The 72,089-nt window shown below is 43.4% G+C and overlaps 1 protein-coding gene across 1 annotated transcript; it reads right to left on the reverse strand.

The window, feature by feature from the left end:
* Positions 1 to 14,672: 14,672 nt before the first annotated feature.
* LOC144274386 (uncharacterized) lies at positions 14,673 to 24,514 on the reverse strand. Its single transcript, XM_077833218.1, has 3 exons — positions 24,400 to 24,514; positions 17,572 to 18,036; positions 14,673 to 14,753 (listed from the first exon to the last, which is right to left on the reverse strand). Exons 1-3 carry the CDS (start codon positions 24,512 to 24,514, stop codon positions 14,680 to 14,682), a joined length of 654 nt encoding a protein of 217 aa, XP_077689344.1. The 3' UTR covers positions 14,673 to 14,679.
* Between the last annotated feature and the right edge of the window lie 47,575 nt (positions 24,515 to 72,089).

Here is a 72,089-nt window from a genome sequence, read left to right on the forward strand (position 1 = left end):
TAGGATTTCAAGCTGGCTGCTTGTGGGGAACTAGTTCCAACCCAGCTGGTGCTGTCTCCATTGGGTTCAATTTCTGGGCCCTGAATCCCCAAATTCCTAACCGACCTGTTTTTCTGAAAGAATTGTTCTGAAGGTGCCTATTTATTGGTTATAGCATTTTAAAAACATAATATCCCTCATAGTAATTATGAATTTAAAAATATTTCAATATATTTGTGGCCTGATCCAAAGCCACTGAAGTAAATGGAGGTCTTTCTCTTGACTTCAGTGGTCTTGGGCTTGCCCCTGATTGTTTTCTTCACCCACTCTCACTGGTGTGTCAGTGTCTATAAAACATAGAGGTAAGGGAAAATGGCAGTTGTGAGGGCATAAGGAAATCAAGCTCATGGAGCAAGATGCTTCTTCAGACGAATCTTTCAAGGCTAGACCCATCAGTAGTATGGACTGATAGATCCATCAGCAGTATGAGGACAGGAACGTACTCAATATACTCACCAGCTATTGAGCACTTGAACTGGTATAGGCCCATCTTAATGCAATTGGTTATGACAGTTGAATGGCAATCAGAACACAGAAATCTGGCAATGTAATATTCAGGAAGCAATGGAGAATTTCAACAATGGGATCTTTTGTCAATTACTATTGGGAAATATTTAGAAACCTATGGTGAGAGATGGTGCTTTTGGCTTTGGTCTCAAAGACCGATTAGTATATTTGGAAAAAGTTGCTTTAAAAAAAAAAGCAGATTCCAACAAATATTGAAATGGGCCAGTTAATTTGTGAAGTCCCCATTGTGTCAAGCTAGAAGATTCAGTGGAATACTCTTCTGTTATGGTGTATTGAGGCAGACAGAAAGCTACTAATACTTCCCTTAGCCTGGAGGGGATATGAACCTGAGTTGTGTCTCATTAGATCATACCGAACATCCTCAGGGGTAAATTGGAAATGTAGTGTCTAGAAAAATATAAGGTGGTGTTTTGCACTGTGTACATAATCACAGGTTTATACATACAGTAAGAGTTTGGGCTGTATGAAAGGTTATATTGTAGTGGCACACTTGATAGACTCATGTTGATGGCATGTTTATCTTTAATGAGTTCTAATGGTTCGTAATTTTAGTACTAATAGACCATTCCTGTGGCTTTCTTTATAATATGCAACCTGAACGGTGTTTTGTAAGTATTTTGGCATCTGTTCCAGTTGGATGAGAGGATCGATTGAGGGGTGAAACCAAAGCATATCAGAGAATATGCCAGCAAGAGCACACCATGTGGATAATGTTAAAGCCAATATACTATAGCCACAGGGTTAATGCTATTACTGGGGTTAATGAATTCAGAATGTTGCTCATTTTTAATCCCTGTCTTCTGTGCAACAGTGTGCTTGCATTAGTTATAGTGAGCAGACATATAACAGAAGGGGCTTGAAACAGACCATCCTGAATTGAACCATAATATATAGATGATGGAGACTTGTCTGAAGATCCTACTAGAAGAAATTTGTTTGGTCCTGACCTTATCAGCCTGCAGAGCATTCTGGTTCCAGTTCAGCAAAGCACTCAAGTACATGCATAACTTTAAGCATACATAGGGGACTTAATTGTATCCTTAAAGATAGGCATGTGCTTCAGTGCTTTGCTGGACTGGGGCCCAACTGCACAACCAAGCAAATGTTAGACTAGTGTGACAGGGTCAGGCCAGATGGCTACAGGAGAGTAATAGAAGGCAGATATATTAGCCCCAGGTTAAGTAGGTCCCTTTTCGATGGGTAACGTAACAGGGAAGGTTCCAGAACAATCAGGAACCTTCTGGAGACAATTAAGACAGGCTGATTAGAACACCTGCAGCCAATCAAGAAGCTGCTAGAATCAATTAAGGCAGGCTAATCAGGGCACCTGGGTTTTAAAAAGGAGCTCACTTCAGTTTGTGGTGCGTGTGAGGAGCTGGGAGCAAGAGGCACTAGGACCTGAGAGTGAGAACGCGGACTGTTGGAGGACTGTGGTGTACAAGCATTATCTGACACCAGGAGGAAGGTCCTATGGTGAGAATAAAGAAGGTGTTGGGAGGAGGCCATGGGGAAGTAGCCCAGGTAGTTGTGGCTGTCGCACAGCTGTTCCAGGAGGCACTCTAGACAGCTGCATTCCACAGGGCCCTGGGCTGGCACCCGGAGTAGAGGGCGGGCCCGGGTTCCCCCCAAACCTCCCAACTCCTGGTCAGAAACAGGAGGAGTTGACCTGGACTGTGAATTCAGAAAAACGGCCAAGCTGAGGGCTGCCGTGAAGCTCCAAGGCGAGCAAATCCACCAATAAGCGCAAGACCCACCAAGGTAGAGCAGGAACTTTGTTACACTAGGTAGAAATATATTACCTAATATTCACATCCAGCTCAATATGGAATCAACTGCTGTGCGCCTGCTTCAGAAAGGAAACTGTGCTCTTATAATATAATGCGGGAGCCTTTTCCAGCTTAAATCTAAAATATGCTCCTAGGGTTCGATCCTGTGCCCATTGAAATCCCTGGCAAAGCTCCCATTGACTTCAGTGGAGCAGGATCAGCCACGTTTTTCTCTCCAATATAGTCACAAAGAGTAGGATTATTTAGGGGCAAATGATATTCCCAGCACTCAGTCTGAGTAAATGGGCTGAGGTCTCTGCAATGATTCCTGCAACACGGGATTGCTGCTGCCGGCTGTCAGAGCAGTAGAGGAACCGCACTATGGCCTCAGTGCTGGTGTCGCTTCCATAATCTTTGTGAACCCATCTCACACAGCTGGCGATTAACGGCTGATGGATCCATGTGTCTCTACTGCCCACCCGCCAAAGAGCCACTGCATATAGCTGCATGTGCTTCTGAAGCAGCACTCAATAGTGAGCAGCTTAGGACATGCACCATCTACGTGGCCTCTGCCTTCCTGGGCAGTGGAACTGCATTGCTGGAAGGAGGAGGCTTTGAGGTTGATTCATCCAAAGCAGATCTTCCTGTTCGTAAATAACCGTGCACACTAAAAATTTGAGCAGTAATAGCTTCATGATCCACATTGTACCAAATAAGGTTTTATGAATCTGAGGCTAATCTTAAGTTTTTCTTTTCTCTCGATGAAGAGAGCTACTTCTGACAGTGAACTCATCAGTTCTGTCATGGCCATACAACAATGAGCTGAAATGCCAATTAAAAAAAATTAGCTGCATTTTGCTTTCTTTGGTATTGAATGCTTGTTATGCGCTCTTCGATATGTTGTTCCTGGCAAGCAAAGAGTGTGATAAAAATGTAGTCTGGAGATGGGAAAGCTGAGCTACAAGACTTAAAAAAAAAAGAAGTTTTTATTCATTTCTTAATTTTTTTGTCTTCCATAGTCATCAACAACTTGTTTCTTAGATGAGTTCATGGGGAAATATTCTGTGTTTTAAACTTATTTCAAAGTGCATGGGCATATAACATTACTCAAGTGCTAATAGTCAAACATAGGAACGAGCCACTTGCAAACATTCTAGTTTGGAGACCATTTGTTGGCTTACTTTTTAGGGTTTGTCTGCACATGACGACAGTAAATCTAGAATAAGGTAGGGTGTGAATTTAAGGAGGATTAACTATTCCTGATTCACCCCATCTGTGGATGCTCTTATTCCGGAATAAGAAAGCCTTATTCTAAATTAGCTTAATCTGCTTCTAAAGTGGACCCACTTAATACAAAATGGATTAAGCTAATTCAGAATAAGGCACTCCACTTTTATTCTGGAATAACAGCATCCACATGGAGTTAATCGGGAATAGCTATTTAAGAATAACTCCCTGTGTAGTCAAGCTCTTAGTATACTGTTTCCATATGCCAAGGATGTCAAATGGAAAGCCAATAAATTATACCTATTGTAAAACCCTAGTTCTAATTTAGTACTCCATTGAACTAGGATACTGATCTGGAGTCAGTAAATGTGGATTCTAGTCTAGGCTCTGCCAATGGCCTGCTGTTTCACTTTAGACAAGTCACTTAACTTCTCCATGCCTCAGTTTCTTCATCTGTAAAATGGGGGGAAATTACACTATCTTCAATAAAGTGCTTTGGAATCTATAATTCCAAAGTGCTATATAAGAGTTAAGTATTATTAATTTATAGTTCATCTGTTAAGAAAATAGATCACAAGGAAGCCTTTTAGGGCCAATTTTCTTAATACATTATATAATTTTCATGGTGGCTTAACAAGTCCAATAATACAAATGGTAGTACCAGTACTTTTTTAATGTAGCTCAAGGGTGGTCAAAACTATTGGAAATGTGAGCTGTATAATGATTACAGATGGAGACTCTCTGGCTTCAAATATCTGAGGATAGTGGTTCCTTCCCTTGAGTCAATACATTGCATTATCTCAGACTACTGCCTCTTTTCTTGCCACCTGTTTAATGCAGCCCTAGAGGAATTACTCCTCGGGATTCATTTGAAAGTCTGTTTGATGCTACATATTTTAATTCATTTTACAAGGAATTGTGTATTTTTTAACTTTTATGTTCTTTTGTTTATCCCATATTTGAGGAGAAATGAACTGTTAAGAAAATATACTACATCTGCAGGGGAAAGCTATTATGAACTGAATTTGGACTTACACATATTAGTACAGTTGTAAATTAAGAGCATGTTCTAGTGATCTGGGTTCAGGACTGGGAGCCAGGAACTCTAATCTTGGCTCTAACACTGATTCTCTCTGTGACCTTGGGTGAGTTATTTAACATCTTCACAAGACTGGCTTCAGATTCTTTGAGGAGGTCGTCTGTGAAATGTCAAGTGCAAGACCCCATCCAGCTGCACTCCTGGTATCCCTGCTATTGCACATCCTCATACATGTGTCTGACCTGTCTTCAGCCTACCTGTAACCCACCTGCAGCTGTGGTGACTTCTTTCCTCACTTGTCTGTCAGGCTCCATAGCCTCTGGTGACCTTCCATGCCCTCATGAACTGGGAGAGCCAAAAGGTAGAGCTGTATGTACTAACCTATTGTGGACGTGTGTAAGTGCTTGAGACTAAGTAAGTTTAGCTTTAACTGAAAGCACTTTTGTGTTGTCCTGTTTGTGCCAGCCATCTATCGGTCAGACGGCCGTGTCTCCCCTGATTTATTTCCTGACACCACCTCACACAAAGTAAAAGTTACCAAGAGCTTTGGCTCGAAAGAACCCTGGGTAACAGAGCCAGAGAACCATTTACTATTTCGGGAGTGGCGGAGGGCAGTAGGGGAATCCAGTCTCCACTGTGGTCTACTGACCAGAGTCAAACAGGACCAGAGATGTGGTATTGGGAGTGGTGCTGTCACTGGCAGGGTGGATGTATGCATGTGGCCAGCGGCCCTGAGAATGGGGTCCTATTCAGTCACATAAGTTGTGTAGGCCTAAGATACCTAATACATATCTGCCTCATTCTCCTTTCTGCAAAATGGATATGATGCTTTCCTACCTACTTCAGAGTGGTGTTACAAGGTTTAATTACTTAATGGTGTTATAGGGCTTGGTCCAACTCTCACTCAAGTCAATGGGATGTGGGTTATGTCCTTAAAGATGGACATGTACAGTATGTTTTGAATGATTCTTTTATGCAGGGGAAAGTCTGCAGATTACAGTGCTCTTCCCTTTATTGCCGTTTAATGGAGGCAGAAACGAGACCAGTCAATTAAGGCACACTGTAGCCATACCCTGGAACTCCTTGCCAGTTCATTCTGCTTCCTGAAGTAGCAGGCAATGACCTGATGAACCCTTTCGACCCCCTGCACAGAGTAACTTAAAAAAATGGACTTAGAACAAATAAACTGCAATATGGCTGCTGGCAGAGCTGTTCCTGTCAGTGCAAGAGCCACAGAAGGCGTTTGTGAACTTTGTCCCTGCGTCTTTGTTTTCTGTTTGTGGGCTCCGGCTGCGGCATCCCCCTCAGCTGTGTGGTAAACTCTAATATCAGGAAAGCGCAGGTGTGCTCCACTGCCTTAGTGGGGTGTGTGGTCAGAGAACTACATCGCTTCTATGGGGATCAAATTGCCACTCTTAAAACCCACTGCAGGTCTGACCCAGGAGGGGCTCCAGGATGATGCAGGAATCAGCAAGGGAGCAGGCAGGAGTCAGTGGATCAGGCATCTCCCTGCCCCGCAGCATAGTTGATGCCTTCTCCCACCACCACTGTGGGCTAGGCTGGATGGGAGGGGATTGAAGCAAGGAGCAGAGCCCAGATGGCAAGAAGCCTGCTGACAAAACCCCCTGGAAAAGACACCAAGATGCCTGGGCATTCAGCTGCAGCTGAGGCTGCTTGAAGCCCTGTCCCTCAAACCTCAGCAAGCAGGCTCATTCACTCGGAGGGCAGAGTGCCAGGATGGCCCAAATTTCATGAGCTGGGTAGTCAGTAAGAGGCAAAAAGGCCCACAGTTTCCATTCCTTCCCTCATCCTTCAACAAGGATGTTGACCAGCAGGTGTACATCCTAACTCCCCAGTGCCAACCCACACTGACTGGGTTACCCAGTCTCAGTTGACACTCTGAGCCCCCCTATATCCCACTGACTGGACTCTCTGGGCCCCATGCTCAGTCCATGGGCTCCCGCTTCTTCCCTCTTTCCTCCAAGCAACTGGCCATGGAAGGACAAGAGAGAGCGCAGCCAATGAATTTTAGAAACAGAGAAAGAAAGGAAGAGGGGCAGTAAAGGGGTTGGATATTCTTCTGGATGAGGTGCCAGAAGTAGAAAAGACAGGTAGTGAGACTACCTGCAAGTATTTTCCACCAGGTTTGGAATCAGAAGCATACATCCCTCTCCATGCACCTCTGAAGGAGATGATTAAGGCAGACTGGGAGAATCCAGCTAAAGCAGAGCATTTGGAAAGGCTAGCTAAAAAACACTAGAATGCGCGCTGATCTAAAGCTGACCCAGTCACACTCCCAAAAGGACATGAGACACTCCTTTGATTAGTTAAGGATACAAGCATGTCAGTAGATGATGACTTTCTGCCTAAGGACTTGGCAGACAGGAAAATTGAATCCTCCTGAAGGAGGAATTTTGAGGTCACTTTGTCCATTATACATGCTTCAGTTGCATCCATTTCCTTTGCTGGAGTTCTTCTGGCCTGGATGCATGCTCTTTCTCTTGGTGTTCCACTAAAGACCAGAAAATCGTTTGGCCTGGGAGCCAGGATAAGGAAAAATCTTTGGCAGCAGTTTTCATGGTGGACATGTCTATGGATGGTCTCTAATGTGAGCGCCATAGGGTGTAACTCTTTGATGTGATATCAGTTGTGGCTGAAATCATGAAAAGTGAACCTTCAAGTCAACAGTGGCTGGTCATGGTAAAGTATACAGGAGGTCGGCTTTCCCAGGACCCTACAGATCAAGTAGCTGCAGAGTCATCTGAGAAATCAAATACTTTATTGGCTACAAAGAGTTACAGGAGGAATTCCAGATCATTCTACATGCCCACCCCTATTCAGTGAGGAATTATGGGAGTCAACCAAGAGTGAATGTCCGAGCAGATTGGCTGAGTAGACAAAGGGCAGATCCAGCAATCTGCATCCCAAGGTATTCAAACAGATGGTCAGTAGATCAAAAATTCTGACGAAGGGAATTCAAAATTTGATGGCTTGCCACTAGCTGAAGCCAAAATTAAAGTTTCTGTGCACTTGCAAGTGTTTATGTACATATTATCTGCTTTTCCTGTTATTTTGTGAGTAGATATAACTCTGTTGAAGGTGCTTTGGAAGTCTCTCAAACTGACAGGGGCCTTCCAGGGTACATCCACACCCAACCTACCTTGATTGACTGCTCTGGCTTCTGCCTTCAGTAAGTGTGAACATGAAAAATGTAGATCTGATAAAATGGCTTGAAATCATTATAGAGCAAGTGCACCGTTTTTACCCACATGCAGAAGTGCTCTCCCCAGCATCCCACACGAGAAATTTGGCTGTTTTATGTATCTTTTTAGTATGTACTATAGATATGTGAGACAACTTCCAAGCCATGGTGGTCAAGGTTTTTAACATTAAATTCAAGTTGGTGTGCTCAGGGACTCACAGAACTCAGTTACACATGTTGCAATGGGTCAGACCCCTAGCAGATGCATATCAGCATAGCTCCATTGACTGGGAATCTGGCCTATGATGTGTATATCACATAGACCAATGCATGAGATGTATTTCTCAGAAGGACTTGTGGAGGAAGAGAATTTAGGTCAGAGGTCATAAAAATAAACTCCAAGGATGCTGAATGAGAAAAGAACAGCATATTAGAAAGCAATTTCATAGGCAATCTTATGTATGGTGCAGAATTAAGCTGTAACAGGAATGCTTCTGGAGCTAGGTGTGGTCTTCAAGGTACAAATAGCTGTTTCTTATAACTTACAAAATAGATTTGGAGAAACCATCTGCAAGCAGTTAGGGCAGGTAAAACAATGTGAGGAAATATGTCCAGAATGTTATCTTTTATGCTGCCAATTCTGTCTTCCAGACAAATGGCAAATGTGTGTTCCATGCTGAAGCGAGAAGCCAAGAGAGAAAGCGGTGGGTGTCTTTATGTCTTTATTTTGCCTTTGGGAGTGAGATTTAAATTCAAACACATTATGATGGCTGCTTCACTTGCCAGCATGGAGGATATAAGGAAAACAAAGGCAGTCAGTCACAGTATCAGTCAAAAAAAATAAATAAAAATGGCTTACTAGTAGTATTATTATATTTATAGGGCCAGATCATCAACTAGTCTGTGTCAGCATAGCAGCTCTATTGGTTTCAATGGAGCTACATTGATTTACACCGGCTGAGGATTGGGACCATTATGTTCTGTGGCAGTGCCTGAAGAGCCTATTGAGGATTCAGAGCCCCACTGTAGGAGGTACTGAACAAATGAGACAGTCCCTGCCTCAGAAAGCTCAGCAGCTAGGATTTTGACAGTAGGATGTGGGTGAAGAAGCAGACAAAAAGGGCTGGGATGTTGGGAAGACAAGATGTTTGTTCACTAAGAATTACTTAAAATTAGTAAATCTTAACCACACAACAAAGGTAGTAAAATATTTCTAAGAGAGGTGAATACTCCGAAGACCATACATGATATAAATGCAGACAGAGAAAGAGATGGTGATCTGAAGGCCTGATTCAACTGCCACTTAATGAAAATGCTCTCTCTCATTGACTTCCATGGAAGATGGATTGAGCCCAAAGTGTTTAAGCATAGACTCTAGAATAATAATCCCGTCTTTGAGCCCTGAATCCTATGGCAAATCACTAACCTCTCTCCCTCAAGTTCTCCATATTATGGCAGACACCTCTTCTGCTGCAGGAAGTGTGTGCTTAACCATGCACCCCTCCCTCCATAGGTGTCTTAAAGAACCATGAAGGCATAAACACCAGAGACCAAACTGATCCCTGTTATAGTTCCATTGAAGCTGATGGAATTTTACCAGGGATATTTTTCCCCCTGAGCAACTGCAGATGGGGATCTCGCTGGTTTGCCCACCCATCAGCAGTTTGTACAGTAGAATAACCCTGATCTCAAAAATGCTTTAGCGGTTACTGATTTGTGAGGGGAAATTCACAGCCTGTCTGCAAAAAGCTTTTACTGCAGTTAGTTTTTTTTAATCTAACCCCTACATCTCTACTTTCTGCTTTCCCCATTGACTAATTAAGAGATTGGAGCTTTCCCTTTGCCTGTATGGCAGCTTCAGCCAAGAAGACTTGAATGTTTCCCTAGATCAGTGGAAAACTACCATTTTAGAAAAAGGTTAATAAAATCCCAACCAAAGAGCCCACCAGAATTCTTAGAAAACTTGCCAGATCTCTGCAGGATGGGCTGAAACACTAGCTGTCCCAGGGCAGCATTTTTTACTGGGTCTCTTCACATCAAATAAAACACACCTCTGGGCAAGCTTGTGTTTCAGTATTTTTAATAAGAGACGCTATTGCACCGCTGCTGAAGAAACAAGGATTTAACATCTTATAACAGGTTGCCAAAAAAAGAAGAAAAAGGTATTAATAGAATTCTCTTCAGAACAAAAATGGAAAAATTAATCAGCAAGGGAATCTGGGCAAATATACCTCAAGTTAATATGGTAACTAATAATTGATGTTGAAGTGGCAATTTTATCCCAAGAATTTCCCACAAGATTTTATTTCAGGCACAAATTAAGCAAATGTACTTTATTTGTGGGGGTGGGAAATAGAACATGGTCAACTTCTTCTTTTTTTGTGTGACACAAGACAGAGAAGCAGAGTTAGAACAGGTTTCAGAGTAGCAGCCGTGTTAGTCTGTATCCACAAAAAGAATCGGAGTACTTGTGGCACCTTAGAGACTAACAAATTTATTTGAGCATAAGCTTTCGTGAGCTACAGCTCACTTCATCAGATGCATTCAGTGGAAAATACAGTGGGGAGATTTATATACACAGAGAACATGAAACAATGGGTGTTACCATACACATTGTAATAAGAGTGATCAGGTAAGGTGAGCTATTTCCAGCAGGAGAGCGGGGGCGGGGGAGGACCTTTTGTAGTGATAATCAAGGTGGGCCATTTCCAGCAGTTGACAAGAATGTCTGAGTAACGGGGGCCAGGGGGAATAAACATGGGGAAATAGTTTTACTTTGTGTAATGACCCGTCCACTCCCAGTCTTTATTCAAGCCTAAGTTAATTGTATCCAGTTTGCAAATTAATTCCAATTCAACAGTCTCTCGTTGGAGTCTGTTTTTGAAGTTTTTTTGTTGAAGAATTGCCACTTTTAGGTCTGTAATCGAGTGACCAAAGAGATTGAAGTGTTCTCCAACTGGTTTTTGAATGTTATAATTCTTGACCTCTGATTTGTGTCCATTTATTCTTTTATGTAGAGACTGTCCAGTTTGACCAAAGTACATGGCAGAGGGGCATTGTTGGCACATATCACATTGGTAGATGTGCAGGTGAATGAGCCTCTGATAGTGTGGCTGATGTGATTAGGCCCTATGATGGTGTCCTCTGAATAGATATGTGGACACAGTTGGCAACGGGCTTTGTTGCAAGGTTTGGTTCCTGGGTTAGTGATTCTGTTGTGTGGTGTCTGGTTGCTGGTGAGTATTTGATTCAGGTTGGGGGGCTGTCTGTAAGCAAGGACTGGCCTGTCTCCCAAGATCTGTGAGAGTGATGGGTCGTCCTTCAGGATAGGTTGTAGATCCTTGATGATGCACTGGAGAGGTTTTAGTTGGGGGCTGAAGGTGATGGCTAGTGGCGTTCTGTTATTTTCTTTGTTGGGCCTGTCCTGTAGTAGGTGACTTCTGGGTACTCTTCTGGCTCTGTCAATCTGTTTCTTCAGTTCAGCAGGTGGATACTGTAGTTGTAAGAACGCTTGATAGAGATCTTGTAGGTGTTTGTCTCTGTCTGAGGGGATGGAGTTAGAACAGTTTTACCTTAGTCTCTCTCTCTCTCTTTAAACTTTAGCTCAAACACACTTCATCTGATCTCTCTGAAACATTATGGGGGATATAAAGTAGGATGCACAACCTAGTCTTATTCCCAAAGTAACCAAGAACCTCTGAAAATATTTTGAATCCATTAAGCTGAATGAATCTTCTTTATCCATGTTGCCTTTACCTGTAATGAAGTCACAGCAGATCTATACTTTCTCTGTTGGACCCAGACTAATTTCTTCTTTCATTCCACTGGGATGTGAGAAAAGAAGAAACCATCTGGATCCAGCAGAGGATACTAGATATATGCTAGGTCCTTAGGCTTTTCATTAAAGGGGTTATGTCTGCCTGGGATTAGATATGGAGGCATGTATGGAAGAAGATAGGGAAAGGGGAGCTCTCCTGGCCCAAATCAGTGTGTTTAAGTGCTTTGCTGAACTAAAGGCTAGATGAAAAAAGGGGGGGTACGAGGCTATGTGAGTGGGCTGGAAGTACATAAGAGCTGCCGTACTGATTCAGAGCAATGGTCCATGTAGCCCAGTGGCCAGTAACTGAGCTTCATGGACAGTGTAAAGAACAGGGCAATTCTGAAGTGATACACCCGTCTTCCACTCCTAGCTTCTGGTCGTCAGAGGTTTAGGGATGATCTGAGCATGGGGTTGCATCCCTGACCATTTTGACTAATAGCCATTAATGGATCTATCCTCCATGAATGCATCTAGTTCTTTTTTGAGTCCAGTTATTCTTTTGGCCATCACAATGTCCCGTGGCAATGAATCCACAGGCTGACTGTGTGTTGGGTGGAAAAAGTACTTCCTCTTATCTGCATTAAACCTCCTGCATATTAACTTCACTAGGTGATCCCTGGTTTTTGTATTGTGGGAAAGGGTAAATAACACTTCTCAATCCACATTTTCCATAGCATTCCTAATTTTATAGACCTCTATCATGTCCCCCCTTAGTTTCTTTTCTAAGCTGAACAGCCCTAAACTGTTTAGTCTTGCTTCCTGTGGAAGCTGTTCCAAACCCTTGATCATCTTTGTTGCCCTTGAGGCCATAGGCAGCCAGGCAAAACCTAAAGCAGTACTGAGGCTGTTTCTAGGTGCGCTGGAAGCTAGGCTGGCCCCTGGCAGGCTCAGCTGAGGCACCATAATTAGTAAATTATAGGGTATTGTATATGTTTGACAGTTCACTTTTGGGTGTGAACTTAAATTGTCTTCTGAGGTTCACTTATCCAGTTCGGGGAGAGCCTCATAAATTGCCCATAGTGCTTAAAATCACCACTGATGTTTGTTTTCTACTTTAGCTGCAGATTTGTTAGATTTAAGCTGCAATTGAACAACAACTCTAGAAACTAAAATGACGGTACCTGTTGAGTGCGCACACTTTACATGTGCTCTGGGCCACTTGCCAACCTGAAAAGGCAGCAAGTAGATCATCTCAGCTGCACTGAGAGTGGAAGGGTGAGTGGAGGCAGTACCGCAATATTATGGTGCCTCAGAGCTGAGCCAGCCAGGGAACAGCCTCAGTAGTGCTTGAGGTTGTGCCTGGCCGCTTATGGCCTCAAGAAGCCATTCCAGCAGCTAGGGAACACGAGGGCACAGAATAGTCCTGGCCTTACCCCCTTTCTTACAAGAATGCCCTCTGCACCCACCACTCCAGAATTCCTCTTGGGTAGGGGGAATGTTCCAGAAGCTGGTTAAGACAGCTTTGCTGTGCAAAGGGGCTATAGTGGGACTGAGGATCTGGCCCCATACATAATAATCTTCTTAGTAGACATATTTTAACAGACTATTTTCAAGTTTTTACTTCAGAATCGATCATGGAACCATAAACATTAACAATCTCCCTCTCAAATGAATTTCAGTGTACAATATATATGTAACTGTGGTTTTAGATATTTTATAGCACTGAGCATAATATTAAAATACGCATGTCACAAATAATGGTCATCAGTTTTAATGAGTCAACAATACCATATTAATGAGGCTTACGTGTCTGTCCAATGAATTTGTAGTCTAGTTCAGAAAACAAAGGCAGGATTTAATTTTTCGAACAGTGATGATTTCCTGTCAAACTGTAAGTAGCTGTGGGTTGCTGAAAAGTGTTTGTTTGTTTGTTTGTTTATTGAGTCATCATAATGAGAAACCTTAAACAGTGAATGTAGTAGCAATCATGGAGGTCACTATTAGAAACACACCCTGATCCTGTCATGTGAGCATTACAGATCTGAAACATTCCAGTGAAAAAGCACAGGGTTAGAGTAAGAATGGGGGAGTAATTCCCTGAAGGATGGATTTAAGGCTCAGGGAAGCCCAAACTCCCCCAAATCCAATCAGCATTTTCCTTCTACCAAATGAAATCTAATCCGCACTCCTGTTCCTGTTATTTTATTAGTTTTCCCCCAAAATCACTTGGCTTCCAGGCCCTGTGGATCCCCCCCTTAGGCTGCGGGGGGGATCCTTTAGCAGTGGGCGGGCTCTGCCTGCTCACTTCCTGGATCCCAATAGGATCACTCTCCTGCTGCCCTCTGACCATGCTGTATCACAATATATAGTCTGATTTTGCAAACTGAATTTTTCTGAAAATTAAACCCCATGTTTACTTTTAAGGGTGATTCAATTAACATTTCCCTCTCAACAAGAGGAATTTTCTATTCATTGTTTAGGGCTGTCAGTTTGTCACCTCTTCACCAGCCTAAACTGTATGTGGGGAAGAGAAGAGAGTGTTTTTTTGTTTTAAGCAGAATCCACACAATAATAATGTTGTGTGTGTAATATTACTGAGAATTGACCATAAAAAGAGAAAAGTGGATGTTTTTCTGAGGAAGTGTCTTCACAGCACAGCAAGGAAGTGAGCTGTTGCTCACGAAAGCTTATGCTCAAATAAATTGGTTAGTCTCTAAGGTGCCACAAGTACTCCTTTTTGCGAATACAGACTAACACGGCTGTTACTCTGAAACCTGTTCTTTTTTCTGTGACTGGTCTTCATCAATGTTATGCAAGTCCATATCCAGTGTATAACAGAGTAAAACCAATATGACCGTAGTGAGGGTTTAGGTATAACTTGGATTGCTGCAGTTAAAGAAATTACTCTCTCTAGTCTCGTGCAGCAGAGGCTTCTGTAATGTAAGGCAGAACTGTCAAGAGTGAAGATGAGAAAGCTGGAGCCATGGAGGATGACTGTTCTTCAGTCAGCATGGTGTTGTCGCTATGTTTCAGTGAATATATTACTGCGGATGGCAAATGTACACCTTTGTACTTGGCACTGTGACTTTAGAACATAATTACGAATATGTTCTGCGCACTATGCCTTCAGATTATCTCCGGCCCAGTCCAGGAGGCCTAGCATTGTTACCCTAGAACAGAACCAAAGGTATTCTATAAAGGAAAAAAAAAGAGATGGTTATAGGCCTCCTTTTGTAATGACCAAAAGATAACAGTGGATGATGGGCAGTGTGCCAACTTAAAAACAATTCTGTTTCACCAGCAAACATCACCATAAAACTACGTGAGCTGAGCTCTTTCCAGTTTGAAAAGCTGTACCCTTTTGCTGTAAAAATAACTATCTGACCTCTTCCAGACAGAACAAGAATGGGTGCCCAGATCTTGCTGTTTTCAAAAAGCTAGTATCACAGACAGGGCAGTAGGAAGTACCTTGCATGCAAGATAAGAATGGTATGGCTAGATTTTCTTCCTACCAAAAAAATGCCCCCCTTTGTAACCATTTGTCCTATTGAACTCTGCATAACTGACATAGCAGAGCATATTAAATTAATGATCCATTGCTGGCTCTTACCCTCCTGTTAATATATGGGCTCTGAGGAAAAAGGTTTATATGGGAATATCATGAATACAAGGTGAAAGTTAACTGCAGTGTCACTTCACCTCTTATGTCCTTTCACTATAATATCGAGGTTCAATATGCCATGCTGTCTCCTCTATTCAATACTTTTCTTCTTTTGGATGAATTAGTTCGCTGCCTTAGTTTATTTTAGGGCTGGCCAATTCAAACTGTAATGCTGACATACCCCGGTCGTCATTGAACCTGGGGCCTCTGGAACTTAGTGCATGAGCCTCTACTGCATGAGCTAAAAGCCATATGGCTAAAGCTGTAGAGCAAACTCATTAATCTCTTTCTAAGTAGTCTCGGTGCCACTAGATGGGACAGAACACCACACCCAGGAGGAGTGTGGGTTACATACTTCCCCTACCTGAGGAAGCACATCCCAAGCTTTAGAGACTTTCCAGTTGAAATCCCGGACAAGGCCCAACTTTTAACACCCGAGCCCCCACTTGTAACACTGACAGACCCCGGTCGTCGGTGGGCAGGATTGAATCTGGGACCTCTTAGTGCATGAGCTTAGAGTTGGGTCTAAGCGAATCAAGTGTCTGCTTCCGTGCTGAAACCCCGTCCTCAAGATGTGTAGCCAGCTTGAGTCTTTCCTCTTGCCTCTCATCATGCCTCTCCCCCAGGGGTGAAAGTAACATTCTACACTTACTGGTACGGGGGCCGGCTCCAGCCCCCAGAAGGGGTGGGGCCTTGGGCAGAAGGGGCGGGGCTGTCGGGGGTCAGCGTCCCCGAGCCAGCCCATCTGCGCTGCCTGGCCTGTGCCGCCTGGGGCTCCAGATGGGATTTAAAGGGCCCGGGGCTCTGGCCGCTGCTGCGGCCACACTTTAACGTCAAGTATGGGTATGGGCTGAGTATTGGTGGCCACTTCTTACAGAACGCCGTACCGGCCCATACTGGCTTACTTTCACCCCTGCTCTCCTCTAGCTGCAAGTCCATCTCTCTTGGTACTGGACCAGCTTGTGGGCCCTGTCCAGAACTTCAACCATAAGTTCATCATGGAAATGCTTCCTCTTGGTCCGTGAAGGTAAGTTGGGCCAGGCTTCTGCTGCAGTGTGGGCAAGCTGTGGAAGTACTGCAGCCAGTAGGTCAAGGGGCCTGGAACAGGACAAGATACAGGGGGCTACTATCTCAATTAGCTCAGTGCAGGAGCACAGAAAAAATCTGTGAATCTGTGTAGAATGTCAAGGACAAAATGTTACTTTTCCAAACTGAACTTCACTATATTGTGAGAGGGCGGCTTCAGACCACAGAAGTTACAGCCTTGTTAATCACAGTGAAAGAAGAGCAGAGATCAGGGTAAGTGGGTTTTTTTCTAACAATTGCAGAACTACTTTGGTTTGGGTGGGGCTGCCATCCATGGCTGTACCACAGAAGCTTCTATCATTTCAGGCTATTTCAACATTTTGGAGGACATAATGGTTCTGTGGTGCCTGATTGGCAAAGGGAGATGTTATTCCAAGTTGCTGGTGTTCCCTGCAGCATATGCAACCAAAGTAGCCTAATGTATAGTGACTAAACAGCACATTTGTTTGTGGAGTGGGCTGGTCAGCTACCAAAGTGCCACTGGGAAATACGCCCTTCCCTGCAGTGTGACTACCTATCTGGGGTTTGCAACTATTGGCACCAAGGATTAGGTCAGAATTCATGAGGGAATCAATAGGATTCTCTGTTAGCTTCCACATGGCTTAGCCTATTATGGCTGCGTGCAAACACAGAGTTCCACAGCCATCCTCTTTAACCACATTTCTGCACCTTTCTGCACAAAATTTCAAACCCCAGTCATATTTGGGACAAATGATTTTTGTCACCTATGTACTGAAATGGACTAGATTTGTAAATGGAACACATTTCCACCTCCCATCTGCCCCTAGGGTGACCAGATGTCCCGATTTTGTAGGGACAGTCTTGATATTCAGGGCTTTGTCTTATACAGGCACTTATTAGTCCCTCAACCCTGTCCCCATTTTTCACACTTGCTGTCTGCCCCCCACAGTTCACTGTTTTCAGGTGGGTTGACAGAGCTTTGAGTGGTTACAGAGTGGCATACTGACAGTCATGGCAATGTAAAGTTGTTATTTTTAAGAAACAGGAATGGCCCAAGCAAAAATCTGCACCTTTCCAGTAAAAATTCACTTGCAAGGCATTTTTACTGTTTGCATTTCCTGGTTGCCATTTTGAACACCACATGATGGGGGCGGGGAGGTTGCCAAGGCACTGGCATGCAATCCGCCATTAGCAGATATACGCTGCTAGCCAGGGCTTCTGATAACATTTGCATTGGTTCATAGAACAGAAATCCCTTCCATTACTGTATTCATATTCATTAAAATGAATCCAGAAACTTACCAGGCTCGTGGCTGGCTTCTGTCCCTTCCGTGACTGCTACACGCTCCACAGTGGATAATTCCTCATGGTGGGCATCAAACAGCTCCTCTAAGTATGGCCCCAGGATGCGCTGCTGCTGCTTCTGCTCCAAAGCCTCTTTTAGGACCAATTTCAGCAACAGCATCACTTCACTGTCCTCACTCGGCGCCTGCTGCTGGGTCCCATCAGTTTCCATTCTAGATTCTGGGGCCAGTAGGGCGCCATCCCAGCTGACCAGGTCATCATCCACCACGGTTGGCTCTGTGCTCAGTGCACTGCCCAGCACCCAGTCAAACTCCCTATAAAATGGGCATGACGTCGGAGAGCTGCCCGAGGTGCTGTTCTGGTTCTTGGCTTTCCCGTACTCAGTCTTGAGCCATTTAGTCCGCTCCCAGCACTGGTCACAGTCTAACAAATTTGCAGTACTGCCAGCTTCTTTGCTATTTGCTGTTATGCATAGTCACTCCTGGTACTCTTATTGAAGTCTACCGTTTGCTGGCCTTGCACCAGAGATTTACCAAAATCGGGCTGTGCTCCCATGACCATGAAGCAGGGCACTTTGCAAACAGCTGCTTTTGTTCAGTCTCTGTTGTAACCACAGAAGGCTCTTGGTGTGTTTGCAGTTTGGCGGTCAGAAAACAGTGGTAAGGTTAATGCTGACTCACTGAGCTGCTGCAGTACAGGGGGCGGGAGAGTTGCTTCTGTTTTCACTGGAATCGATTGGAGATAGACAAAGGAAGTTGGCCCATGGGATTGTGGGTCACTTTTGGCTGACTACCAGGACTAGAGTTGTGGGGAGGGCATCTACACTGCAAAGCAAGAGGGCTCAAGCCCTGGGTCCCAGCTTGACTTGCACTTGGACTCTGCATCCCCGCAGAGTCCTAGGACCCTAGGTCCGAGCCAGAGACTGAGAGATTTGTGTGTTGATGGAAGTGGGGTTTGGGGTCAAGCAAGAGTCTGACCCTGGGCTTACATTGCAGTGTAAATATAATTGTAGTGGAATATTTCTCTTCATTATTATCTCCCTTCTCTTATTTCTAAATGCAGTTTATCCTCCTGTTGGTCATTTTGGTTACTACCTACAAGTTCAAATGTGCAGTTCTGCAAACCGTTATTCACATGAATAGTTTTTACTAATGGGAGTGATCCCATTGAACTCAGTGAAATTTCACACGAGTAAGAATTATGCGTAAGGGTTTCCAGGATGTTGCCCAAGTTAGGTTCATGGACATTGACACTTCCCCTGTGAGGAGTTCTGTGTGATCCTCAAGCCATCTTTGATTTCAACAGTGATGGTATCCCCATTCTTCTCTACCACTCATTTGTTTGAATAAGCTAATAGTTCATTTGTCAGTTCTGATGCACGATTATTATATTATCCAGTTCAAAGATCTTCCCTTCTTTTACATGTTGTTGCTTGTCAGAATAGAGCTTGCCTTTCATTTCATCCTTGTTGTCATTTTAAATCTTAAAATAATCGGATACTTGTGGTAGTTTTGTCCTTTTTCTTCCAGACTGTCGCTCTAATGGGATTACTCAAGCAGACATGGGAAGTGTTGTTCAATAGGTCCTATGGAACCTAAATGATTCTTAGGCCTAATTCTGATCTCAGTTCTGGAATAAATTTGGAGTAACTTGGAGTTAGACCAACATAAATCCTGTGTGAAATCAGAATCAGGGCCCTGGTTTTCAGTGTTAATGCTCCATTTTTGCAATTCCGATTGTTTTAAGTAATGTCTAATTTTGTCCTGGTACTTCTCTTAACATAGAAAAACCTCGATCAGGAAATTTGGGCATAAACTACTAGTTCAGTCTCTGCGCTTTGAGCTTTCTGTTAAGACTGCCAGCGAGGGTGTTCTCTTTTGCGAAGTAAATTTGGAGTGCTCTGAGATCACCTACTTATTTCACATTTGATCGTCGATGCAAATAGCTTTCAGAAAGAGATGCCTTCTAGCTACTGAGGTCAGATTTAAATGAATCATCTAGATGTGAAACACCCTGTCTTCCATTTTTTGTTTCCTGAATTATCTAGTCCCTTGTTTTTTTGTTTTTTTCTTGTGGTGCTAAATATATAAATAAAGGGTGGTGGTATCTAAAGATTTCAACATAAGACTCAGGAGCCAGGCACTTGGGAGCTACCACTGACACTGACTTTCTGGAAGCTAAGCAAGTCATTTAATCTTGCTCAGTACAGTTTCCCCCTTGGCAAAATTGGGAATGCCACTAACTGATAGATACTGACCTCACAGGGGTGTTGGAGGATTGGATTCATTAGTTAAGTAGTATATGAAGATGAAAAGTGCTTTGTAAGTGCTAAGGTTTCTTAAATCTTTAAAAATTATTGTACTGCTTTTATACAGCTGGAACACAAGCACGTTTGAAAAAGGAATTCATTCCTCTTACTCCCATATTTATACCCTTAATATGGAAGAGTCCAATAGTAGCCACTTCCATTGCTTAGCTAGTCCAGCAAACTGGTTGTGTGAACATTCCTAAGCATTTTTTAATATACTCTCTAACGCTTATCTTTGTCTGCCCTGGGAGCATAATGGAAAAGACCTAAATCCCTGTTTATAACTGCAGTATCAAAAAAATGGTGTTAATTGTAAGCTCTAAATTTCTTGGCACTTAAGAAAATAAATACTTATAATGACCTAGTAATATGGGAAGGGAATGACAAACCACAAGAGATTACTTTGATTGTGTGGTGCATGAACACAACAAGAGTTATTAAAATGTGGGAAACGTTGTGAATGGATTAATATGTCATTGTTAATGGCTAGGAGAAGAGAGTTTGCAGCACCATAAAAGGCCGTTGGGACTCTGGGGTACTGGTGTGTCATAAGTTGCAGAACCCAGTTAACTTTTTTCATTGCTTTTCAAAAACAGCCCATGATTTGCAGAGACAACCCTGTAAGAAAACAATTTCAGCTATAAACTCAATGCACCATGACTAGAGAAAATAGCCACCTTCTGAATGGTTGTGCACTTTAATATGTATAAATGTGATGTTTTTATTACTTTGAGACAGATTTTCAAAGGTATTGAATGGTAGCTTCAATGGCAGGTAGGTGCCTAATCTGCATACATGCTTCTGAAAATACCACAATGTTCCTATCTGCATCTTCTAGTGCCTAAATACCTTTGAAAATCAGACCCTTAGTTCTCTGAGTGAAATTCACCCACGGGCAGAGGGCCAGCACAAGGATTCTATGCCACTTCAGTCCCACTTAAACCCATGATGATCTGCCTGGGGGTATATTATCAAATGCAATTAAGGAATAGCTCTCCCTGTGGTGGATGGATTTGTATGAGCACTGTAATATGAATGACACTATGGGATCGCACAAATGCACACTTATTTTGTGTGCATGTCTGACAAGAGAATTGCATTTAAATAGGTGCATGTGTAATGGGTTATATCCAGGTATGCACATACAAAGCAGGCACGTCTTGGCACACAGACAAATGGGGTTCACCTGGAGACTGAAAAGCAGGCCCTTTATATTCACCTGTGTGAGTCCTGCATAATTCTCTGGAAGTCAATGGAATTACAGTCGTGTAAAACCCATTGAAGTGAGATCAGAATTAGGCCTATAGCTGTACCAGGAGATGGAACTCTTCTGTCATATCCACAGATAGGAGTTGGGGCTAGTCCCCACACAGGACTTGCACCAGGTTAACTAAAACCAGTTTTGAAAGGAATTTAATTAAAGCCATGCAAATTTTATATGCAGAGTAAGCTTGAGGGCCAGATCTTCAGCTGCCTCTTGGAGCTGCTCTAAACTGCACCCAACTGCAATGACCCTAAATGGATAGCTGCCCCTCCTCCTCAGGGCTCAACTGTCACTTTACTGCCCCAGGAGTGCTGTTGTGTCCTGCTTTGTATCACAACTTTAGAGAGCCACATCCCTGGCTGTGCCTCAGGACTGTTCTAAGCTACACCCAGCTGCAGGGATCCTCCGGAGGATCCCTTCCCTAGCCATACCCCTGAGATGACTCCTGTGCTAAGGTCAAGAGGAGAAGGGGGTGGCTGATTTCCTCTATACCTGGGAAATGCCATGGAGTTGTCAAACTGACTTTAAGGCTGCTTTGCAAAGCAGAACAAAGCAACCTTACTGGGGTTCAGAATGTGGGCAGCAATTTCATATAGGAAGACCCAGTCAAGTTTGTAACTTTACTCAATAGAGAATGTAGTCTCATGAATTAAAAAAAACAAACAGTTCTCGTGCTTATTTCTTTGACATGGTTCTGCACTGAAATGATCTGTCAGATCTCATTATGGTTTACTCAAGAAAGATGTTTCCTTTTTATCTCTGCCCGCCACTGAAACAGTCATAAACTTAATCTTTCTCCAAAGACCAAAAGAGATGAAGAAAAATTCTAGTCAGTTGAGTTGTTGCTTGAAAGATTCATAAGCGTGTTCGCTTGGCTTGATGGTCAGCACTGGTTTCATGCTCCCTTTGATTTCATAGCTTCCTAGCTTCCAACTTCACAGGGAAACACTCCTGAGTGACATGAGAGGTCTGCACATTTTTCTCTATTTCTCCCATGGTTTCCTTTTAAAAATCGGCTTCCTGGGGGCTCCACGAGCTAGTCTGACAGATTCTGTATCTGACACTGTGATTCAACCAAAGAACAAGTGAAAAATGAAGATTTAATAAGTCAGCAAAGTTGCATTATTGTCTAGTGCAACATTTTCAAAAGCACCCAAGTGATTTAGACTCTTACATCTAAAGTGTTTGTTTTTGAAAATTTCACCCAAGTTTCAGGATTTGGGGTACAATGACAACCAGTTTAAAGTAACTTCCCCCCACTGTTATAGTGTATATATATTTTTAAAAGGATCCGATGTAGCTAATTACCAGTGGAGTAGTTTTCACGGCAACTTAAAGCAAGACAGTGGCACTTCTTGCTGGGTGAGGCATTTCTGGCTGAGATGTTCAGAAATGTCAAAATAATGTGTTTCCCAGAATAGCCATTGCAGACCTTAAGGTTATTGTGGTTGGCATATTCAAAGACTTTATTTTTAAAACAGTGCCACAAGTTATTACATACTATCCTAGGGATGTGAACTGGAGTATGCTTAAAAAAAGACTAATTTTAATGATAAAATACTTACTGCATGAGCACGTCAGTAGCTTAACTTTGCTACTGCAAAGGCATTCTTTTTGTACACTTTTTAAAGCAAGCTGTGATTTTATATTTCTTCCCTAAACTATACTTTGTGTATTAGTTTGGGAAAAAAATAACTACCCTCCCTTCCTTTTATGGAATTGGAATTCTCAATAGTTTTTCACCCAGTGAGGTTTGGGAGGATGTCTTTGATTTCAGTAGCAAAGTAGAAATAGGAAAGCTCTTCAGAACAATTCTGACACAAAATTAACAATGTCCTAAGAGAACTGTGAGCGCTATAAGAATTACTTCATATGAGAATTTTGCACAGCTTCTGACTCAATCATGGGAAGTTTCCATTTGACTTATAGGACAGATTTGACCCTATTGAGCTCTCTTGGTTTGAGTTCTGTCAGCAGTGGCAGTTGTAAATATATGGCCTGCTCCTCCTCTCCTGTAATAAGCATCTGATGCACAGGAGTGCTGGAAAGAACCAAGACTCTATTTCCAGGCCCAGTCACATGATCTAGGTCAAGTTAAGGGTCAGTACTCTGTCACAGGACTGGCTTCAGTGGTTACCATTATACTTACTCACATATCAGTGCCGCAGCCATGTAAAAAACACTGAATCTAGTCAGCAGAGTTGATTCACTGAGGGGAAAATTAAAACCATAGTGAATCCAACTTCAAGATGGGAGAGTCTGCTAACTGATTAAGTCCATCCTTTGGCAGGCAAAAACGTCCACTAGAAATACCTTCCCTCTTAAGACAAATGGGAGGCAGTTTGAGAGAACAACTGTTGTTTGTTCAGTTCCTCACTTGATGCCAACCAGAAGTCCTATTGTAAGGAGTAGGAAGAAGCAACTAAGTAGTGGCAGTTTTCAAAGTACTGATAATTCTGACAAGGATCAGCCGTGGTAGTTTCAGGAGATGGTGGGTTGAGACTAGGGCATGGAGCATAGAGAAAAAAATTATTATAATACTTAGCCTTTATATGTGGCTTTGCAAATACGGTTGTCACTCTCCCCCTTTTACTGAGAAACTAGTCCAACGAGAGGTCAAGTGACTCACCTAAGGATGCACAGTGCATCAGTTTGAGAAGTGAGTGGTAAATGGGCTTCCCCAGAATCCTTTGTGTTGGTTTCCATGGTAAGCACTACAGAAACTGATATAATGATTTATAGAGTGCTTCTGTGATCTGAGGAGGACCAATTACAAGTAAAATCTGCTTCAGTGGGAGATCAGAGACAGAGAAAGGAAGCTGGTTTAGGACCCTCTGCCAATGAGCTGTGACCTACATGTAAAGAACTGCTCATTTCAAATTTCACTGGAATGTACAAGGCCTTAATAAATATGTTAAGAGACAGAAGATAGTAACATAATTGTAATAAAAAAGCAAACATTATCTTACTTCAGAAAACACATTGAAAAGAGACAATCTAAGAATATTGCATATAGCTCCTTTGCTAAGAGCCTGACCCAAAGCCTGTTGAAGTCAGTGGAAAGACTTCCGTTGACTCCAGCAGAATTTGGATAAGGTTCCTAGAAAGATGACACAAAATTCCAACACTCCAGGGGAAAGAGAAAAGAATGTCAATATTGTTTCCAAGTCTTTAGAAATTTAAATGGTGAAAGCATATAAAGATGGTGAAAATAATATTGAGCGTAATTTGACAAACTAGAGGTGAAGCTTACCCGAAACCTGAATAACTCCTGATTCGTAAACTTTTTCCTGAGCATTGGAAGAGTTTGGAGCTAGCTTCAAACTGTGCACATCAGGGCTAGCTCTGTGTCTAATATAGGGACACATAGTAGCCCTAGTTAACACAAAGACACTTAATATAGATAGCATCTTGCTTCTACCTAAAAGTGAAGAATAGGGTATATCTTAATTATAGTTAGATTGATAGTGGAGGATTGGAATCAAAATACGGTCCCGACATGTGATAAATCTAAACTCTAAATATACAACTTACACTCCTGTCAAGGTTCCTTCCCCACTCTGAACTCTAGGGTACAGATGTGGGGACCTGCATGCAAGACCCCCTAAGCTTATTTTTACCAGCTTAGGTTAAAACTTTCCCAAGGTACAAACTTTGCCTTGTCCTTGAACCCTATGCTGCCACCACCAAGTGTGTTAAACAAAGAACAGGGAAAGAGCCCACTTGGAGACATCTTCCCCCCAAAATATCCCCCCAAACCCTACATCCCCTTTCCTGGGGAAGGCTTGATAAGAATCCTCACCAATTTGTACAGGTGAACACGGACCCAAACCCTTGGATCTTAAGAACAATGAAAAATCAATCAGGTTCTTAAAAGAAGAATTTTAATGAAAGAAAAGGTAAAAGAATCACCTCTGTAAAATTAGGATGGTAAATACCTTACAGGGTAATCAGATTCAAAACATCAAGAATCCCTCTAGGCAAAACCTTAAGCAGAGGTGAAAGTAAGCTGGTATGCCCCGGTACGGCATACCGGTAAGAGCCGGTGCGCCGTACCAGGACTGGCTTTCCGAGAGGGCAATTTAAAGCCCTGGGGTAGCGGCGGCAGGGCTGTGGCGGTGATTTAAAGGGCTCCGGAGTTCCAGCTGCTGCTACCCCCCTGCCCATGGCCCTTTAAATTCCTTCCTGAGCCCTGCTGCCTGAGCCCCGGTTTTGTGGATTTACCATGTTTCACGGCCTGCCAGTTCCAGCGGCCGCTATGCTCTGGGGCCCTTTAAATCCCTGCCAAAGCCCCGCCACCACTACCCTGGGGCTCAGGCAGCAGGGCTCAGGCCGGGAGTTAAAGGGCCCAGGGCGGGTAGTAGTGGCTGGTGCTCCGGGGCTCTTTAAATCCCCGCCAGAGCCCCACCACCGCTACGGCAGGGCTTGGGCAGCAGGGCTCAGGCCGGGATTTAAAGGGCCCCGGAGCTCCAGCTGCCACTACTGCCCCGGGGCCCTTTAAATACCTGCCTGAGCCCTGCTTCCGAAGCCCTGGGGTAGCGGCGGCAGGGCTCTGGAGGGGATTTAAAGGGCCGGGGCGGTAGCGGCGGCTGGAGCCCCAAGCCCTTTAAATCCCCACCTGAGCCCTGCTGCCCGAGCCCTGGGGTAGGGGTGGGGGGGCTCTGGTGGGGATTTAAAGAGCCCCGGAGCTCCAGCGACTGCTACTGCCCTGGCCCTTTAAAAACCCACCGGAGCCCTGCTGCCGAAGCCCTGGGGTAGTGGCGGTGGGGCTCCGGCAGGCATTTAAAGGGCCGGGGTGGTAGCGGCGGCTGGAGCCCTGGGGCCCTTTAAATCCCCAGGGCTCCATCGGGGCAGCGGGGCTCAGGCAGGGATTTAAAGGGGCTTGGGGCCCTGGCAGCTGCTACCACAGAGGAGCCCCAGGCCCTTTAAAGCTCTGCCAGAGCCCAGAGCCCTGGGGTAGCAGTGGCAGCTGGGAGCCCCCAGGGCTCCTCAGTGATTTAAAGGGCCCAGGGCTCTGCTGCGGTAGCGGCAGCTGGAGCCCTGGGCCCTTTAAATCACCCCTGAGCTCCCAGCCCCCTCTGCAGCTGGTAGCTCGGAGGTGATTTAAAGGGCCCCGGGCTCCCAGCTGCCTCTACCGCAGCTGGAGCCCTGGCCCTTTAAATCAAGAAGCCAGGTACAATTTAATGCAGCCTTTGGTTGCTTTAGGTTGTACCAGAGAGCCAGATTAGCCCTTAGCCAGTCCTAAAATCAGGTTTCAGAGTAGCAGCCGTGTTAGTCTGTATTCGCAAAAAGAAAAGGAGGACTAGTCTCTAAGGTGCCACTAGTACTCCTTTTCTTTTTCCTAAAATCAGGGGGCCAAACAGGTAATGTAAAGCTAGCTGTGCCCCTGCAGCTGTGCCAGTTGCAACATTGACACAACTGATGATCTGACCCTTCTCCCCCACCCCCACCCCCCAGGATCCAACCCTTTTGATACCAAAATGTTGTAAGTAATGTTGGAATTTGGTAAAGATAACACAGTATAACACCAACCTGAATTCCTATCCCTATCTAAATTCTGCTTAGCTACATTTATTTCAAGTACAGCAGTCTGTTTGGGTTGGGTTGAACAAATATATAATATTGTCCCCTTTTAGCTCAAGCAGTTGCCAATATTTAGGGCCTTGCTGGGTTGTTTTCTTTGGGAGGAGAAATTGATTTTATGAGTAGAGCTGACTGGAGGATGATAATTCTCTTTCATGATAACTTCTGAGGTTTCAACATTTGTTTTCATGCTACATTGGAGGGAAACAAAACCCTCCAACCATTTGCACAGGACTGGCATTGTATAAGCATTCTACAGCCTGGTGGTTAGGCTGCTGCTCTGTGATGAGGGGAGGCCCAGGTTCAAATGTCTGATTCAGCACTGAGATTTTTATTCCTCCTCACTCCAAATCAGGCAGAGGAGGGACTTAAACCTGGGTTTTCCATACACCAGGGCAGTACCCTAACCTCCAGCACACACTCACTCCCTAAAAAGAGAGACTCTTCCCTTCCTTCCCCTAGACCCCAAAACCTGCCTGCTGATATGTGTCTGTGAAACAGCATATTTCACCGAAGTGAATTTTGGGCAAAAAATGTTCCAACCAACTCCACTGGAAGTCCGATATTTCTTTAGTGCAATCCTGTTTGTTTACAAAGCCGGTACACAAAGTCCTGTTTCCCTGAACACAGTAGGAATAAACGGGGCAGTTTCCTTGCTCACAATTCTTACCTTACCTTTCCAGCTAACACTCTGCCCAAAAGGAGTTCTCTCACTGGACTTCCTCCTAGGGCCACACTACCAGGGCTTCTCTGGGTTTCTCCTGGCTTTACTGGCTGCTTTCTACTTCTCACTCACAGATGCAATCTAATCAGTGCCCCAGCCCCTGAATGTGCAATAATTTCCCAGGGTAACTTCCTCACCTAGGAGTCCCAGTCTTGGACCAGGAACCCACTGTGCAAGGCGTGTTACAGAAACAGAACCAAGAGGCTGATGATGCCTATTGGGGAAAAAAAATGACTTTATCAATATCAAAGAAAAATGTCAGCCTATTTGTTACAAAATAACAGACCTTACATTAAAATAAGCACAAGAAATGTAACAAAAGAGAATGAAACTGCCAGATTTTAAACTGGTATCTAATAATTTTTGGTATGACGGAGATGAATTCTTTAAAATTACAAGATGGAACATTAATTCCCAGGGGAAATATAGAACAGTTTATTACTAATACCAGACACACCTGAGAGTATTTCTTTAAATTATGTAAAGATTTACACTCCACTAATATCATAATTCATACTTTGAAAACCAGAATTGTATCTTAGAAAATACTTAGGGGGAATGTATATGGGTACATTTCTTAATAAAGATAAATGGGTTGTGAGTATCTTGGGAAAACTGGGTCCTGAATGGTGTTAGAGAGATGTCAGACCAACTTGACCGGGAAGGTTGGAACAGATCTTCAGCTGGCGTAAATCAAGTCAGCACAACAATGCAGACTTACACTAGCTGAGAATCTAGCTCAATGATTGTTTTTTTACTGCCACAAATGAATATACAGCTATGTCAGGATGACTTCTGAGCTGTTTTTAGTACGGCTGGTTGAAAATTGTCCATTGAAATGATTTTTGACAGAAAATGGGGGTTTTCACTTTTTTTTTTGTTCAAAATTATCCCTGCTTTCTGCAGAAAAACTCATTGTTTTCCCATCAAGACTTTGACCAAAAACCAGAAGTGCATCACTCTCCCCCTGGTTGGTCAGGGGCAATTATGCAACATGGATAATGCTGTGGTGTATTATGCCAGACATAGTCCAGATGAGGATCCCAGCCCAGAGAGCAGAATGGCCTAACAGGACTACATCAGTGAAAACTAGGTGGCTTTTAGTTGGCATGATCTACATGTAGTCTACATGGATCAGTTAGAGCAATCTGCAATTTACCCCCCCCCCACCATAGAGCTGTTACCCACACACTCGAGGGCACCCCCCCTTTTCCCTTCTGTAGGCTCAAGGCATAACCTAGTTAATTTAGGCACCCCACTCTTTCCCAGTTCCTAGGGCTCCAGGCAAAAGGCACCTAACTATACCCAATTCCTAGGCCTCAAGGCCACCCATACCCAGTTCCTAGGACTCAGGGCATAAACTTATGTAGGTGTGGGGGGCCTTTTACCAGTAAAAGAGCCTTTCACAGTAATATCCTTAACCTCTATTTATTAACAGTTATCAAAACAGAATACACTTGCTAAGCATAAAATGTTCACTTCTCCCAATAAGGCAGAAAGATTAGATTGGCTGGGGACTCCAGCTTCTGCACAGGATGATTGGCAGGGTGTTGAGGTCTGGCATTTTGGATCTTGGGCTGTGTCCTGGAGTTAGGTTCCAAAAATCTTTTTTTTGGACCCAGTTTATATAGTTAAACGTGAGTCCTGCTTAGTGGTACCTTAACCAGTCATTTTAAACCAAAGTGCTACAAAACAGTATTTCCCCCCATTACGAAACAATTATTTAACCAATCATACTCCACCATCTTAGCTGATTTAAATCTTGCAAAGTTAGTTATGCAACCAACAAAAACAATTAAAGAATTGTACAGAGACCGTACAGATGAACAATAGAGAAGTAGGGACCACAAGTCAAAACAATAGAATAGGTTTCACAATCACAACTGTTGATAAGTGGTTCCTTGCCAGACAGAATGTTATCAGACAAAGTTTTCTTTAGACATCTTAAGATCTGTTTTTTTATCTGGTGATGGTGGGTTCTATGAGGACAGGAGCGCCTTCTTACCCGCCCGATATTACATTGCTCTGATGCAATTTAGATGGAATGTGCAGATGTGTCGCTCTGTTTCTTAGTTCATGGCTGCTGCTGCTTACTGCAGGAAAAGGCCTCAGACCTTACAGGCCAGTCTCCAGCACCATGTAGACACGTTGTAAATTAGACATAGGCACTGATTCCGTGGGTGCTCCAGGGCCGGAGCACCCATGGGAAAAAAATAGTGGGTGCTCAGCACCCACTGGTGGGCCCTGAAGATGAGCTTCTCCCCCTCCTCCCCAGAGCCTCCTTCCCGCCGCTGATCAGCTGTTCAGTGGTGGGTAGGAGGCGCTGGGGGGGAGAGGGAGGAGCAAGGACAGTAAGAGGTGGAGTGAGGGTGGGGCACACACAGGGGAGGGGCGGAACTGAGCGGGAACAGGCGGGGTGGCGCAGGGGCAGAGCGAGGGCAGGAAGGGGTGGGCGTTGGGCCTGGAGGAAAGGAGTGGAGTGGGGGTGGGGCCTAGGGCGGAGCGGAGGTTAAGCGCCCCTGGGGAAATGAGAAACTCGGTGCCTGTGAAATTAGATCAAGAGAAAAGGCCAAACAACAACATAAAATATTAGGCCACCAAATATTTGAGGTAGATGCACACAGATCATCCCATTACAAAACATAATCAATAGGTTCATTGCCTTTGTTCTCTTCCCCCTGTATTATTTATATTATGGTGGCCCCTCTTAGGGCTGATTGTACTAGGCACTGTAATAAAAACAGTCTCTACCCTAAAGAGGACACAATCTAAATTAATCATCTGATGTAACAAGTGGATGAAAGAAGCAAACAGCTGGAAGTGAGGGAAGAGGACAAAGTAACAGTAAATCAAGTACACTTTCATGTAGACTAGCTGTACGCACAATACAGTAGGACACCTGCCTACCATTTATCTCATCTGACAGTGTTCTTCAGGCAACATGGCAGAAGTGAGTCAAGATAAACAGAAAACAAATTGTGTTACATTATGTTTGTTAAAAATGCCAATAAATAGTTTTAAAGAAGAAAATACGCAGTTTGGCAGGATAGTCATTGGGTCAATGAAACTGGCCTCCATACTGTTGGCTTGTGGATTTACTCTATATTTATCAAGTGTGTGTATTTTTGAATACGGAGAGATGTTTGCTCTTATGGGTCAAACTACTACTGAGGGCCTGATCTTGTAGCCATGTTGTGTGTGGCACCTATATGTACTTTCATAGGGGTTCTCTGTGTGAAGTGGCTTCAGGATTGACCCCTAACTTGCAACTCTTTAGAGTCACATTATCAAATGAGGACTTTTGGGCTCAGTTGAATAGCTAAGAAGATCTTTTTGTGTTCAGATGACTTTCATCTTCAGTAACATTACTTTTCTTTAGAAATGTATAGCTTTCTCAAATTATCAGTCTAGAAATTGTGCTGAGTCAATAAGTAATAGACTGTTGAGGCTGGAAAAACTTATTACACTAAGCCTAGTTCTAAAGTATTAGAAAATATACCTTATAGCGATAGACTCAAGAAGCTCATTTTGCTTATCTTAACAAAAAGACGGTTTAGGGGTGACTTGATTACAGTCCATAAATACCTACATGGGAAAGAAATATTTAATAATAGGCTCCTCAGTCTAGCAGAGGGAGGTATAATACAACCCCATGGCTGGAAGTTGAAGCTAAATAAAATCAAACTGGAAATGAGGCATTATTTTTTGACATTGAGAGAATTTAACCATTGAAACAATTTGCTAAAGGTTGTGGTAGATTCTACATCACTGAAAATTTTTAAAACAAGGATGGATGTTTTCCTAAAAGAGGAGTTCTAGGAATTCTGGGGAAGTTCCATGGCTTGTGTTGTACAGGAGATCAGACTAGACGATCACAATGGTCCCTTCTGACCTTGGAATCTATGAGTCGAGTACATTTGTAACAGGAAATTGTGCTTACCTACAGCAAAATATAGCTGAGAGAAACCCTGAGTATCTCAAAGGGATCAACCTAGAAATTACACATGTTTCGTGGTCAAAAGAAATTGACAGCTTCTCTGTGTGTGTGTGTGTGGTTTGAATAGGCTTGTAAGATAATGATTTTTCTAACAGGTTTCAGAGTAGCAGGCCTGTTAGTCTGTATTCGCAAAAAGAAAAGGAGTACTTATGGCACCTTAGCGACTAACCAATTTATTTGAGCATAAGCTTTCGTGAGCTTTCATCTGATGAAGTGAGCTGTAGCTCATGAAAGCTTATGCTCAAATAAATTGGTTAGTCTCTAAGATTTTTCTAACGTTTCAGTTGGTGGTTAAAGTGGCATAAGCATCTACAGTACTGGTGACATTCTGGAGAAATTACAATAGTTGAAAAAATTATCTGCATATTTGGGGTTTAATGTGTGATAATTTTGTGTTTGTATGAAGGGAAAAGCTTGGCTATTGAATACCACTTGGGAAAGTAATATTGAATTCATATTCATAGTAATTAAGTTATTTGTCTAAAAGTTCTAAGTTTTAACTTTTCAAGTAGTTTGAACTATCAAAGGCAGCCACATAATTGCATTGGCATATATATTTAACTAGAAATTGACGAGGATCTGTATTTCAGGCTCTAGAGTTTCGTATTCTTTTAATTATTTAAATTCTATTTTGGCTAATAAAACTTACAATTTTACAATAGCTCTCTAGTTTCTACCTTAGCTAAAGACCATCCTAAGGAGTGGTGACAAATGTAATGGATTAATTAAAATTGCTTAATCAACATGTGTTTTATAATGTATCTTTCTTACATTGCATAATGAGGACTTTTCTGACAATGGATTTTGAGGTTTCTATATTATTCATTGCAAATAATTTTCCAGTCTCCTATAAACTTCATGAAAATCAAAATTTTGGAGTGTATGAAATAATGAGAAATAAATTAATATTAAGTTTTGTGAAAATTTTCTCAAAAATGTTGTACCTAGCCATGAATTACAGATCTGAATATGTTGTGTTATTCATATGTGTTCCAGAGCTATTGTTATTTGAAAAAGTTAATCTGAATTTAGGCTGGGGGTCTAGGTCTTGATCTAAAGCCCGTTGAAGCCAGTGGACAGATTTCCATTGATTTTAATGGCTATCAGATCAGGCTGCTCCAGCCCACCATGCTCAGTATGGTATGTGGTGGATTTTCCGTCTCCTTAATGTCTTCAAACCAATATTGGTTGCCTTTCTGCAAGACATACTTTAGTCAAAGTTAGTGGGCTCAGTACAAGAGGAACTGGGTAAAATTCTACTGGCTTTGTTATGCAGGAGATCATATTAGATTATCTAATGGTCCCTTGTTGCCTTAAAATCAACAAATATGTTTTCACAGAAGATACTGAACTTAATTTCTGAGATTTTTCTGATGCTGTGCCTTCAAAATGTTACCTTCTCCAAAACTGTAAAACTGTGGTATCAGTGATTAAATCATAGCGAAATACAGTTCTGATTTTTATTTCTGGACCTGAAACTAATTCAAGTTGCATTTTATTACAACTGGCATCACTCATAACCACAGAAAAAATATCCATGATGATCCGTTTGGTACCGATGATGACTGAAGGAAATTTATATTGTGACCTGTGCATTTTTGGGAGAAGACTGTTTTAGATCACAATGATGTGCAATTGGGCAAACTAATGGTGTCTTCAACATAGACAGAGTGTAATAAAATAAAAACTACATTGCATTTTGCAATAAGAAGACATCAAGGAATGCCTTCAAAGATCCATTCCTGGAGTTTCTGGTTTTATCAGGGAATTTGGTCTCTCTGGTTCAGTGCCTAGTAAAAATAGTTCAGCTTTAATAAAGCACAGATGTTGACATATTCACTCACCTTCATCATTGCATGGATGCATTTCATACTGAATTTCACCTAAGGAATTTTAGACTTTAAAGATAATAATCAAAAACACCTCTGGCTTCCCATTGGGATTATTGCTGTTTTTTCAGATCAAAGATGCCACATCAACATAATGACTTAAGAAGGAAAGTTATGATTTTTTTACCTACTAATGAAAAGATTAATGTGGCTTAACTATAGTAATTTTAGCACCTCTTTTCCTTACCCTTGTTTAGCATTTGTGCCATTAGAACATACTTTTGTAATTCTTTCCTAAAGTCCTTCTTTGTCTCATGCTATCAGCAAGAGTAGTCATCTATAACAAAGTTAGGATTCTGTTTCAGTATAATTAAATATATTTCCTTGCTGAATACATTCCAAGCATTCCTTGAAATTGCTTCCTTTTTTTTTTTTTTTTTTGGTATGGAAAGCCAGATATGTTTAAATTTCAAACAGTGACATTAATGCATAGTCCACTACATTATTTCCAATGATGCATCAGATTTGGAAATTTCCTCAGTTGGCTCAAAGGCCTAAGGGGCAAGTTTTCAAAATAATGTGCAGGAGGTATACCCACAAAATCTGTATAATGGCTAACAGATTTTGAACTTTACTTTGAAGATTTACCCCCCTTTTTTACTGAGCATGCGCCATAGACTATAATAGATTAACACTGATTAAAAATAAACCCCTTTAGGAAGCCTGTTGCTCTGAGAAGGGAGAATGATTCAGTATGGTTACTGTAATGGACAAGTCAGTGTGAGATGGTTGAAAAGATGAAGGGGTTTATTATTCACCTCTTGAATCATGGGGGATTTAGGTACTTAACTCTCTTTACTATTAATCCTTTGCAATCCCCACACACTGAGTTAGAGGGAATCCCCATAAGGCTGTGGAATAATAGAATAAATACAATGTTAATTACTGTGTGTGTGTGGCCAGAGAAGTCAGGCTAAAGTGGTAAATTAGACATTGTTAGAAGAAAAAAGTGGGGGTGAGGGTGGGGAGAAAGGTCATGCAAAGTATGTGCTGCTGTTGTTATCTCTGGACAACAGAAATTGGGTGAAACTTGGGGAAACTTTTTTGGACACGACATATCAAATATGTCTCACAAATTTACAGTCTTCTCTCTCTATTGGATATTTATATAAGGCCATTCCTGGATAGAGCTAAAATGTCTGATGCCACTAGTAGTACCTAATATGGAGTTTGAGGTGGCAAGCTAGCTGTTATCTTTCTGTTCCTTTTTGGAGTTTGATTAGCATCACTAAGACTGTGTATAACTTTTGATAAGTTCATTATAGAATCATAGAATATCGGGGTTGGAAGGGACCCCTGAAGGTCATCTAGTCCAACCCCCTGCTCGAAGCAGGACCAATTCCCAGTTAAATCATCCCAGCCAGGGCTTTGTCAAGCCTGACCTTAAAAACCTCCAAGGAAGGAGATTCTACCACCTCCCTAGGTAACGCATTCCAGTGTTTCACCACCCTCTTAGTGAAAAAGTTTTTCCTAATATCCAATCTAAACCTCCCCCACTGCAACTTGAGACCATTACTCCTCGTTCTGTCATCTGCTACCATTGAGAACAGTCTAGAGCCATCCTCTTTGGAACCCCCTTTCAGGTAGTTGAAAGCAGCTATCAAATCCCCCCTCATTCGTCTCTTCTGCAGGCTAAACAATCCCAGCTCCCTCAGCCTCTCCTCATAAGTCATGTGTTCTAGACCCCTAATCATTTTTGTTGCCCTTCGCTGGACTCTCTCCAATTTATCCACATCCTTCTTGTAGTGTGGGGCCCAAAACTGGACACAGTACTCCAGATGAGGCCTCACCAATGTCGAATAGATGGGAACGATCACGTCCCTCGATCTGCTTGCTATGCCCCTACTTATACATCCCAAAATGCCATTGGCCTTCTTGGCAACAAGGGCACACTGCTGACTCATATCCAGCTTCTCGTCCACTGTCACCCCTAGGTCCTTTTCTGCCGAACTGCTGCCTAGCCATTCGGTCCCTAGTCTGTAGCGGTGCACTGGATTCTTCCATCCTAAGTGCAGGACCCTGCACTTATCCTTATTGAACCTCATCAGATTTCTTTTGGCCCAATCCTCTAATTTGTCTAGGTCCTTCTGTATCCTATCCCTCCCCTCCAGCGTATCTACCACTCCTCCCAGTTTAGTATCATCTGCAAATTTGCTGAGAGTGCAATCCACAGCATCCTCCAGATCATTTATGAAGATATTGAACAAAACCGGCCCCAGGACCAACCCTTGGGGCACTCCACTTGATACCGGCTGCCAACTAGACATGGAGCCATTGATCACTACCCGTTGAGCCCGACAATCTAGCCAGCTTTCTACCCACCTTATAGTGCATTCATCCAGCCCATACTTCCTTAACTTGCTGACAAGAATACTGTGGGAGACCGTGTCAAAAGCTTTGCTAAAGTCAAGAAACAATACATCCACTGCTTTCCCTTCATCCACAGAACCAGTAATCTCATCATAAAAGGCGATTAGATTAGTCAGGCATGACCTTCCCTTGGTGAATCCATGCTGGCTGTTCCTGATCACTTTCCTCTCATGCAAGTGCTTCACGATTGATTCTTTGAGGACCTGCTCCATGATTTTTCCAGGGACAGAGGTGAGGCTGACTGGCCTGTAGTTCCCTGAATCCTCCTTCTTCCCTTTTTTAAAGATTGGCACTACATTAGCCTTTTTCCAGTCATCTGGGACTTCCCCCGTTCGCCACGAGTTTTCAAAGATAATGGCCAATGGCTCTGCAATCACAGCCGCCAATTCCTTCAGCACTCTCGGATGCAACTCGTCCGGCCCCATGGACTTGTGCACGTCCAGCTTTTCTAAATAGTCCCTAACCACCTCTATCTCCACAGAGGGCTGGCCATCTCTTCCCCATTTTGTGATGCCCAGCGCAGCAGTCTGGGAGCTGACCTTGTTAGTGAAAACAGAGGCAAAAAAAGCATTGAGTACATTAGCTTTTTCCACATCCTCTGTCACTAGGTTGCCTCCCTCATTCAGTAAGGGGCCCACACTTTCCTTGGCTTTCTTCTTGTTGCCAACATACCTGAAAAAACCCTTCTTGTTACTCTTGACATCTCTCGCTAGCTGCAGCTCCAGGTGCGATTTGGCCCTCCTGATTTCATTCCTACATGCCCGAGCAATATTTTTATACTCTTCCCTGGTCATATGTCCAACCTTCCACTTCTTGTAAGCTTCTTTTTTATGTTTAAGATCCGCTAGGATTTCACCATTAAGCCAAGCTGGTCGCCTGCCATATTTACTATTCTTTCGACTCATTGGGATGGTTTGTCCCTGTAACCTCAACAGGGATTCCTTGAAATACAGCCAGCTCTCCTGGACTCCTTTCCCCTTCAAATTAGTCCCCCAGGGGATCCTGGCCATCTGTTCCCTGAGGGAGTCGAAGTCTGCTTTCCTGAAGTCCAGGGTCCGTATCCTGCTGCTTACCTTTCTTCCCTGCGTCAGGATCCTGAACTCAACCAACTCATGGTCACTGCCTCCCAGATTCCCATCCACTTTTGCTTCCCCCACTAATTCTACCCGGTTTGTGAGCAGCAGGTCAAGAAAAGCGCCCCCCCTAGTTGGCTCCTCTAGCACTTGCGCCAGGAAATTGTCCCCTATGCTTTCCAAAAACTTCTTGGATTGTCTATGCACCGCTGTATTTGCTCTCCCAGCAGATATCAGGAAAATTAAAGTCACCCATGAGAATCAGGGCATGCGATCTAGCAGCTTCCGTGAGCTGCCGGAAGAAAGCCTCATCTACCTCATCCCCCTGGTCCGATGGTCTATAGCAGACTCCCACCACTACATCACTCTTGTTGCTCACACTTCTAAACTTAATCCAGAGACACTCAGGTTTTTCTACAGTTTCGTACCGGAGCTCTGAGCAGTCATACTGCTCCCTTACATACAGTGCTACTCCCCCACCTTTTCTGCCCTGCCTGTCCTTCCTGAACAGTTTATAACCATCCATGACAGTACTCCAGTCATGTGAGTTATCCCACCAAGTCTCTGTTATTCCAATCACGTCATAGTTCCTTGACATCACCAGGACCTCCAGTTCTCCCTGCTTGTTTCCAAGGCTTTGTGCATTCGTATATAAGCACTTGAGATAACCTGTTGATCGCCCCTCATTCCCAGTATGAGGCAGGAGCCCTCCCTCACAGACATTCCTGCCTGTGCTTCCCCCCGGTATCCCGCTTTCCCACTTACCTCAGGGCTTTGGTCTCCTTCCCCCGGTGAACCTAGTCTCCCTGGTCTCTGAGCACCCTGCCTCTGTTGCTGGGTTTTTTTGGTCAATATTAGGGGATTCCACTGATTTTTATTTGGCCCTTTAAAGATGTTTGATGCAGAATTGGGTTTTGAGACCTATGAAATCCAGAGTCCCTGAGGACCCCAGTTTATGAGACAGTCTCCAAGTTGTAGGATCTCTTGCTGTCTGACTATGTTGATCGGGGAGGGTGAGGAGAGGATCCACTGAGAAGCTCTGTGAGAGAAGAGATGAGGATGGGCCTCTCTCCAAGAATAGGCTTGCTGGGGGCCTCCAACGTTTTAAAGTCAACCATGTTTTTTGCCGTTGCTATTGCTTGGAGCTAAACATCTGTAAGCCCATGGTCAGCAGCTGGAGAGAGGGCTGAAGTTGGCTACCCTCTCAAAGTATAATTGAAAAGACACTCTGTGACTGGAGCCATGGAGAGGCTTTAACGGGTATAGTGTCATTGCTAGATGGGAAGCAATGGTTTGCATGTTTGTGTATATGATTCCTGACCTGGCTGGTAGTAGCCTCCACAAATAGCCCATCATAGAAGATTCCTATTCTGATTAGGAATAGATTGCACAAGGTGGCTCTATGTGGACTCAGCCAAAATGAGTGCACATTAATCCTGCTGCTAAAAATATGCATGTGCCCATTTGAGTCAGTTATGCCAGAATTTGGTCTCTATATTCTCTGACACAAACTACATTAATATGGAGTTATGGTTGACAGCACATATCAGTAATTTAGGGTAAAATACATTACAGGAATGTTGTAATTATCCCAAAGCAGAGCATTATAGACCAAGGAAATTCAGAATTAAAGTTAAACTTGAAAGAAATCCAAACAAGTTAAAATATGTAAATGCACAGTTAAGGGTACTGACTGGAGTGATGCCATCAGTAACCATATGATAGTGATTAGTCCTCAAGTCCCAGATTAGATTAAATTGATTTTTATAAACACATCAGATTCTTCCCTCCCTTCCCACTATATCATTGGATTTCTTCCAAGAACAATGGGAAAGAGATGGTCTTTTCGAAATGGCCACCACCTGGAGACTACAGTGGCTTCAGTCCCATTAACAACAATGAAAGATGGCAGCCATGTATAAAAAGGACAATTTTTCATGGAGTTAATGGTGGTAGAACACTATTTGTCAGCAGGTGCTGAAGTAGAAACTTTCAGTTCTGAAGAATAAGGTGCGGGGGGAGAAGGAGAAAAGGCATGGATCCTAAATACATTATTGAAATGTAGCCCCTGCCCAGGATTCCAGTAAATTGTAACTCTATGAGATGTTTGAAGGGTCTCTTTTGTTTTCCTGTTAACATTCGGGACAAAAATGGTCTGGTAGAGGGTGCTAAATTTCTTAAAGGACCCATTTTTACTTATTTTTAACTCAAACTGATTAACAGATTTACTTGTATATTTTCAGAAAATTCATTCTGTTCTCCATAAGTGCTTATAATTTTGGGGAGGATATGCTGAATTCTTCATATATAACAAAGTGGCTAAATTACTGCTTTAAATGCAAACTCAACTTTCTTAACCTTAACTATGGCACCATGAAAAGCACTTTCATAATATTGCACTCATAGATAAAGAAGGTATAAGTCCTCATTCTTCTGGTCAATCAGTATATTGACTCCCTTCTTGCATTTTTGCTAACACTTTTATTGTAGACTTCATGAAAAAATTAAAATGAAATACAGAAGTTGGGTCCTGATACTGCTTCTATTGGAATCAACAGAAAAATTCTCTGTTGGTTTTGATGTTGCAAGATCAGACTCTTGGTGCAGTATTTTGCTTATTTTATTTTGTTCCAATTGTTTTCTTTACACCAGTATAACTCTACCAAGTTTCAGTGGTATTGCAGCTGTCAGAGAATGTACCCCCGTGTCCACACCCTACACACTATTGTAATAATCTCTGTACGACTTATGCCTTGTTAGGTATTGTCCTGATAAAATGTGAAACAACATTTTATGTATATGTGACGTTATAAGTTTCCACTGTATGGTGCTATTAACACATGTTCCAAACTAAGGCTGGCAAACAGATCTGTCTCTCCTTCATTTGCATTTAAGCAGTAAACAGAAGGGAAACAAAGGATGCTCACAAAAGTGAGGGAAAAGCAGCAGGGAACATCCTTCCATATAGATTTTTTGTCTCCTGAATCCCAGCTGGAAATGTTTTTCAAGAGGGGAACTGACACTATAAAAAGGAGGAATAAACACTCCAAGCTCTCTCCCTCACCCACCCATCCCATTCACAGCACCAGAAGTGACAAAGGAAACATTTGTCGAACTCTGGGAGAAGGGGTCCTGACCTACAGAGCTTGGTCAGTACGACTGCTGAAAGCATATGGAGAGAAGCTTTGCTTGAATTGGATGTAATTTGTTAAGTTAGGCACCAAGAGCATTTTAACTTTATTTTCTTGTAATCATTTCTGATGTTCATGCCTCACGTAAAATCTATCTCTTTGTAGTTAACAAACTTGTTTTATTGTTTTATCTAACCATGTGTTTGGGAAATGCCGTTTAAAGTGGCAAGTTGTGTGCTATTATTTCTATTGAAAAAACAAAGGACTACATATAAACTTGTATTTTCCAGAGAGAGTTGGGCAGTACAGGACATACATTTCTTGGGAAAAATCGAAGGCTGGGAGTATGTAGGGGTCACCCTGCAATATAACCCAGGCTGGTAAGAGTCAAGGTGTGGTGGGCAGGCTGCAGCACACACACAGACGTAGGTGGGAGTGGCTTACATGCTGGAAGCTGTTTGTGAGCAATCCAGGCTAGAGGCTACAACAGCAAAGCATTGTGAAGGGCACGATAGGTTATAGGCAGGGGTGACACAGCTACTCATTAATGTGAATTGTACCCTGGTATGTCATGGCATCTGAGTCTCCTCAGGATGGGATACAGAGATAAAATGTTGTGAGTCCAAAAGTATAACTGGGTTAAAAAAAGAATTAGATAAGCTCATGGAGGATAGGATACAGAGATAAAGTTTCTTGACACCATTAATGACTTCTTTTTGGAGAAGCTAGTCCTAGAAAACACAAGGGAAGAGGCAATCATTTATTTATTCATAAGTGGCACACAGGATCTGGTCCAAGGAGTAAATATAGCTGAATTGCTCAGTTATAGCAACCATAATGTAATTAAATTTAACATCCTTGTAGGGGGAAAAAACAAAGAAACCCACCACAGTAGCATTTAACTTCAAAAAGGGGAACTACACAAAAATGAGCAAGCTAGTTAAATGGAAAATAAAAGGAACAGTCACAAGAGTGAAATGCCTGCAAACTGCATGGAGACTTTTTTCAAACACCATAACAAAGGCTCAGATTATGTGCATACCCCAAATTAAAAACCCCAAGAGGACCAAAAAATGCCACCATGGCTAAACAACAGGGTAAGACAGGCAGTTAGACAAAAAGCCATCTCATAAAAATTTCAAGTAAAATCCTTCTGAGGAAAATAGAAAAGAGCATAAACTCTGGCAAATCTAGTGTAAAAGTATAATTAGGCTGGCCAACAAAGAATCTGAAGAGCAACTAGCAACAGGCACAAACTAAACAGCAATTTTTTTAAAGTACATCAGAAGCAGGAAGCCTGCCAAACAAGCAATGGGGCCACTGGTCAATCAGATTGCTAAAGGAGCACTCAAGGAAGACAAGGCCATTGCAGAGAAGCTAAATGAATTCTTTGCATCAGTCTTTGCTGCAGAGAATGTGAGAGAGAGTCCCTCCCTGAGCCATTCTTTTTAGGTGACAAAACTGAGGAACTGTCCCAGATTAAGATGTAAATAGAGGAGGTTTTGGAACAAATTGATAAATTAAACAGTAATAAATCACCAGGACCACTTATCCCATGACTGGCAATTACAGGCTGGTAAACCTAACTTCAGTACCAGGCAAATTGGTTGAAACTATAGTAAAGAACAGAATTATCAGACACATAGATGAACATGATATATTGGGGAAGAGTCAACATGGCTTTTGTAAAGGGAAATCATGCCTCACCAATCTATTAGAATTCTTTTTTTTGTGGGGGGGGGGTCAATAAATATGTGGATCAGGGTAATCCAGTGGCTATAGTGAACTTGAACTTTCAGAAAGCCTTTGACAAGGCCCTTCACCAAAGGCCCTTAAGCAAAGTAAGCAGTCATGGGATAAACGGGAAGGTCCTCTCATAGCTCAGTAACTGCTTAGAAGATAGGAAACAAAGGGTAGGAAGAAATTGTCAGTTTTCCGAGTGGAGAGAGGTAAATAGTGCTAACTCCCAGGGATCTGTATGGGGACCAGTGCTGTTCAACATATTCATAAATGATCTGGAAAAAGGGATAAACAGTGAGGTAAATTTGAAGTTGATACAAAATTATTCAAGATAGTAAAGTCCAAAGCAGACTGCGAAGAGTTACAAAGGGATCTTACAAAACTGGGTGACTGGACAACAAAATGGCACATGAAATTCAATGTTGATATATGCCAAGTAAAACACATTATAAAACAGAATCCCAACTATACATACAAAATGATGGGGTCTATATTAGCTGTTACCATTCAAGAAAGAGATTTTGGGAGTCATTGTGGATAGTGTTCTGAAAACGTCTGCTCAATGTGCAGCAGCAGTCAAAAAAGCGAACAGAATTTTAGGAACCACTAGGAAAAGGACAGATAAAAAGACAGAAAATATCATAAAGCCACTATATAAAGCCATGATACACCCACACCTTGAATACTGTGTGCAGTTCTGGTCACACCATTTAAAAAAAGATATATTGGAATTGGAAAAGGTACATAGAAGGGCAACAAAAATGGTTAGGGGTATGAAACAGCTTCCATACAAGGAGCGATTAAAAAGACTAGGGCTGTTCAGCTTACAAAGGAGATGACTGAGGGGGGATATGGTAGAGGTCTATAAAATCATGACTAGTGTGGAGAGAAGTGTTATTTACCCCTTAGTGTAACACAAGTGTTATTTACCCCTTAGTGTAACACAAGAACCAAGGGTCTCCCAATGAATCATAGAATCATAGAATATCAGGGTTGGAAGGGACCTCAAGAGGTCATGTAATCCAGCCCCCTGCTCAAAGCAGGACCAATCCCCAACTAAATCATCCCAGCCAGGGCTTTGTCAAGCCTGACATTAAAAAGTTCTAAGGAAGGAGATTCCACCACCTCCCTAGGTAACGCATTCCAGGGTTTCACCACCCTCCTAGTGAAAAAGTTTTTCCTAATATCCAACCTAAACCTCCCCCACTGCAACTTGAGACCATTACTCCTTGTTCTGTCATAAGCTACCACTGAGAACAGTCTAGATCCATCCTCTTTGGAACTCCCTTTCAGGTAGTTGAAAGCAGCTATAAAATCCCCCCTCATTCTTCTCTTCCGCAGACTAAACAATCCCAGTTCCCTCAGCCTCTCCTCATAAGTCATGTGTTCCAGACCCCTAATCATTTTTGTTGCCCTCTGCTGGACTCTTTCCAATTTTTCCACATCCTTCTTGTAGTGTGGGGCCCAAAACTGGACACAGTACTCCAGATGAGGCCTCATTAATAGGCAGCAGGTTTAAAACAAACATAAGGAAGTATTTCACACAATACACAGTCAGCCCGTGGAACTCATTGCCAGGGGTGTTGTGAGGCCAAGAGTATAACTGGGTTCAAAAAAGAATTAGATAAGTTCAAGGAGGACAGGTCCATCAGTTGCTATTATCCAAGATAGTCAAAAACACAACCCCATGCTGTGGGTGTTCCTAAATGTCTGACTGCCAGAAGTTAGGACTGGACGATAGGTGATGGATCACTCAATAAATAGCTCTGTTCTGTTCATTTCCTATGAAGCATATGGCACTGGCCATTGATGGAAGACAGAATACTGTGTTAGAAGGTCCTTTGGTCTGCCCCAGTAGGAAAGAGGAGAACTTGGTCTATTTTCTTTAAATTGCATACAACTTTATTACAATTTTACTGACTCCAGTTATGGAGGCTGGATGAAAATTAGCCAATCTAAAATTCAAGCACGCTAGCAGGATATTAAGAAGCCTAAAAATGGATTAGATTCTGTGTTTTAATTTTTAATTGAGTTCTCATTGACTTACTTCTTTCATCAATATTTTGACAAATGAGCAATAAAACCACATCCAATTGTCCTTTTCCATAAAGAAATAGGAAATTTCTAATGAACTGCCAAAAGCTCACTCAAAATTCTAAGAGGCAAACTCTGATCCTGATGAAGTCATTGGAAGTTTTGCTATGTACTTCAATGGGCTCAGGATACAGTAAATGAGTTTTGATGGTGTCTATAAACTACTTGCTGTACACAACAGTTAGAGATTCACGACTGATGCATTGTGAAATTCCCCAGGACTCAAAGAGAAACCAAAGCAGGATATGATCAAGCTTGTAAAGCACAGAATGAAATGTCTTTCTTCTATGAAAAATTAGAATAGATCTGTCTAAGAGTCCGTCTTTTCTGCTGTGCAACAAAAATCTCTAGCCTTGAATCTATAGGCTGTCCTTTACAAAGAAGCTTAACTGTATGGTCCTTTACTTTGATCATGTTCCAGGTGTACAGACGATCCAACCAATCTGTCACTTGTGACTAAAACCTTGAGTGTTAAATAAATGCCACGCAACTGCTGGCAGAATGGCAAATCTGAACATTAAGACGATTAAGAGAGAGCAGAGTGTCAGTCCAACTACAATAAAGCTAATATCATTCAGTCTACTGTAATTTAAAACAGCTGTAGGCTGGCCCTGGCCTGTAATATAACAGGCCAAATTCTTGGACACTGAGTTATTCTTAGAAGTATGCATGAAGGCATTGGCAAGCCCTGTTGCAAGTTGCCTGCTGCCAGCACCCTGTCAGTAGCATGTGCCAACAGATCTAAGAGCTATTGTTCTAGCTTATGAAAAATAACTTCAAGTTTTTAATTTCAAATTACCCAAAGGCCGGCAGGATATTGGAGCCCCAGTATGCTTTAATCCCAGCCTTACCTTAGTGAATACTAATTTTAACAATGTTACTCAACGAAGACAAAAGTTGACACCCTGCTCATTCATCACAATGTATATGGTGCAATTTAACATGGCCACATCAAATCGCAGGTGGCAAGAAAAGGGGGAGGAAAGAACAGCACATCAAAAAGAGTGATAATGATGAAAAGGCAATATAGACAAGTATGCTACCTTTTTACTGGCTTGACATAAAAGCTAGAATACACATTTTTAAAATGTTGGTCCAGGAAAATATAGCCTCTCACCTATTTTATCCATCTACTCTTTCAAAGACTAGTACTGCTACTGACATTTCCTGTGCAATATCAGTTGGGAAAGTGAAAACATAAGTGGAATTTTCAATAAAAATGTTGTTTGATAGGAAGCTGAGCCATTTCAGCATTGACCGTGCTTTTGACTTCAAAAAGCTGCACCATTGCCCAAGTGGGTTTCTATATTACTAGATGGAATGTATTGAATCTACTTTCTTTCTCTTTGCTTGTGGAAATATGTGCTTCAGAGCTTTGTCTTTTCTCTGTTTTCAGAGACATAACTTGATGCCCCTACTTCTAGAGATACTTGCTAGCTCCTACTCTATGCAAGGGAGGGCAGATATAGCTCTGTGAATAATGCTGTAATTAATTTGGGGGGGGGGGGGTAGAAGCAGGAGTATATTTCATTATAAAATGCAGACAGAACATGTTAGTGATCTATTGCTGTATTCATAAACATTGCAATTATTGTTGCCCCTTTCAAAGTGAACAGTTAGTCAAAGTTTGGAGCCCCGGGGATGTTCCAGTTGGGAGTTGTGACAGTCTGTATCCTTATGCTCACCCTTTTTACAAACTATAATGGATTTTGTACAAAGTATGCCTTGTGAGGTATCATCTGAAAACTCATAATGTGCTGATCATTGTTGTGCTGGTAAAATAGATGTGGCACCATTGTATGTAAAATTTATAAAATTTTACTGTGTGGCGTTCCTGAAACATGCTCCAAGTTTAGAAAAGCAGGCACAAACCAGTTCCTCAGAGACAAAAGGCAAACTCATGCGTGAGCCACGTAACAACAAAATCAAAGGGGCTAGTACCTGGTTAAATGGCTGTTCTGTGGCAGGAAGAAGGGTGTGAGCGAGAAATTTACATCTTGGAAATGGAACAGCTGGAGGTACCTGTGCAAACAGACTTCCTGTTGCCAAAACCCCAGCTAGAGATGGTTCTCAAAGAAGAAAATTACTGTAAGAAAGGGGAGCAAACTCCCCAGATTTTCTCTCTTCCCTTTTTCTCTGCCCAAAACATCCAGAATGCCTGAAGGACAAGGAAAGGAGCATTGGACTGGTGGAGGGGTCCTGGCTGAAAGGCATCAAGCCAGTAAGACTGCAAAATCATGTGGTCAGAGAGACATTTTACTATGAATTCGTTTAGCCTCTTAAGTTAGATATTAGTTGCATTTTACCTTTTATTTTCTTGCAAGCAAATTCTGACTTTTATGCCTCTTTACTAAGGCTACGATTGAGTCATGCGTATTTTTAGTAAAAGTCATGGGCAGGTCACAGGCAATACACAAAAATTCATGGACGTGACCTGTCCATGACTTTTATTATATACCCCTGACTAAATCTTAGTTGAGGGGGGGATGCTGCTCTGGTGGGCTGTGGGTCCGCTGCTCTGTGGGGGGGTGCTGCTCTTGGGGGGAGGCCAGGGGGCTGCTGTTTGGGGGGGTGCTCTGGGGCAGTAGCACCTGCTGCCAGGGGCCACCGAGAAGCGGCTGCTCTGGTTGCCCCCGGGGTCACCCACCTGCCATTAGTCCGCTGCCTCCGGGACCACTGCTCATGCAGTCCCCGGGGCAAACTGCCTGGGGCCACTCAAGCAGCGGTTGGTGTGTCTGGCTCTGGGGCTACTCCGGCAGCGATGGTGCGGCTGTCCCTGGGGCTGGCCCAGCAGCTGGCTGCGGAGCTGCTTCAGCAGCGGCCAGTGTGGCTGTCCCTGGGGCTGCCTGAGCAGCTGGCCCCTGGGCGACCCTGCTGCTTGGGGGACCCTGGGGTCAGCTGCCACACTGGCAGCTGCAGAAGTCTGTGACTTCTGCAACCTCTGTGACAGACACAGAGCCCTACTCATTACTTGTAATCCATTTAAAATCTATCTTTCTTGTTTTATTGTTTTACCTAAATCAGTGTGTTTGGATAGAGGTGTTTGGGAACTTCAATTTGAGATAACTTGTGCATTTCATTTTCTATTAATGAAATGATGGACTTTATATGAGCTTGTGTTGTCCAGGAGGGTGCAGGGCAGTACAAGACACATTTCTGGGGGGATGTCTGGGGCTGGGTGTTTGCTAGTTTTGCCCTGCAGTGTAGTTCATGGGTGACTGGCTATAGCATTCATACAATATAGCTGGAAAGGCTGTGTGTGGGTAGATCAGGAGTGGCTGCTCTCATAGTGAAGCAGTGTAAAAAAGCACCCCAGGCTGGGGAATTGAGGGGACACAGCTATCCATCAGCTATCCATCAGATTGTACCCTGGGGAATGTCACAGGAGTAAAAATTGGTGATAGGTAGTTCTTTGATGCAGTTTTGTTTACAAAGAATGTACAAACTCAGGTGTCTCTGAACACAGAAGTAGTCAAATAGCAGGAAACATCTTCCTTTGCTCACAGCACAAACAACACTCTTTTCAGCCTGCAGCCCTGACCCAAAACCCTCTCCCCACGTTTCTTCCAGGGTCAGCCACAGTTCTGTTAGCTGCTCCTTCATCCTGTCTCTCTCTCTCTCTGTCTTTCTTGTCTGTTCTCAGTTTCTTTGTGTTGTGTCTTCCTCCCATAGGCACAAACCTACCCAAACAATGCACAGCAAAAGTTCCTGGGCAGGTTCACACACCTCTTTTGTTTTAGGTGGGGGCATATGCTTACAATTTTGTTAACTGAAGGGTGAGTTCGCACCTATCAACTCTATCTCATAACAAGGTTTCACCCAGCTCATAACATTATTATTAAAATTATTATTAATTTGAATTACCACAGAACGTAGAAGCCCTAGTCATGAACTAGGACCCCTTATTATTTATATTATGGTAGCATCTAGAGGCTTCAACTGAGATCAGGGCCCATTGTGCTAAATGCTGTACAGACACATAGTGAGAGAGAGTCTCTGCCCCAAAGAGCTTATAAGTTGAGTGGACAAGACAGACAAAGGGTGGGAGAAAGGGATATTATTAACCTCCTTTTACAGATGGGGAACTGAGCCACAAAGAGATCAAGGCCAGATTTTTAAAGGTATTTAGGCCCAAGTGATTTGCTCACAGGGAATATGGCAGAACTGGGAAGTGATCACAAAATGAGTCCCAGACTGGAGTTTTAACCACAAGTCTATCCTTCCTCATGTTCTTCAATAATATCAAGGTATTAGACAGCTGAATCTGCTTTTTGTGCAACAGAAGGGATTTTAGGAAAGGTTATTCAGGTTAAATTTTAAAATGCTTTTGTATCTTATGCATTTGGTTGTACAATTAAAATTTTCAAAAGCATCTAAATCTCTTAGGAGCCTATGTCCCATTGACTTTTAATGAATTTGGGCTCCTAAGTGAATTAGGCGCTTTTGAAAATTGTATGTCTGGGAGATTCTTTCTGCAAGATTGGCTTGCAATTAGCTAGTATTTTGGGAAACTTGGTTTCAGTTCACAGGGGTTCACATGGATATTGTGTTTTGTTGCAATCTGTGTTTTGAGCTGCATTTTACTGTGAGGGCTTGAGTTGCACAAATCAAAATTCAGTTGAAACTGCTCAGTGGTGTCTGGTTTCATGTTTTGCTGCAAAGGTTTTACACAGCACTAGTTGTATAATAACCTGCAAAAGTTTCCAGAAAGCTTTCATAAAAAATGCTACCACCAGCTTTACAGATAGAGGTATTCCTAAGGGAACGAAGGAGTTGTGAATAAATCACTTGGGCTAGTATGCTGCTGGATAGTTGAGTTCTAGCAGAGCTGCTCAATTACCTGCTAATTGTGTTAGGATATACCTGTAGCAAAACAAGACATTTCTTTTAAGCTGCAAACAACTGTTACATGTACTAATCCAGATGTGTCTCATGATCGACGAGGCCTCTTTGGAGTTTCTTCTTGCAGATGAACAAGCTATAAGAATAACTGCTGCCCTCTCTGAGACAACTTGATCGCATCTTCTAAAGCTAAATTATTTCGAACATAAGAATAAATAACAATTTGCACTTACAGCACTAAGGCTCTCTAATGGCTTTACAAGCATGAATTAAGTCAAACAGCATGAGGTATGTTTGTAGTAGTATTCCTGTTTTACAGATGGGAAAACCAAGGCATAGAGAAGTTAAGTGGTCATATCGGAAGCCTGTGGCAGAGCCAAGAAAAGTTCATAGGACTTGCTTCACGCTCTGCACAATAGCTGCAAGATCAGTAATACCAAGCTCTTACATAGCACTTTTCATAGAGCTTCATGAAGGAGGTCAGAATCATTATCCCCATTTTACAGATGGGGAAACTGAGGCACAGAGAGAGGGGGGAAGTGATTCACTCTAGTGGCAGAACCAAGAACAGAAACCAGCATTCCTGAGTTCCAGTCTGGGGCTCAATCCACTAGACCACTTTTTATCCTGCCTTTTTCTTGCCTCCATTGTTTGTTGATGAATCACAGCAGTGGTGGCTGACTCCAACTCACAGCACAGACTGTAAAATGTGAAACTTGTGAGATTTGCAAGACTCACTGTCTAGTAATTGCTTAACCTCCCTTTACAATAAATAAATTCTTTCCTGGGATTTATTTTATAAGACGTGAACTTTGTATATATCACCATTCTGAATGGCTAGTTTCACGTTCTCCTTACAGCACACTCACACCCTGATTAGCAGAAGAGTTTATAATGGGAACACAAAGCTGGAAGGGACCTCCTGAGTCATTAGTCTAGTCCCCTGCTATCACAGAAAACCCTGTCTCATAATCCCATTCATAAATGTATCAAAACTCCATCTTAAAACTAGCTAGGTTATTTGCCTTCACTTCTGCTATTTGGAGGCTGTTCCAGAGCCTCGCTCCTCTGAGGGTTAGAAACCTTCTTCTAATTCCCAGCCTAAACTTACTCATGGCCAATTTATATCCATTTGTCTTGTGCCAACATTGTCCTTTATTTTAAGAAGCTCTTCCGCCTTCCTGTTGTTTGCTCCCTGGTTATAATGGGTTGTTTTTTAAAAAAAGAGATTCCTTTGCCCATCCTTCCCATTTTGAAAAAAGCATTGCTTATTTAAGCTATCAACTTCCCCTTATGCTTTACAAACTTACCACTGGTTCTTTAGGTCAACTTCATGTGACTGTGCCAATGTGGCAGAGGTGAAAGTGGGCCGGTACGGATCGGTACGGCGTACCGGTAAGAAGTGGCCACCAGTACTGGCCTGTACACAGCCGACATTAAAGCGCTTTAATGTTGCTGCTCCTTTTGCCCCCTCCCCTGGGCTGCCAACATGGTGGGGGGGCAAAGGGGGCAGCTGCCCTGGGGCCTGGCGATTTAAAAGGGCCCGGGGCTCCTGGCTGCTGCTTCTGCAGCAGCGGCCGGAGCTCTGGGCCCTTTGAATCGCCGCCAGAGCCCCGGGCAGAGTAGAAGGGCAGACTGGGGGAGGCTAACCCCCCTAGCCCTGCCTCTTCTGCTGAGGCCCCACCTCTTCCTCCCGAGGCCGAGCCCCTGTACCGGTAAGTCTTTTATCTTACTTTCACCCCTGCAGTACGGGACCAGGCACATATGTACACTGATTGTAGCTAGAGCTATGATAGTGGTCTGATCCAAAGCCCATTGAAGCTGGTAGAAAGACTCCTATTGGCTTCAGAAGACTTTGGTTCAGGCCCTGTATTCAGATCTGAATATAGGACTACAGTACACCTCAAAATGGAGTCTCACCCCCAGCAATGTTGTAATACCATGATATCAGTGTTGACTCAGATTTGATTTCAAATATAAAACAGTGCTGATTATGAAGCCAAATATGAATTGTCATGAACTCATACTGCTTATATTCGTAAGGAACTTCATAGTGTGAAAATGCCAGAAAGCACATGATGGTCAAGCTTATCCTACTGTGAATATGGAAATACTTCAAGGAAGCCTCCTGGCTTTCCTTGGTAAAAAAGGGTGCTACTGGCCTATTCTACAAAATCCCTCAAAGCAGCTGCATAGGCAGAAAACAAATGTATACACATAGAACACTTCTCAATACCTAATATTAATAGAATATTTTTTCAAGAAATGTGAAAACAGTGAGTATTCCCCAGAAGGGACTGCAACTCCATCACTGTTGCCCTGAGCTAGTGTATGAACAGTATAATAAGCAGCATTAAAACAAAGTTAGAAGACGTCATTACAAGTGGTCCTGCTCGTGCTGACAATATTAGCTAATTTGCTAGGAAACCGAGAAGCAAAATGAACAGTTCGGATTGTCTAGAAGACACTCAAGATAGCAAAGGAGGTTTTTCAGATCTTTACTTGGTTATAGTTCCATACAGAACTGCACCGTGACATGCCAGTCTGGAATCAACCATACAAGTGTAAACATGTAGATGTCTGGAAATAAGACTGGCAATTGCAAATAGTTCACTTAAATTATGTAACAGTAAGAAGAGGCTGAAATCTAGTAAAGGGATGCAGAAAAAACAAAACAAAATTAAAGGTACTGTCACTGGGCCAGATCACTCCCTGCTCAGGCAAACCCCTCAAGAGGGGGCCTGTCAGGGAGACACTCTGTGAGAAGCCCTCTGGGGAAGGCAAAATGTGTAGGACTCCATTAAGAGGGAAAGGTCTAATTACTGAATGTGATGGGAGAGACAGAGTAAGTTGATTACTGAGGGAATCCATAAAGAGGGTCCCCTTAGCTAAAGGTTTTATTGATTTTTGTAGCTGCATATTTCCAGCCTAATGTGATGAAATTGAGGTTTATCTGATTAAATGACTTTCAGTTTACTAATCAGTATTGCTGACCGGAAAATGGAATTTCTGTTCCTGTGGACATTTCAGGATGAAAACTGAAAAACCTCAAAATTTGTCATGGGACAGAAATGCAACAGAATTTTTCAGCTTGCTGGCTGCCAGGAAGTTTTCTTAACAATAGCACCTTCTCCCTGCAGGCATAAAGTGAAATTCACAAGAGCCTCTGAGAGGGACAGCTGAAGTCTAAACACACCCCAGTAGCTGGACTCGGGGGGAGGGGGAGAGGTGCAAGGCCCTTGCCCTTTCTGCCTCCTCTCAGCCCAGTGGCTGCTGCCACTTGGAAGGCTCTTTTCAGTTACACTTTCTCCCTGCGGGAGCTTTCCAGGTGGGCAGCTTGGATGCTGTCTTTTTGGTTTTCCTGACAGAAAATTGAAATTTTGCAAAAAGGGCATTTTCTGTTAGGAATTTTCCCTTGGAATGGTTTTCCAACCAGTTTTACTTTTCAGCCTGTAGGTTTCTTTTATGTGTTTTAGAGAACACCTGGTAGGGTATATTCCTTGGTAAATGAAGGCGATAACGCTGGAACTGACCTTGTGTGCAGGTCTGTCTGTTTGTTCATTTGTCTGTAATTGTTGCTGTTTTCGTTAATAATCGTTTATGTTTAAGATGTACTTTGTGATTCTATCTATCATGACACACAGAATAGTGTTCAGAACCCAAATCTTTCTTTTCTGTGAGTCTTATTTTATTTGGAGATCTGGAGAGAGGTACAAGTAAGGCACGTGCTGATCAGTAACCCTGAAAACTTCAACAGCATTTACAACACAAATGGTGACAAATAAAATTAATTTTAAAATGTTTGTTTTAATAAATTAAGGTGCTACTAGTAAAACATTTTAACTTCTCTCCCATGATTTTAACCTGCCAAAGCCTCTTTAACCAATTCGAATATGTAATCTGTTTAATTATAAAGAAATATTTCTGCAACATTTGCAGCATGTCATAAACTATTTTATGCAGAGAGAAAAATGGAACATCTGTGCCATTCATATTTATTTTCTCAACATAACTTAACAGAGAATAAGAGAAGACAGAGGGGATTAGTTTGTAATTTCTCTGCAGCAGTTTATGTAAATGTGCAGTATGCCAAAAAGGAAACTAAAAGAAACAATCAAACAGCTTCTAAGATTTAAACAAAATGGAGAAAAATAATATGGAAATGAGAAGCCAGCCTTTGTTTTCTGTTTTAAAACAATTTATTGTAGCGATATCACATCCCAGTATAACAGACTGCCATGCTTTCTGATGCAAAGCAGAGAGCAATTCAATGGAAGATCTCCAAAGAGTAGGTTTAGTGACCTCAGACATGTGGATTTCTTTTTAATGTCTCCACATAAAAGGGTATTGTCAGCAAATTCCCCCCCCATACACACACATGCACACCTGTAATAACTCTATTATGGGGTTGCAACTAGGCATTGGTCCCCTTGAAGACATCATCCTTTCTGATGTCCATTAAAAGGACTCACTAAATTGTTCAGCAATGAGATCATTAGGCCAGATCCCATGTTGAGCTACTTGGCAGTTAGCATTCCCTGTCCATGGGAAAATCCCACTTTTCTGCTTATAGACCTGTCCAATTCCCAATGAATCTCCCTCTCTCATCCTTCTCCATGTCACCCTGCTAAATGCCCGGATTAACCAATGTAAGAGATTTATGAACCAGATTGACATTAAGCATGTGCTCAAGTCTTATTGAAGTCCATGGGGTTTAATCTTGGAGTTTCCATTGTACAGAACAGCAACAGTACTGTGAAGGACAGATATTTATGCCTCTCCTCTCAACAAACCTTAAGCAATCTGAGCAAAAGCTGCAATTATCTGTCAAACTTAAATACAGAATGTAGAGTATAATGGTGAACTGAGAATCAGATTATATTCCTGTAACATGTCCCAGCTTGATCTCTGAATGCGCCTGGTCCCAATAAAAGCTGTGTGCCTCTCTCAGATATAATAATGGCCTCTGCCTGCCAAGTTTGCTTGGTAATCAACATGACAGAGTGGAGGGCGAAACTAGTGCAAACCCACAGGAAAGCCACGCAGTATCCCATTTTCCCTGCCTTTCTGAGAGGTTAACTCCAGATTACTGAGAGCGGGCGACGCCCCTTGTCCTGACATGACTGGGCTCTTGGAATTCACTGACACAGTCTGCTGTTTAGCTTTGTTGAATACGGACAGTTAGGAGGAGCTCAGATTTAAACTGCGGTCACCCATGCAAACCAAAAGGCTGACTTTTGAGCGAGTCTGTCCTTAAAAGTGTCAAGCTCTGATCCAGTATATTGGAACTGTCAGCACTTTTTAAAAAAATGAACATTTAATAAGCATGCTGGTAAAACAGACTTGCTAAAAGGGCTTATGAGGCCGTCCATTGGAGCTCTGAGGTGTATCAAGCTTTAATTACTGTCTGTCTCCTTGCTGCTTAAAGACTGGTTGCAAATAAGCCTTTTCGTTCATCATCATAATCATGTATGTTAAATAGACCAAAGATAAATGTCAACAATTCAGCCAGCTCCACTGAACAGAAGATACACTATTCATCAACTTGTCATTAGGAAATGCTGATGGTAAGTGTGCTGTCTGTTTCAGTGAATATACTTTCATTATACCCCATTAGGTGATTTTGTGTCTGGCTAGGCATCACGCAAGTGCTGGATATTTGAACTCGTCTCAGAAGCTCTTAAATCAGCGAGTGCCGCATTGTACTTACACTGACAACTCCTAACAGGCTTCCCCAAGCCCTTCATTGTGCTCTTGAAGAGACATGCTCCTTCGTCCAAGTCATGGACGGAGCCATTTGTTTAGCATGTCCTAACACTTCATCCTTTGGGTGAGTTTACATTGTAGAAAGCATGTTATTTCTGGGCCATCAAACAGTTGAATCAAGTGTTTGTCTGACTGCTGATATTTATTTATTTATTGCTGCCAGGGAAAGTGCTCAGAATCATCGGAATGTTAAATGAACAGCAGAGCCAGAACCCCTTTTGCATGAGCCTAAAAACAAAGTCAGATCCTCCAGTTCAGTCACTTGCACAGCATTACCCGCTGAAGTTCACTGTAAAGACACTTGAAGCAGCATGTATAAGGGTGCGTCACAGTGAATGGAAAGGGAAAGGATAGTCTTAAGGCAATGGAGAAGTCCTGCCACAGACTTCCTGTGAGACCTTGGGCAAGGCCATTCATCTCCATGCCTCAGTTCCCTATGTGTACAAACTGGGGATCATTGTAATCCTTTTCTCCCGCTCTTGGTCTGCATTGACTAGTCAGCTTGTAAGCTCTTCAGGGATGGGACTCTCTCTCCCCCTCTATGTATGTACAGTGCATGGCATATCAGGGTCCCTATATCGGTTGAGGCATTTTAGTGCTATTGATATCTAAATAATAATTAGGCCACTGCCTTTCCCTGTTACTGCTGTAGCATGGAAAAGGGCTTATCGATGAAGACGAAAGGAATGTGGCCAGGGTGTCCCTGTGTCACAGTGTTTCTCAGGACCGTTTCCAGTCCCCTCCCCCATTAGTGTAGCAGCCCAGTATAAATTAGACCTTTGCATATGGAGCTCCCCCATCCAGAGTAGAAGAGGGACTCTGCTGCCTTTGCAAAATCATCTCCCCTTTCCTTGGAGCCGTTGACTGGGGATCTATGTATGGGGAAAGAGGAATGGATTATGGTGGGCTGGAGGAGGAGTCAGCTCAGTATGTGGGTTGGGAGAATACATTTTCTCCTTCAGTACATCAGTTACTCGATGGAGGTCAAACTTTGCTCCACCTCACCTGCCTTTCTGCTGGTGCAATGATAGGGAATATCTGCAACAGGACTTCACAGAAATCCCATTCCTGTGAGCCCTTTCCCATGGGCTTTTCTGCAGAAAAGGGCAATCTATCCCAAGGAGGGTGATTTTGAATTGGATCCTGCAGTAAATAAGAATCCAGTGAAGTTAATTGAGAATGAAGGTGTGGGTAGGGATGATCTATACATGCCATTATCTAGTACTTGGGGAGACCGCTAATGGGTGAGCTGCAATATTTAAGACAAGAGAAGATGGAAGCATAGCTATAGGTATAGAGATAGGTGGGACACTGATATACCTGAGCAATGCTTTGGAGGTGGTGACAGATTGCCAATAACTGAGCAAACAAAAGGGGGAGTTCAGAGGAAAGAATGATGCCATAGCTGTGAAGAGGCCCGGCAAATGTAAGGTCTTAGTGAATAGACTTTTAAGTAACTTCTCACTTTACTGGACTTATTTGCTGATTGGGAGCCAGAGACTGGAATGCAATAAAGGGGGCTGTGTGGTTTCTTTTTTTCAGCTTCTTGACAACCAGTGTGGGGGATCAGGAGCACAGTTTGTGAATGGTTGGTGAATCTATCTACAGTGTTAACCACCAGTCTTGGGAGAATCTGCTCTTCTTTTTGCAGCCTGCCCTGCCCTTGGCATTTTCAGTGTGGGCTACCGTAGGCACCTTGGGTCATACCTCATTTTCCAATATTTCATTTAAATTTTTTGACAGCCCAGATATATGCAGTTGAAATTGCTCTGGGAAAAAATACATAGTTATGTCATGAGACTTTGCAATCAGAAAATCCGAACACATTTAGACATCTCTAAAACTCATTGTCCCACATCATCAGCTGATGTAAATTGATGAATCCCTGTTGACTTCAATGGAGCTGTCCTAATTTATGTCAACTGAGGATCTGTCCCAATGGTTTCATAAATAACCTCTACAATGGGAGGTAGCTCATAACTTTTCAGGACATTGTTTAAGTCCCCTGCTTGATGGATAGATCTTGGCTATGAGGTTAGGTGCGAGAGGTATAGTTTGGGAGAGTTATGCCGTTCAGTTGCTCCAGTATGGAAAGACGAGAAGATAAATACAAACATGGCCCTTGTGAGACTATCCACTGGAAATCTATCATCTTAAAATGAGGTTGCAATCAGGAACTGGGTGTCACGTTGTCTGGAGTGGCTCACAACTATGAGTGCCAACCTCAAGGCAGACTGTCACAAAGCAGGGCAGAAACCCCAAACTGGTTGTGTGTTCTATAATTAGGCTTCACCAACCCCAGTAAAAAATGTGAACTCCTAAAGCACTACAACAGTCTTACAATGGAGACACAAACAGTCCCCTCGAGCATTCCAGTCTGTCTTACCACCCAGGCAAGCTGGATATGTGATAGAAGATCACTTTGCACCAAAAATCACAACAATATTCAGGTTACTCCAAGTCTCAACAGACAAGTCATTTACCCCAGGTCAATTGTATTCAGACCTCAAAGACTATGCCGGTAGCCAATTCTGTAGTAAACTAACTAAAGGTTTATTAACTAAGAAAAGAAATGAGAATTATTTACAAGATTAAAGCAGGTAAGCATACATACACAAATAAGGTAGAATCTTAAATTCAAAAGGTAATAGAAGCTTCTATAATAAGCAAGTTTTTATGTCCTTTGGGGCTAACCCAAGCCAAGCACCTTGGGGGTCTCTTGCTTATGTCTATGAATCTTTTCCCCCTCAGAATTCAGACAGCATAAAAGATCCAGTGTCTCACTGACAGGGACTTTTATGCCCCCTTGCCCCAGACTCCAGGCTGATGGAACAAACGCTCCTGCATGTAACCTCTTCATGAGCGTGTGTGGGGAGCAATCGACAAAGTCTTTATTTCACAATGACCAATTTGTGGTCACTCAACAGTCCTTCCTAATGTGCAGGAGATAACACCTCCTGGGATACACTAATATTTCACATTTGGTAATGCTTCTCCCCAGATTGTACAACCTTATGAAACATTTTTATAGTTACAGAACAAACATTTAAACATTACCTTATAACAGTGGTTTTCAGCCTTTTTTATTTGAGGACCCCCTAAAAATTCCAAATGGAGAGTGCAGTGCCCTTTGGAAATCTTAAACATAGTCTGCGGACCCCCAGGAATCTGTGGGGTCCGCAGTGGACCACTGGTTGAAAACCACTGCCTTATAACATGGGATACAGATATTATAAGTAGGATTAATAGATGCAGCATCCTATAAACATTCCAGAAAGTCTAAATACTAAACACATTGTTATAACTCCAATATCTATTTTGATAATGCTAATACACAGATAAGCAAGACTGGTATCCAGCTAGGCATTTGTAAGTGTTCAGTGAGGCTTAGGTACCTTGGCATAAGCTGGCACCTGGTCTGCCAGCATCACACTGGGGTAAAAAATGCACTTGGTATACCAGGAATGTTTCCCACTAACTTCTTCACATGTCCTTGTAAAGGGGGAAGATATCTTCCCAATTCATACTGTCCTGAAAAAAAACATCTCTGACAGTCTTCTGACCATTTCCAGATGGAAATAGTCAGAAGACTGTCAGAGATGTTTTTTCTTTAATGGAACAATGTATAGAGAATGGACAATTCTATAATGACCCTGCCATTGTACTGCAGGACTCTTTAAAAGAGAAGAGGATATGAGACTATTCACACCACCACCACATCAGCATTTCTGCCATACTCAGACAGGATTCTATGGTAGGGAAAAAGCTGCACCTTGTCTTTTTGGGGGGGCTATTTTCTGATCTCAGTTACATACGGTGATATAAATGTGGAATGATTGCACAGTTGAGTTGATTTACTCCAGATTTGTCTCTTGGACAGTGATGAGTAGGATCCATTGTGTAAGGCCTACCTGCCAAGTTAATTTATAGGTGAACAAAACTAATGAATGTACTCTAGAATCCTTTTGTGCAAACTGATAGGAGGATAAAATGAAGTATTTGAAAAATGGCTGTGTCAGTCTCTTATTAGAAATTCTGGAATAAATTTAGCCCTTGTATCAGCAGGTGTGACTCCCACTGAAGTCAAGAAACTAAATGTAAGGCTGGCCTGGTGTTTGTGTGTTAGCCCTCCTCAGTGCTGTGCAAGACCTCAGGTTGTGTTCCTGGAGCTGGCCTTGCTCTGCTTGAGCCAGCAGTGACTGGGAACGCTGCAGTGAGCACCCAGAGTCACTGTGCAGTGTTGTCTCTGGCAAAGAGCAGCAGTGATGGACTTCGAAGGGGGTTCCCTCCAGCCCTCCTAATCCAAGGAAGCTAGTTGTAATTTGGAGCTTTTAGGGAGGAGGGAAGGGAAAGTCCACATTGAGAAATAAACAGGAAGAGAACAATCCTGTTAAATCCCCAAGGAAAACCAAAGGGCCAGTACATTGCAGATTAAAGTTGGCACTGTTAACACATCCTATTTAATCATAGCAGGAAATAGCACTAAAACCACTATCTTTAAGTATAAAAAATAGCTCAGTTATCTGTCATAAAGTTTTACAATCAACCTTGAGTTTGAACCAAGAAAGTCCCTTAATGTGTATCAGTTAGTCAGGGGAAACTGGGTGCATTTTAAAGATTCCATTGTCCTTTCATACCACAGTTTGTTTGTCTTCCTTTGCAGCACATTGAAATTGATGGATAGTTTGGATAGTTCTGAACTTTTAAGTTAACTTTTTGAGTTCTGTTTCATTTTGGAGGAAAAGTATATAAATGGGAGAAGGAAATATTTCAAAGATTTTGTGCCGCAAAGGATGGCAGCAAGCCATTAATTATGTGCAGAGGAAAAATAATACATAGGCTTTTTTTTTTTACAGGATGAACTATTTAAAATTGAATAGATGCTGTAGAAAAGGCACAACCCACATACCCACCTCTGCTTTTACAGCCTTTTTGCCAAGATATAAAAAATATTAAGACAGCTTTGATACAATGCATTTGTATGTTGGAATTATTGCACCCAAATTCAATAAACTCTGAATTGTCATTGTTACTTAGAGAACACATTAAGTGTACACTGCACTTCGTACAAGATGCAGTAGCCCTGACGAGCTTACAATCTAAAGTCTTGAAGTTAATGGGAGGCTTTTCACTGACTTCATAATAGAGCATTATGTGATATATAGGTCAAAAGTTCAAGGACAAAAGTCCTGGAATAGAGGCAGTGTGGTGAGGAGATTAACATAGGCAGGATTTGCAAAAAAATTAAAGAAAGGCTGGTAGGAGGGGAGGAACGGAGTTTGGTACATGAGAAATTAGAGACTTTTCAAAAATTAATGGGTAGTATGAAAGCTTGTGTAACGCTGTCAGTGAGAGGAGATAAAGGTAGAGGTTAGGGGAGAGGAATGGAGCAAGCATATGGTGATACAGGAAGAAATTAAAGCAGGGATGCTGGGAAGTTCAGGGCTGTGCGGTTTTGAAGGAGAGGATAATTTGAGTGGCAAATCTCTCAGTGTTTACACCCGCCAATAGTAATATCTGGAGGAGATGAGTTCATGATGCATCTCCACATCATATAAGAACAAAGAATTCTTCTATTATTATCATCTATGGGTACCAGTATTGGCGGATGTGTCAAAGAGACCCACACAGCCAACTTTATGATTTGGAGAATGGCTTCCAAAATTCTTTACTGTTAGAGAATTATCCTCCAGAAATGCTAGAAGAAAATGGGAAAAGAAAAGGAATCCTGGAGAGTTATTATTTTTTATATATTGGAAACAAGATGAACATAGCCAGTCAGGTTCATCAGCCTCTGTGATAATCTGAATTCCAGTTTGATTTGCTTGAGCACTGGGGAAATAAATGATTAATCTCAACTGTCCCAGTCCTTCTTCCAGGGAAGTCAATGGAAAATCTCTTATTGACTTCCATGGGAGCTGGATTAGACTTTACAGGAAGTTTGTTTTACTATTCCAAGTAATTTGTTAAGGCCAAATTCAGAGGTGACATCACGGAGTACTTGAGATGGAGTAGTCCCATTGAACACATTGGGACTATTCACTTAACTCAGTGTTCGCTAAGCAGAGCATGGGTCGCACAATCAGGCCCTAAGTGGGTCCAGAGGGAATCTAATATGGTATAATATACACCTTCTTTTACCCCTGTCCAGCTTTGATATGTAAGTTACATTAATTTAGATTTCCTCTAGACTCCCTTATAGTTACTTATTTAGATTCATGTCAACTTACTGGTGGTAAAACTCCCTTACAGGTCACCAGAACACTAGCTTTGCATGTATTTTATCCATCTTGGATGTTTTGTTTATGTTTATTTGGAAAGTTCATGTGGTACTTTGTGTGGTTTTCTCTCAAAACAAATGTTTTAGGCCTTCATTCAGCACGTCACTTATGTGTGTACTTAGCTTTAAGTACAGGAGTAATTCCTGAATTGGGGGTCTATATACTTTTAAAAAAAAATTAAAAAAATAAATGTCAGCAACCTAACCACTCTTGAGGAACCATACCATAACACACCAATAAGCGTTCACAATGGAAAACATGAACATTTGATAAGGAAACAGATTCACTTTCTGGCTTCCAATGAGTTTTTATAAATATCAGTGAGGAAAAGTACAAGATTTGTGTAATTTGTTAAAACGTGTTGGCAGAGTCCTTTGCAGGACTGTAACATGGGGGCAGGGTAACTTTTGACAGCAGACACACTGTGAATGGTTTATTTTCTGAAGAAAGCCAGGCGCTCTTTGGCAGGAAATCTGTCAGATGAAGGAAAGTCATAGTGGTGACTAGGTTGTGGTAAATAAGGAGCCAATTTCACTGTCACACTGCCCACTACAAACCTTTTGGCCCCTTGGCAGGACAACTGTTGTTCTGCTACTTTGTTCCACAGTGGCTGACAGGCAACAGCAGGCCCCTGTAAGTGAAGAGTGTTTCTTGTTTTTCAGTCACTGCTTGGCTAGTCCACTGCCACTGCGTGAGCGAGACCAGATGCCTCTGTGGTGTTTAGCGCTGAAAGGCGGGAACTTATTACTGGAGATTTATGCAAATGATTCTGGGCAGCTGATAAGGCAACAGATGCTGGTGGGAGGGGGGAAGGACCAGAACACTGTGTGTATAATATATCTCCTGTAAAGTACAATTATTCTGTCTGACCCCGGAGCTGGTATGTGGAGAGCAGGCTGTATCAAAATAGGTGGCAAATCTCTCATGAATAATAACCCAGAGACCCAGGGCCAGACAACAGGAAATATAGTATTTCTCCTCTCTCTATATGGCCAGATTCTTAGTTGGTGTAGATCAGCATAGGTCCACTGAAGGAACTCTGAGGATTTTGACCAACTGAAAATTGGCCCACAGATCTAAATGACCAATAAAACAATATAAAATGAAGTAGGTCTGTGGATAAACAAAATGCTAGCAGGAAAAAAAATGGGTATTTAGAAGTTTGCATTGTTTATTCTTTATACAGCTTTATTCTTTTGGTTTTCCATAGCAGAATGTTACGGGCAGGCATACCCATTGGGGTAGTATGAGCCTCTAGAAAAACATTTTTGGGTTGGAAAATATCCACAATGCTAGTTTGAGTTAATGAACACATACATTAACTACAGAACGGTCAAACTCTAGTTATAATTTCGGATGCATTTTTGCTTACCAGAAAAACCTCTACATTAATTACACTGCAGTTATAATGTGCACGAAAAACAGCTTCCCCTCTCCCCCAGGAGCAGTCCTTTTCACAGGCAGGATACCAGGGCTACCGCACATCTTCTCCCACAGTGGACTCTTCAAAGCCCCACCACCATTCCCAATGCAAGAGGGAATGCACAGGCAGACTCTTTCTATACGGCTGTTCTACATTGGTTCTTATATGACCTTCATCAACCTATCTGAGCACCTTCCAGTAGTACATTCAGTGACACGGCTAACATCTGTCATGTCCAGTTCATTCTCTTTCATCTTTTCCCCAAGGAGAGAATTGTATGTGCAGTGGAATGGGTGTGTGGGAATCAGAGGATTTAGAGGTTCAGAATCTCATTTACACTAGAGTCACTTTACATTCCTCTGGCAGCGTTAAAGGACCTTAAAGTGAGAGTACATTACAGTTACATCCACCTTAAGGCTTGTTTACACTCTTAGAGAGTGGTGTAAAGTTGTCTTAATACAGATGAGAATCAGATCCTGTGACTTTCACGAACACTGTGAAGGAGCTATGAGAAGAGGGGAAAATGCCCATTGTAAAAAAACCAACCAAACACCAAAAACCTAAAGAATTTCTCAGGCAAAATCTTCCAGAGAGCTAAGAATGGACACTGTACTGCATGTCAAATAGCATTGCTGTTTGAATATTACAGCTGAAAAGCAACTAAATGATAGGAACTTGTGAAAGTCACAATGAAGCTTCTAATGACAGCCCGAACCGTGCCCCTTTATACCTGCCTCCTTCCTGCATATAGCCTGAAGATGTGCCTTTACTCTGCCTACACTTTCCGATCTATATTTCCAGTATGGAACATAGACCAACACTTGACCCATCTCCTCATCCGCTCTCTACACTGACTACTGAACCACCACTTCATAGGGGACAAAGACTTACCCCCCCCCCCCCGCCCCGCAACGTGCACCCTCCCAGGATAAACCAGTTACATCTTATACTTCACCAGCAGCGCAAGTAGGCCGGTATGGTGCGCCGCACCAGCCAGAGATTTACAGCTAGTACGGTGTACTGGAAAGACACAGGGGGAGCAACGCTGGCCGCTCCTCCGGCGCAGCTGTCCCGCCCCCAGCCCTCCCACGCAGGGTCTCCTCCGTCTGCTCTGCAGCCCGCCGGAGGCCAGGGCTGAGGGGCGGGGCTGGGAGCGGTGCAGCCGCGCTGGGCTGGGGGCGGCCCGGTGGCCCCATGTTCTGCAGAACCCCCAGCCCCGCCCGTCTAGGGAGCTGCGTCTCCTCCGGCTCCGTCTGTGCAGCAGCAGCCCCGCCAGAGGACGGGGCTGGGGGTGGCTCCGGCGTGCTGCTCCTTTCCCCGCTGCAGCTCCCAGGAGAGCCCTGAGCCGCACAGCTCTCCCGGGAACCGCAGCGGGGAAAGGAGCGGGGCCCCCGGGCAGCCCCACGGCCCGCAGCGCCTCCAGCGCGCCTGGACGGCCCCCAGCCCTGTCCCCCGGCGGGGCTGCTGCTGTACAGACCGGAGGAGACCCTGCGTGGAAGGGCTGGGGCGGTACGGGCGCGCCGGAGGAGCCGCGGGCGTGGGGCGGGTCACCCCAGCGGCCCCACGTGCTGCTCCTTTTGCCGCTGCAGTTCCGACGTCTCCGGCGCAGTGGGAGGAGGGTAGAGCCCCCGCCCCCCGTAAGGCGGGTGGATCATGGGGAGGGGACGGGGGGAGTGTAGGGGCCCCGGGCTGGGAGGAGTCACGTGGAGGGTCACGCGAGGAGGTTATGTGCGCCCCCCCCCATTAGCTGCTGGACCCACCCCCGGTAAGAAATGGATTCCACTTGCGCCACTGTACTTCACTAATTGACCCGAAACTACATGTTCCCTTCAGGGGTGGCAGGTTTGTAGAAATTTTGGTGTGGTGTCTAGAACCCGCTCCCCCATCTCCACCTACCCAAACTTCACCCCCCCCCCACTTGCCTAAGGCTCTGGGAGGGGGGAGGTCTGTGGTGCAGGCCCTGGGCTGGGGCAAGGAGTGGGGGTGCAGGAGGGGGTGAGGGGTGCAGGCTGGGGCAAGGGGGTGGGTTTGCAGGAGGGGGTGAGGAGTGCAGGCTCTGGAATGGAGTTTGGGGGTTGGAGGAGGTGCAGAGGGAGGGGGTGCAGGCTCTGGGAGGGAGTTTGGGGGTGGGTGGGGGTGCGGAGGGAGGGGTGAGGGCTGTGGGGTGTGGCTGGGGATGAGGGGTTGGGGTGTGGGGGGGCTCAGGGCTAGGGCAGAGAGTTGGGGTGATGGCTGTGGGGCTCATGATGTAGGAGGGGGCTCAGGGCTGGGGCAGAGGGTTAGGGTGCGGGGAGGATCAGGGCTCTGGCTGGGGCCAGGGATGAGGGGTTTGGGAGGGGCTCAGAGCTAGGGCAGAAGGTACGGGTGCCGCGGGGTGAGGGCTCTGTCTGGGGCTGGGGATGAGGCACTTGGGGTGTTGGAGAGGCTCAGGACTAGGGCAGCGGGTTGGGGTGCAGGGGGATGAGGGCTCTGGCTGGGGGTGTGGGCTCTGGGGTGGGGCAGGACTGGGGACAAGGAGTTTTGGATGCAGGCAGGCTGCCCTGGGTCTGGGACCAGAGAGGAGGTCTCCCGCTCAGCAGCACTTAGCTCTGGGGGAGGGGCCCCTCTTCCCCCCTCACCACACTCATCCCACACCACTGTCACTGCACATACTCCTAGGGCCCCTCTCAGGTCCAGGAAGCCCCCTCACCTCCCCTGTGGTGCGTGTGGGGCAGGGGGGGAGCTGCCATCACATGTGTGCCTCCTCTCCTGCTGCTGCCCCTCACTTTAGCCTCAGCGGGGGTGGGGAATGGGGCTGCCCCTTACCCAGTGTGGGGCAGGAGCAGTGACTTTGGGTGGGGGGCTCTGTGCTGGTGGAGGGTCCTGCCAGAAAAGGGAAGGCTCTGAGGTGGAAGAGCAGGGTAAGGGCAGCCTGCCCTAGCACTAGTGAATGTGGCACTAGGACCTTGTGGCGGCAGTTGATGCTGGAGCCCACAGAGTGGAGCGGAGGCAGTGTGGAGCTGCAGGGAAGAGGAAGGGATGCTCGGGAACCAATGGGAGGTGCACGGGGCAGCAAGTGGGGTCCAGGGAACACTTGAGGGAGGCATGTGGGGCCCGGGGAGAGACCTGGCCCCAAACATTGGTGGAGCCGGGCCCCTGGGCCCTGAATATTGCTGGAGCCGGGGCACCACAGGCCCATAGAACTCCGCCACCCCTGGTTCCCTTATCAACTACCATTCTGCTATGTTCCAGAAAGCTCGTGCTACCTCACTCACCTTCCATATATGGGTCTATTCATCCTCTAAATAAGGGTCAGAGAACCCACCCTCTAGAGATTCACCATCACCGCATCCTCTCTACACTTAATGGCCACAGACCTCAGCGTGCACCTCACATTTGAGTGAGGCTTTTACCTCTGTCCTGCACCTCATGGAGGAGAGAGAGGAGCTGGAATGCCTAGAGGCCCCACTTAGCAGCATCATTGTACTTGTGGCACCTTAGAGACTAACCAATTTTTTTGAGCATAAGCTTTCGTGAGCTACAGCTCACTTCATTGGATGCATACTGTGGAAACTGCAGAAGACATTATATACACAGAGACCATGAAACAATACCTCCTCCCACCCCACTCTCCTGCTGGTAATAGCTTATCTAAAGTGATCACTCTCCTTACAATGTATATGATAATCAAGTTGGGCCATTTCCAGCACAAATCCAGGTTTTTCACCCTTCGCTCCCCCCCCCCCCCCCCCAAACTCACTCTCCTGCTGGTAATAGCCCATCCAAAGTGACCACTCTCTTTACAATGTCTCTACGTAAAAGAATAAATGGACACAAATCAGATGTTAAGAATTATAACATTCATAAACCAGTCGGAGAACACTTCAGTCTCTCTGGTCACGCAATTATAGACCTGAAGGTTGCTATCTTAAAATAAAAAAACTTCAAATCCAGACTCCAGCGAGAAACTGCTGAATTGGAATTCATTTGCAAATTGGATAGTATTAATTTAGGCTTAAATAGAGACTGGGAGTGGCTAAGTCATTATGCAAGGTAGCCTGTTTCCCCTTGTTTTTTCCTACCCTCCTCCCCCCCCCCCCCCGACGTTCTGGTTAAACTTGGATTTGTGCTGGAAATGGCCCACCTTGATTATCATGCACATTGTAGGGAGAGTGGTCACTTTGGATGAACTATTACCAGCAGGAGAGTGAGTTTGTGTGTGTGGTTTTTGGAAAAAGGGGGGGAGGGAGGTGAGAAAACCTGGATTTGTGCTGGAAATGGCCCACCTTGATTATCATACACATTGTAAAGAGAGTGGTCACTTTGGATGGGCTATTACCAGCAGGAGAGTGAGTTTATGTGTGGGGGGGGCGGAGGGTGAGAAAACCTGGATTTGTACTGGAAATGGCCCAACTTGATTATCATATACATTGTAAGGAGAGTGATCACTTTAGATAAGCTATTACCAGCAGGAGAGTGGGGTGGGAGGAGGTATTGTTTCATGGTCTCTGTGTATATAATGTCTTCTGCAGTTTCCACAGTATGCATCCAATGAAGTGAGCTGTAGCTCACGAAAGCTTATGCTCAAATAAATTGGTTAGTCTCTAAGGTGCCACAAGTACTCCTTTTCTTTTTGCGAATACAGACTAACACGGCTGTTACTCTGAAACCTGTCAGCATCGTTGTGTTTCTCTCAAAAGATGCAATTAGCTCAGTGCCAGTGTGCATGGGCATCTCAGGAAGGAGGTCCAGATCCCAAGGATACAAAGATCTTCCCTGACAGCCTTCCAATTTGTGGACAGAGACCGACAAGGTGGGGCATGGGTCATCTCCTCATACAGCTAATGCCCAATGCTGGAATTAATATACTCCCGTAGGACAGATCTATCTTTAATATGGCATCTGGTGCAAGTTTCCAACCAGCAAGTGGAGACTGGGTAGGGATCCAGAGTGGAAGGGAACTTGGTGACTGAAGAACACTTAGCTGCAAATTTCCTGAGTTCTTAAGATCTATGTTTTTTATTATTACAACAACATTCTGTTAATATTGCTTTAAAGGGAAACATTCTCAACCTTAGCTCTCTCTGGAGAATGCTTTTGTCAGAATCTATTTCAGTTTGCGGCCAAGGCAAACAGATACTCTGTAGGCTGTGTGAGAACAATACTTGGGGTTGCTTTGATGGGACTGCAGAAGGTGTTTACTATGACAGCCCATATTGCAGAAAAACTGGGACTGGTTACCAGTTCATATGTTGTTGAACACGTTAATATTTGATATGTGGCTCCTTGAATACTTTTCAGTGCTGGAACCTAAGATTAGCAGTTATATAACTTCAGTTGATGGCACATGAGCGGCTTCTTTAAATGGAATTCCTCCCCCCGCTTTAAAAACCACTATGCTATTTTATACAGTTTTCTCTGAATTTTACAAGTCACTTGATCGAAGGAAGGTGGTCCCTTAGATGATCTGGTGGTCCCTTCCGGCCTGAAACTCTATAAGAACATCACCCATGTCTGAGTATCAGCCTATTTGTCCATTCTCAGAGAGTACTTGCATAACATAGTGGAGAATTCAGTAACTACACTCAGTTGGAGTCTGATGTTATTTATGGAGGAAGAGGCCAGGGTTCCCTGCCTGAATCAGTCGAGGGTGGCAGCCGAATGTGGTAACGGTGGGCTGGATTGCTGCGCTGTTCCCAGCTAGAGAAGCGTGCCTGGCAGCCCACGCTGTTATTGTTGTCGTTATTGTAGTTCTGGTGTCATGTTCCTTATTTCAGGCTTGTTATTTATAACCTTTTCTAAATAAAGCTCTGCAGCCTTTTCCTTCTGATAAATGATGTGGAAACCAGCTAAAGTCAACATTCATGGGGGAGGAAGTGGGAGCATGTCACTGTTGATATTTACTAGTATCCAGTGCATCTTGTTATGCAAGAGAGAATCGGATTTTCTGAAAAGGGATCATTTTGAATCTCCAGTCATTCCTCCTTTCTTCCCTCCCTCCCCCCCTCCGCTCCTATATCACATGCCAAGTTCTGTGTTCAGACATTCTGGAAGCGCCTTATGGCTTAGGACTACAGCAAAGCTCCAACATTGCTACACATGCCTCTTATGGTAGGCTGGGGAGCCATTCTACTTTCTTGATCCATCTCAGCTGTGTGCTTTGTGGCTCAGTGGTGCACAACAGTGGTTCTTCGCTTCCCACTCCCTCTAATATTTTCTCATTTCTGGAAGTGTAACAAATACGTGATTCCATTTCCTTGTCATGGGCCTTGAAATTAAATGCCAGCCTTTTACTGGAAGTTACCACTGGAGCCCAGTTGATCTACCATGTGGAGAAAATAATCTTAGAGAAATAAGCACATCTCTTTCCTTTTGATAAGTTATACAAAGATTGAATTTTGTAACTAAGGAAAGTAAAATCACACTGTATATTAACCATGGCCATAGGAAAATGTTTAGAGGGGAAACTGATAGTACAGCTTTTTGTTGAAAAGAACTGATGAAATATATACATTTCTAACAATGACTCACGTTGGGTATTGACCACTGTTAATTAGTATATTTCCTTTGGCAGTGTTGCTTACATTGGGACTGATCCTGCTCTCACTACAGTCAATGAGAAGTTTGCCATTGACTTTAAAGCACAGCTCTACTCTGAAAAGTGTCTTGTTAAAAATGGCAGGGTGGAGGTCCATGTTTATTGTGTCGTACTGATTCCAGATTAAATTTTCTAAATGAAGAAATGCAAGGATTTCCCCCCAATTGCTAGCCCTGCATGATCAATCAGAGACCTGAAAGTCATGCTGGTTGCTTTCCTGCTTGAGCCTCAGTACTGACAACAAGGATTCTGCTGCTCAAATTCTGCCAGGGTTACACTGTGCAACTACATTATCTTCAGATTCAGCCTTCAGTTATACCTAGGCAGTGCCATTAACACTAGCTGACCTTATCTATTGGAATTTAGTTATCAGTTCTACTGATACGTGAGATGGAATAACATCCAGTTTACACTTAGGACTCTATTTGTTATTCTGTGCTCACAGCAGTAAAAAGTAATAAACACTTATTTTTGTCACTGATGTAAGCATAATAAATGCTGAACACACCCAGGAAGCAAATCTTTTATACAGCCACTTTTCCAAGTAAAATTGTACTTTAAGGAGAGAGGGTTGTTCCCCTTAATTATCATGAATGGGAATGAGAGGAGCCCATATTTGGTCTTCAGTTTTCTAGCTGTTTTGTGCGTGTGTGTGTGTGGTCTAGACTCCTGTGCAATTTAATCACAGTCTAACGCAGATTTTCCCATTGTTTTAAATTTAAATCATGCTGCATGGTGAATAATGCAGTAAGCTTTCCAGTCTCCTCTCCCTCCCTCTGGGATGTTTATAATTTACCAGCTGAAATGATAAAGGTTTTTAGAGCCAATTTTCAGTTTCCCCTCACTGTTTGGAGTCCTGATGGACCACATTCTTGCCACTACTTGCGAATCAACTTCTCAAGAGGAAAAAAGAATATGCAGATGATTATTCATAAAAACTTGAACTAATCATAACAGCTGGGAAGGCCAGTAAACTGTACTAGAAAGTTTTCCATAAGGGAAGTATTAAGAGGTTTGAGTTGTTTCTTTTTACACATCCTCTTCACCACGAACAGTCCATGGCGCTCAGTGCTATATTACCTAATCAAGGTATCTATCAATGTAGCATAGTATGTAGGATGTATGTATGGTCGTGGATGGAAACTTGGTTGTTCGCCTACCCATGGTCCTTCTAGAATTTGGCAGAAGCCTGAAGTATATATGAGATGCTCTTTTTCTCCTGGCTCTCTTGCCTGTGGGCTTTTTAAGGTATAATCATGTCACCCCATCCTGTTCAATATAGATGTGAGAACACTAGAGGGGAGGGTGCCGTTGTTGGCTGCTTCTCATTGCACCTGGATTTTCTAGTCTCCTTGATGTCCTAGTGCCTGAGTTAAGGACCGGATGAAAGCTAGCTGGATTAAATTCAATCCAAACAAGATGGAGGTGATTTCGCTGGGTGAAAGAGAGCATCTTGAGCAGTTTATGGGATTTATGGCTGCTCCCTCTTAATAGAGTATGAACACTCGTTTCCTTAATAGTTCATGATCTCAAGGTCTTATTGGACACCTTGTTGTTTCTGGATTCCCAGGTAATAGCATTGGTCCTATTAGGTTACAATTTGCAAGTCAACCATTCTTCTATGACAGATTCATAGATTCCAAGGCCAGAAGGGAGCATTGTGATCATCTAGTCTGTCCTCCCCTATAGCACAGGCCATAGAACTTCCCCAAAATAGTTCCTCAAGCAGATCTTTTAGAAAAACATCCAATCTTGATTTAAAAGTAGTCAGTGATGGAGAATCCACCATCACACTTGGTAAATTGTTCCAATGGTTAATTACTCTCACTGTCAAAAATGTCTTATATCTAGTCTGATAATGTCTAGCTTCAACTTTAAGCCATTGGCTCCTGTTATAGCTTTTTCTGCTAGATTGAAGAGCCTGTTATTAAATATTTGTTCCCCATGTAGAGACTGATTGACTGTAATCAACTCACCCCTTAACCTGCTCCTTGTTAATCTAAATAGACTGAGCTCTTTTTGTCCATTGCTATAAGGCATGTTTTCTAATCCTTTAATCATTCCAGTGGTTCTTCTCTGAACCCTCTGCAATTTAGCAACATCCTTCTTGAGTTGTAGGCACCAGAACTGGACAGAGTATTCCAGCAGCAGTTGCACCAGTGCCAAATTCAGAGGTAAAACAAACCCTCTCTACTCCTATTTGACATTTCATTGTTCATGCATCCAAGGATCGCATTGAAAGCTCATGTTCAGCTGATTATCCACCATGACCCCCAAATGTTTTTCAGAGTGTAGCGGGGTGGTCACCCGCTCCGGCCTTAAAGGGCTTAAAACAGCCCAGGAGAGCGCTGTGAGTAGGAACAAGCAGTTCCCAGGCTGATTGGGGGAAGCAGGCTCAGATGTGGTCATGCCCCAATCAGGGCTCAGCTGGCCCTTATGAGGGCAGTGGGCCAGGAGTAGACAGTCTCCTCTAGCTGTGGAGGAAGATGAGCTTGGCTGCTGGGGAGCTTGAGAAGGTACCTAAGGTGGAGCAGGGCTGGGGAGTGGCTAGAGGAGCTGGAGAGCTCTGGCCTGGAAACCCTGCAGGCCTAGTGGAAGGCCAAAAAGGGTACTGGGGTTGCAGGGGGCAGCCCATGGGTAGGCAGAGGCAGCAGGTCCCATCCCCTCCTTGCCTGTGATGATTGGCTTATACACTGCAGTCTGCCCCAGTGTGTGGGGGCTCAGTGGTGACTGGCAGTAACTAAAGACTGAGGTGAGGGGGGGATAGTGGGTGGGGGTTTCCTGGGGAGGGGAGACCCAGAGACTGTGGGGGTACTGCCAGGGAGCAGCACCCTGGGTAAAAGGGGTACCGGGGTCTGGGAGGGATGGGGGGGCCAGCGGCAAGTGGGACACGGGCCTGCAGAGGGCGCTCTGGAGTCTGGAAGAGCTAATTCCCTGAGAGAGCAGCAGGAGGCTCCACAGGGGTGAGTCTTGCCCTGTGACAGAGACATTGCTTCCCAGAATAGAGTCCCCCATCCTGTAAGTATGGCCTACATTCTTCGTACCTAGATGTATGCATTTACATTTAGCTGTATTAAAATGCTATACTGTTTGCTTGCACCCAGATTTCCAAGTGATCCAGATTGCTCTGAATCATGTGGTGTTCACCACTCCCCCAATTTTTGATTCATCTGCAAACTTTATCTGTAATTTTTTTTTTCCAGATTACTGATAAAAATGTTAAATAGCATGGAGCCAAGAACTGATACCTGTGAGACACTGAAAATACACTCTCTTGATGATATCCCTATTTACACTTACATTTTGAGAACTATCAATTAGCCAGTTTTAATCGATTTAATATGTGCCATGTTAATGTATATCATTTATATCAAGCAAAATGTCATGCAGTACAAAGACAAGTGCCTCATAGAAGTCTAACACTAATATTACATCAGCACTGTTACCTTTTAT

Source organism: Eretmochelys imbricata, chromosome 1 (genome assembly GCF_965152235.1).
Source record: "Eretmochelys imbricata isolate rEreImb1 chromosome 1, rEreImb1.hap1, whole genome shotgun sequence".
NCBI classification, from domain to species: domain Eukaryota; kingdom Metazoa; phylum Chordata; order Testudines; family Cheloniidae; genus Eretmochelys; species Eretmochelys imbricata.

Excerpts from the sequence above, each read along its gene's own strand:
- LOC144274386 (XM_077833218.1), bottom strand. The coding sequence starts at position 24,514 with ATGTGTCCCTATATTAGACACAGAGCTAGCCCTGATGTGCACAGTTTG. Across the intron at positions 18,037-24,399 it reads AGGAGTTATTCAGGTTTCGG|CAAATAGCAAAGAAGCTGGC; the intron begins GTAAGCTTCACC and ends TATGCATAACAG. Across the intron at positions 14,754-17,571 it reads AGAAGCCAGCCACGAGCCTG|AATACCTTTGGTTCTGTTCT; the intron begins GTAAGTTTCTGG and ends TTTCCTTTATAG.